At 38.3% G+C, this 72,089-nt stretch overlaps 1 protein-coding gene across 1 annotated transcript; it reads right to left on the bottom strand.

Moving 5' to 3' along the window:
* Window positions 1-31,791: 31,791 nt before the first annotated feature.
* LOC113490386 lies at window positions 31,792-51,353 on the bottom strand. The gene is made up of 7 exons (XM_026866812.1): window positions 51,313-51,353; window positions 47,997-48,161; window positions 46,001-46,123; window positions 43,920-43,967; window positions 41,491-41,579; window positions 39,881-39,973; window positions 31,792-32,707 (listed from the first exon to the last, which is right to left on the bottom strand). The coding sequence occupies exons 2-7, from the start codon at window positions 48,106-48,108 to the stop codon at window positions 32,519-32,521; spliced, it is 654 nt and encodes a 217-aa protein (XP_026722613.1). The 5' UTR covers window positions 48,109-48,161; window positions 51,313-51,353; the 3' UTR covers window positions 31,792-32,518.
* Window positions 51,354-72,089: the final 20,736 nt, after the last annotated feature.

Here is a 72,089-nt window from a genome sequence, read left to right as displayed (position 1 = left end):
TCACGACCCGAGGGATTTCTGCAGCAACACTCGGGCAGAGGCACACGAGCGGGGATGCAGGCACTGCAGAGCTCGGGCCTTGTTACTCAGGAAAAGGAGGAGCAAGAACAGATCTTGGGCCTGCTGCTTTTGGCTGTATATATCCGGGGTTTTCACAGGCGTACTTTTCCACTGCCACTGCACTTTGATCTTTCCCACATCCAGGAAGGAATCTCAAAGATGTTCAATAAGGTGCCTCTGAGTCTCTCACAGGCCTGTTTTATCTAAGCGCAAATATTCTACCCATCAAGCACACAGACCTAAACAATTAGTGTGATACATGTTTTTTTATCGGCACCCCAGCTGCAAGTCACTTGAGTGTCTTTGCAGTCCTTCTTGCCGATCTTCCATTGTATTCCCGCAGTCCCGCACAGCCGCTTGGTCACTCCCTCACAGCAGGATGGAGAAAGAGAAGCAGAAGGGCAAAGTGAGAAGTTGTGGGTCAAGATAAAGATAGTTTAACAGGTAAATCGAAAGCTGTGTGCTCAAGAAAAGGAAAATAAGGAATTGATTCAGTACTTTGCATCATCTAGCAGATAGCCATTTCCAGGAAACCAGAGCTTCATCACATATAAACGTTACTTCGGAAGACAAGGACCATAACTCCTAATGTCCCACCCTTCTTCTTCCCACAGCTTGTATTGCTGAGCATGACATTGTATGGTCTGGGATATCAGTAGGATCACCTGACCCAGCTGGGTCCCTTTCCAGCTTCTTGCGCACCCCCAACCCAGTTGCTGCAGTGTGAAAAACTGAAAAATTCCTGATCCTGTGTAAGCACTGTTCAGCAATAGCTAAAACATCCCTGTGTTCAACATCATATTGTTCACAAATCCAAAACACCGAACCAGTGACTTGGAAGAAAATTCACTCCATCCCATCCAAAAACAGTACACATGGATAATGGTAAAACACTATAAAAATGTATCTGATACAAGGCTCACTAGAAAACCAGGAGATGCAGTAATGGATGCCTTTGGGAGGGATTCTGAGCAGCTCTGTTGTCTAACCTTTGCTGTCTTTGGCAGTGTTTTGCTGATTAAGGATACCAATTAAACTCAGACACCAGAGTGAAAAGAGCAGGCGTATTTTATTCGTGATAACCAAGTAATGTAACAGTGTAATACAGAAAACATGCAGTAAGAAAAAGCAGAATAGTGCACTTAAAGCAACAAACAGGAGAATACAGGGTAATGCATCATATCATTACTACACGAGAGAGAGAATGGAGATTAAGAAAAATACATCACCACTTGCATATATTACCATCACCCAGCCCCGCAGTGGCTGGGCAGCCCCGGTTACAGCGAGGGTTTGCAGAGCCTGTCCCGGCAAGGGGGAAATCCTACGCGGTGCGTCCACGCATAGGTGAGGCTGCCAAAGTCACTGCAAACGGGCCCAGCCCTATAGACCAGAGATGGACAGGCCAGAATAGCCGGCACCTTTGTTTTGAGTGGAAAATTTCTGGTTTCATTCTCCTGTTGGATTCCACCCAAAGCCTGGCCAGGGCTTGGGGGGGGGAAACCAAGGGAGTTTCTGACAAGGCCAGATACTTGGGTTCTCAGCCTTGAACAAGGCTAAACAAGGGAAGGTGGAGACATTCTCTCCTCACTACTGATTATATTTTGTCTAAGCTGCATCTTTCACTAGCGAGTTTACATACTTTGTTAAAGATTAGAGACTAAGTTAGCAGCTTCAACTTGGAGCCTGTTGTTCGGGCTTCAGTATTTCAATGCTTTAGCACTTTTTACATCAGCATAAGTGTGTTGTTATAACTTAGTACAATACCTACTAGCACAGTGGTTTTCAGTTATAAAATATACAGGATTCATCTACAGGTCAACTGGCTTGGGTTGGTTGTCCAAGCCTTAGCACTTCAGGTAACTGGATTAAAATACATGTTTACAAGATCCAGGTAACACCTATGTATTTTTGTGGCTTTTTTGTACTGGGTGTTGTAAATATCACTGACAGGGGATAAACTGATCACAGGGATCAGGGGAAAAAACAGATCACAACTATGGTCATTAGAACACTGCTTATTAATTGGGCTGTTATTCATTGCAGATATCTGTTTGCACTGTATATGCCGTTACTGCCTCACGCAGTGCACACATGTGTGGTCGCCCGGCTGGAGCAGCAGCAGAAGGGCCTATCCCAGCAGTTCACTTGGGAACAGGGGCTCATACCCACACTCCAGGGGCTTCTAGGCAGCTGTACACGGTCACATATGGGGTCTTTCATTTCAGCAGGTGTGCTTTACATATACTGCCCTGTAGCCTTTGCGCACCTATAGCAGCCACTGCCTGCTTGGATGTGTTGTGGGTTACATCATCTGCCATGGCTGCCAGAGGGTGCTGGAGGCCTTGGGCAGGTTCAGCAGCTCCTCAGTCTCCTGAGCTTACCAGTTTTTGATCCAAAATCACTATGAATTGTTGGGAGGCTTTCAGATGTTGTTTCTGGCATGTATTTTTCCTTCATCCTGCTGTTGTCTGGTAACTGTTTCTTCATCCATACAGAGGCATCTGTAGAGGCCACTTGTACAGCTTTTATGACACAGCATGTTAGCAAAGATTCCTGTATTTTACTTTCAGGTCTGAGAACTCCCACTGTACTTTTGAGGAAGTTAAACTTAAGGCTTGATTTTGGCGTATTGAGCATGTGCAAAGGCAGCTGAACAATTAAAAGTTTGTGAATTATTTTGCAAATCTGTTCCTTTCCTTCTCCTCCTTGCTAATCTATCTCTGCTCTTGTGATGCCACACAACCTTCTTCACTGCTGCTGTCACAGCATGTCACCGAATTGCCACTTACACAAATTCAGAATTTTATTTTCAGTTTGTTGGTGGTAACGCAGGCTCAGACTACAGAAAGGATGTAGTGCACACCACCTCCCAGCCTTCTTGGGTTCACTGAAACATTCAATGACTATTTAACACAGAAGAATATAGTAAGAATGTGGTTTAATATCCTATCTGAAAAAAAGGATAAATCAAGCCATAATCTTCAGCTTTATCTTAGTTACACTCCAGCTCTATGCTAAAGAAATAGAATCTCATAATCCAAATACAGCCCTTCTGTTGAAGCAAGTAGTAAAACCTGTCTGTCTTTTGCAATGGGGAAAAAAGATCAGAAAGAATTCTGAAATGGATTATGTTTTACCACATTTGGGAGAATAGTATCAGTTTGTGCTAGGGAGACTTTATGGAAAGTGCAGGATGGAGTTCCTAGAACAGAAGATATTTTTTGATTTGGAGAAAGAAGATGAAAGAGGAGCAGTTTGTTACACTATGCCTGGAAATATGTTGTCTAGCTGGCATTGTAAAGAAAAGCAGATCAGGTTGCTGGCATGGGAGTTACCAATGAGAAAGAGCACTTTGCAATGGAGGGATTACACATGGCCAGTTTCATAATGCACAGTATGGACTAGAGACTAGAATATCAAGAAAATAAAAGTGTCTAAAAGTTTTCGACTAAGAGTCTGAAAGAGGATGTGAAGAGGGGCAGTTATTGAGGAGGTTAGAGGAAAAGAAAGCTAGTTATTTAGAAAGCACTAGCATCCTCTTTGGGATATTGTTATGCTGGTGGCTGGTGAGGAAATTAAAGGAGAAACTGACTGAGCAGCATAGTATACATGATGGACTGGGGTAACAGTAGCAGAAAAATTACTGGAATGGTCAGGACAGAGAAGAAAGCTGTCAAGAATATGAAAGTAAAACATAGGAGTAGTAAGGAAAGTGCAAAGATCTAATTGGAGACAAAACCTGAAATTAGTGGAAAAAAACATAAATGTGCATAGAAAAAGAAAAATTGAAATGAGATTTTAGGAGATCAGACAATGCTAGTTGTCTTAGAGGAAAACTAGAACAAGAATGAGAAATTAAAATTTGAAGTGAAAATCGAGAATGACATAATGGTAAGCATGAGTTTGTTTTAAATTTAAGAGATTTTTTTTATGGTGAGACATTCAAAAGCAAACTGATGCAAACAGGGTGTTTTGCGAGATAAAATAGTCAAAGATTTAAAATTATGGGGTGAAATATGGGAGCTATTACAACAGGGCCTTTGCACGTTTTCATAATTTTCCAAGGGTAGGATGCTTTAGCATATAAATAAATTACTTGCTTGAGAGTATGTTTGTTCAGGTATTTGAAATTCTGTCTGGATTCTTAAAACTTCTGGAGTTTGTCTTATTTTATGTTTGTCAATAAGAGACCTCTTGATTGAGTGGCCTTAATGTGGATGAAGTCATGGGAATAGACAGAAGGAGCCAGAGATGAGCTTGACAAAGAGCCAAATGTGTAGGACACATGAGGAGGAGGTAGAAGAATGGAAGCATAATACACAGCAAAGGAAGCAGAAAGAAGCCAGCAGAAGAGGGAAACGTGTGCCACTGGGTTTTGAAGAGTAGCTGTGCAAGTGGAGCAACAAGCCAGGAAGGAAAAGACAGGAAATCATTCTACAGGCTTATTTTTCTAGTGAGCCTTTTAATGACTTGTAGGCAATGTAATAACCTCTGTGGATGTTTCATTACTGTTTTGCTCAAATGTGCTGATGTGCCTTCCATAGACAAGGAAGAGAAGAAGCAAATTGAAATTGTCCATCAACTGAATTTAGAAATGTGTCGCTTGACTCCCATGAAGTCAGTGTAACTATTTCAGTGTAAACATATTGAGAGAGAAAACCAGGCTGGCTGTCTTAATTAACCTTACTTAAACTTGATGAAGAGAGCAAAAGCAAATGCACATCATGCAGCAAGCATGCATAAGAATGGTATCTTATATGTAGAGCTGACTGTACTTTCCATCATGTAAAGAGAGCTATGAAAGACAGAAAAGTTGTGACAGTAAAAGTTCATAACATATATACATTTATTTTATTATGATAGAAACAGAACTGCTAAAAACTCTGCCTTGTTAAAGATTATATATGTAGTAACGATTCTTCAGCCAGCAAGGTTGAAGTGTTAGAAAGTGTGAGTTCTATGGCAGCTGGAATGAGACTTATCTAAGCAGGGTAAGTGTTCAGGGACACAGAGCACTGAGTGTTTTGCCCTGACTAAGAAATGTTTTGAAACACTTTATGAAACGGGTCACCTATAATCAGTGCGTAGTCTATTTTTATTTGCAGTGAGAAAAGTCCCTGTCCTGAGGACCATACAGTCTGGAGCAGATGCTGCCTGTTTCTTTAATACATTGTACCTGTTCATGGAGTACTTAGGGCTCAGTGAAGTATCCTTAAATTATACTTTATATAATGTGTATTTATATAAATTTATACAGTATCTAGTGTGGAAAAGGTAAAAATAAGTAAGGATATTGCATCATTCTAATAATCCCCAACCAGAGCTAAGTCAAAGGTCCACAGTTTCCTCTTGTAATTCTGCTGATTCTAGAAAAGTTGCTTTAAGAATTAATTTATCTCAGTATATGCTTTTGTCTTTTAAAAGCTAGCTAATTCATGTTAATAACGTTGTCATCCTTAATTATTTCAGATGTCAGTAATTTTTACAGTGAAAAGTAACACTTGAGATAACAGCCTTTTCTCCATATATGATTTGAGATTTTCTTCTTAGTTTGAATTTTTCATTTCAATTTAGATATCAGTATGATATACTACAACATGTAAGAGCAGTTGATTTTTTGATGGAAATGCAATGATTTTATCCACAATTGTAGTATTAAAATTGGGTTTCAAATCTTACATTACAGAAATGAGTAATGAGACATGTTTTCTTTCAAGTTTTCAATTATAAATTCTGTGGTATTTTGTCCAGATCAAACTGTATTGCACTCCCTAAATACAGTATTTATAGTTCTATAGTTTATAGTTATAGTATAGAGAAATATTCTCTGTGTATGATAAAACCAGTCCTCTATAGCAGGGCAGATAAATGTTAAATTATTTAATAACTGCTTGAGAAATTTAAATGTCAAGTAATGTTACTAATTGTGAGATACGAGAAACCAGGCCTGTGAGAAACCAAGACAAACAGCCTGGGAAAGCAAAAGTTGAGGCTGATTGAAGAAATGCCTCAAACACTTGCAAGACAAAACTCTGAGTCGCAGGGTGCTTTCTGTGGAGGTCAAAGCTGGTAATGCTGCCCCATGTAGCTTGGGGAGAGAGCCCTGTGGAGACAGGACGGCTCTCCTCTGGGGCACCAGGGCAGATTTCAAGGGCCATGTGTCTGGTGAATGACCTCTGCTTCATTATCCACAAAATGCATATTAAATTTAACACCCCTCAATATGCTAACGAGGTCTGTCATGATCATGCTAATTACATCATCCCATGAAACACCTTACCCCTCCCCGTACATGGGATACGTAGCTATGTGGGTCGACCTAGGGGACGGACCCAAGGACAGTGGGTTAAATCAAAGCGGGGAAGAAAGGGTTTCCAAATAATATCGCTCAGGTGTTGGTGAGAATTAAAGCTATTTGAATTTGTAGCTGGTGATCTTATGAGCTAGCTCATGCTAGCAACACAACTAAGTATGATAGCAATTAATAGAGTCCTGATGTGAATAAAACTTGAACTTTACAGTAAGCTACTGTTAAACTGCAGAATTTATAAAACCCAGTAATTTTCCTTATAATCCCATCTTTCTATTTCCATCTGAACCTGTATGATTCACATAATTGATTTTTATTGCTCTACTACATTTTTTGCTTCAGGTGAGCATCCTGTGTTACCAGCTGGGTGCATGTCACTGTTGTTGACATTGCACAAGTAGAAGAGACACTGTTCTGATACCGTAACTGAATCTGGAGGATTAGCAACTGAAAGCAGCTCATACAAAATTCATAAAAGTATAATGAAACAAGTCTTCCATTTGTTTTACTTGAACTTTTCCAGGGAATCATAAATTAGGCAGTTGTGATAGAAATCTCCTGTTAATTGCAAAGTAAAATCTATATTGCATCTGAACCAAGCTTTCTAGAAAATCTCATTTAAAATCAGTAGAATATTTTTAAAGCTGTCTTGACTTAGATTTTGACAAAATTCCTCCTTGAAAACCAATAGAGCGTTTGTATTGAATTTCAGAAGAGGCAAATCTATAGTTCATCTCCTTTCATTTCACTAAGATTGGATTAATGAAGTAGCAGAACTTTACTGCTAGATTTATTACGTATGGGACATGAAGAATGGCAGAGGTTTCAGCTTCAGTTTCCCAACTGTTTTAAAGATCACTCCAGATCTTTAGACTCAAGAACTGCATCCTGCAAAATAGAATGGAACTGATCACTCTAAAATCAATTATGATCTCTTTCATGTTTCTGAAATCTCTAGGTATGCCATTTGACTCATGTATAATCAATTAAAAGAACTCATCTCACTTTCAACACTGTGACGAACTGTATTTTTGTTAGTGAGGTGGCTGAAGTGTGGAAAAATATTTCTGATTTGAGACTATGTGAAAAATAATGACAACGAGAATTTTTATTGCAAAATAATAAACCTACAAAAATGGGTTAATAGCAGAAACATCAGGGTAAATATAATTATATTGGTGTTGTGATATCCAATGGTAATGTTATTTTTCAATAAAGTTTAACAATTTATTTGGTGTAAGCTATTGTAAATTTATTGCACAATTGCTATTTTATCAATGTATCAGGGGACTGCTGCATTATTCTTCACTCCTGGTAATGCAGAGAAAAGTGTACTTCAACAGTTTTTCACAAACAAATCAGAAAATAATCTTTAAGTGGTTATATTAACAAAAAAAAATATGTATGGAAGCCTTGTCTCTCACACCCCTCAAGAAAAGTTTCCAAAGTTTGGGAAGGAATATTTTTACTCCATAAATCTACAGCTGTTTTTCCATACTTGCAAAAGGACTCAAATAGAGACCCCATTTGTACAAATCTCATATGAAATCTTATCTAAAATACTGTTTAACATCATCAGGACAGTGTAGTTTAACTAGGAATAGGTACAGAAAACTGCTTCTGGGATGGTCTACAGAATAGAGAACCTGTCTGGGAAGACTAGAAGGGTTGACTTGTTCAAGGCTGAAGAAAACAGATGAAAAAAAAGAGAAAATAACAACTGTATGAGTTCAGGTACAGTGTTCCACAAGCACAAATTAAAGCTTCAGAAAAATTTGAATCACTTTTAGGCTAGCAAATTATAGTTGGTTTTGAATGAGCAGAAGTTGAGGGGTAAAGGGAGTTTTTTATTTTTAGATTATCATACAACAGTATATTCTGTATGTCTTTTTAATGGCTGTACCTTTCCAAGACATGTAACATAATTTTTTATGGAAGGTAGTTGCATGACTGATGGCTTTGCTACATCAAACTGGATTTGCTAACTCTAGATCAATCCGGAAAATTAAGATGGACCCCGAATCCCATAATTTCACAGAATCCCAGAATTGTCTAGGTTGGAAAAGACCTTGAAGATCATCCACTCCAACCATAAACCCAACATTAACAGTTCGCAACTACACCATATCCCTCAGCGCTATGTCAGCCCAACTCTGAAACACCTCCAGGGATGGGGACTCTACCACTGCCCTGGGCAGCCCATTCCAAGGCCCAACAACCCCTTCTGGAAATAAATGCTTCTAAATATCCAATCTAAACCTTCCCTGGTGCAACTTGAGGCCATTCCCTCTTGTCCTATCGCTTGTAACTTGGTTCAAGAGGCTCATCCCCAGCTCTCTGCACCCTCCTTTCAGGGAGCTGTAGAGGGCGATGAGGTCTCCCCTCAGCCTCCTCTTCTCCAGACTAAACACCCCCAGTTCCCTCAGCCGCTCCTCGTACGACCTGTGCTCCAGACCCTGCACCAGCTTCATTGCCCTTCTCTGGACACGCTCGAGTCATTCAATGTCCTTTTTGGAGTGAGGGGCCCAAAACTGAACCCAGTCATCAAGGTGCAGCCTCACCAGTGCTGAGTCCAGGGGTAAGATCCCTTCCCTGTCCCTGCTGGCCACGCCATTGCTGACACAAGCCAGGATGCCATTGGCCGCCTTGGCCCCTGGGCACACTGCTGGCTCCTGTTCATCGGGCTGTCAATCAGCCTTCCCAGGTCCCTCTCTGACTGGCAGCTCTCCAGCCACTCCTCCCCAAGCCTGTAGCGCTGCTGGGGTTGTTGTGGCCCAAGGGCAGCCCCCGGCATTTGGCCTTATGGACACTCCCCCAGTTGGGCTCAGCCCATGGCTCCAGCCTGTCCAGGTCTCTCTGCAGAGCCTCCCTGCCCTCGAGCAGATCAACACTCCCACCCAACTTGGGGTCACCCGCAAACTGACTGAGGGTGCACTCGATCCCCTCGTCTAGATCATCAATAAAGATGTTAAACAGGAGTGGCCCCAACACCGAGCCCTGGGGGACACCACTTGTGACCAGCTGCCAACCGGATTTAAGTCCGTTCACCACAACTCTTTGGGCCCGGCCATCCAGACAGGTTTTTATCCAGCAAAGCGTGTGCCCATCCAAGCCTCGAGCAGCCAGTTTCACCAGGAGAATGCTGTGGGAAATGGTGACAAAGGCCTTACTGAAGTCAAGGTAGACAACATCCACAGCCTTTCCCTCACCCAATAAGCAGGTCTCCCTGTCGTAGAAGGAGATCAGGTTTGTCAAGCAGGACCTGCCTTTCACAAACCCATGCTGACTGGGCCTGAGCATCTGGTTGTCCCTCATGTGTTGCGTGATGGTACTCAGGATGAGCTGCTCCATCAGCTTCCCGGGCACTGAAGTCAAGCTGACAGGCCTGTAATTTCCCGGATCATCCTTCTGACCCTTCTTATATATGAGAGTCACATTGGCCAATTCCCAATCTGTTGGGACCTCCCCGGTCATCCAGGACTGCTGGTAAATGATGGAAAGCAGCTTGGCGAGCACCCCAGCCAGCTCCTTCAGCACCCTCGGGTGTATCCCGTCTGGGCCCATAGACTGGTGTGTGTCTGTGTGATACAGCAGGTCACTGACTGTCTCCTCCTGGAATGAGGGGTTTGTTCTCCCAGTCTCTGTCTTCTGGCTGAGGAGGCTGGATTCCCTCAGTACCACTAGTCTTGTTATTAAAGACTGAGGCAAAGAAGGCATTAAGCACCTCAGCCTTTTCCTCATCACTTGGTAACCATGTTTCCTCCTGTGTCTAGCAGGTGATGGAGTCTCTCCCTGGTCTTTCTTTTGCTGCTCACATAGTTTATAGAAACATTTCTTGTTCTTGATTGCTGAAGCAGATTAATTTTCTAGCTGGGCTTTAGACCTCCTGATTTCCACCCTGCACAGCCTCACAGCATCTTTATAATTACTGTGATTGGCTAGCCCCTTCTTCCAATTTCTGTGCGGCGTAACATTTCTCACTAGAAAATCATTATTTCCACTGATTTCTGTTTCATTTACAGTTTGAATTTGAAGTGCCAACTTCAGGTAGGTTGGAGCCTTACTACCTAAGATACCACCATTTCCCTAAGTAATCACTGCAGGATGGAAGCTGTCCCAGGATCTCGCCATATTCCTATCTTGTCAATTTACAGAGTTTCAAATTCCAGTTCTTCTCCAAACTTCACGTGGTGGCACCATATTTAAAACCCAAATCAAAATCCCTGTGAATCCAGGTATGACTGTAGGTCAAATGGGTCTGGTCAACCAAAACAACAATATTAATCCTAACTCATACAACAGGTCTCAGTAAGGCAGCACTAACCCTAGCTCATCTGTCCAAAACCTTCTTCCTAGATTAATAGAACTATAATCCTAGTACATCAAGCACTGTACGTGGAAACACTAGCAATAGCACATGTCAGGAAACCACTTCCAGATCTAAACCTAGGCCTATCAACACATGACAAAAATTTATAAATCTGTAAGAAGACAATATTAGTATGGATCACATCGGTCTAATTCTAGGTCTTTCACTAGCTGAACAAAGCACGCTAATCCTCTCTGAAACCCTAGACCAGCAGAGTCAGCTTCCAGCCTGATCTAGCCTTTCACCCATAGCAGAACCAGCCTTTACTGTTGAACATCACCCTTTGCTACTCTCTTTGCAATCTGAAATGCTAACCTCATTTTACTGCCTTTAATTGCTTTTTATGTATCTGTTAACATAACCCTGAAGGTTCAGCTTTTGTAATTATGTTAGTGCATATCCTCACCTCTGAAAATCAGTGCTGTTCTGGAAAAAAAAGCTGGACCTGCTTGGCCCCATCCAAAAACAAAGACAATGTTGGTAGCTCTCAAGCAATGTTTTCAACGTTTTTCCAGTTTACTTGGAAATGAGCATACAAATACTTGAAAATTCAAGCACTGATTATTTAATCCTGTTTGTCTAGAAGCTTAAAAAAGTGAAAAGTGCAAAAAGGAAAAGCATTTCAGGTAACTATATCTTAATTATAAAGATATATATTTATGAAAAATGAAGCAATTTATCCTCATTAGGGAGCACATGCTTGCCAAATTCCTTTTTTTTAAGTACAGCTGGCTTTTAGTTGCATAATAAAATATACTGAGTTCGATCGGCTGAAAGTGTATTCATTTATAAGTGTGCATTTGGTGTGTATTTGTCCTTATATAGTGCTCAGATTATTAATTTAAAGAGAGACACATAGTTCAAAGCTGAAACTGCATGTACGAAGGCCAGATTTTTTTTTTCTCAGTATCATAAGCTTCAGAAAATATGTTTGCAGAGGAACTAGAATGTCTTTCTTAATCAGTTTGTCTCTACTGTATATTGCTTCAGTATAAGGAAATTAACAGAAATGAAAATGAAGAGGATGTGTACTAAAAAAGATTAAGTGCTGCAAACATGTAAGTAATATAAGGTTAGTTGAATTACACTATGCCTATTCTTGTATGTTTTTGCAGAATCTGGAAGCGACCTTAAAGATAATCTAGTTCCAACCTCCCTGACATGAGCAGGGACATGTTCAACCAGATCAGGTTGCTCAGAGCCCCGTCCAACCTGGCCTCGAACACTGCCAGGGAGGGGGCATATCCTACCTCTCAGGGCAAACTGTTCCAGTGTTTCACCACCCTCATTGTAAAAAATTTCTTCCTTATACGCAGGTTGAATCTACTCTCTTTTAATTTAAAGCCATTACCCCTTGTCTTATCACTACAGGCCCTGCTAAAAGGTCTGTCCCCATCGTTCTTACAAGCCCTCCTTAAGTACTGGAAGGCTGCTATAAGGTCTCCCCAGAGCCTTCTCTTCTCCAGGCTGAACAACCCCAACTCTCTCAGTCTGTCCTCACAGGGGAGGTGCTTCAGCAGCCCCCTGATCATCTCTGTGGCCTCCTCTGAACTGCTCAAGCAGGTCCATGTCCTTCTTATGTTGGCGGCCCCAGAGCTGAACACAACACTGCAGGTGGGGTCTTACAGGAGCAGAGCAGAGAGCAGAATCCCCTCTGTCAACCTGCTGGCCACACTTCTCTTGATGCAGCCCAGGATACAGTTGGCTTTCTGGGCTCTAAGTGCACGTTGCTGGCTCATGTTCAGCTTTTCATCCACCAATAGCCTCAAATCCCTCTCCACAGGGTTGCTCTCAATCCACGCATCGCCCAGCCTCTATTGATACTGAGGATTGCCCCAACCCTGATGCAGGACATTGCGCTTGGCCTTGTTGAATTTCATGAGGTTCACATGGATGAACTTGCTGAGCTTGTCTAGGTCCCTCTGAATGGCATCCTGTCCTTCAGGCATGTCAACCGCATCACTCAGCTTGGTGTCATCTTCAGACTTGCTGAGGGTGCCCTTGATCCCACTGTCTGTGTTGTTAATGAAGTTATTAAACAGTACTGGTTCCAATACATACCCCTGAAGGATGCCACTTATCACTGATCTCGATCCAGACATTGAGCCATTGACCACTACCCTCTGGATGTGACCATCCAGCCAATTCCTTATCCACCAAGTGATCCATCCATCAAATCCTTACCTCTCCAATATAGAGAGAAGGGTGTTGTGGGGAACTGAATCAAAGGCCTTATAAAAGTCCAGATAGATGACATCAGCAGCTCTTCACCTGTCCACTGATGTAGTCACTTTATCATAGAAGGCTACTGTGTTGTTCAGGCAAGACTTGCCCTTGATGAAGCCATGCTGGCTGTCTTGAATCACCTTCCTGTCCTCCATTTGACTTAGCATAGCTTCTAGGAGGATCTGTTTCATCATCTTCCCAGGCACAGAGGTGAGGCTGACAGGTCGGTAGTTCCCAGAGTCCTTCTTTCTACTCTTTTAAAAAATGGGTGCAATGGTTCCCCTTTTCCAGTCTCCAGGGACTTTACCTGACTGCCATGACTCTTCAAGTATCATGGAGAGTGGCTTGGCAACTACACCAGACAATTCCTTCAAGACTTTGGGATGCATCTTATGAGGTCCTATAGACTTCTGTATGTTCAGGTTCCTCAGGTACCCAATATTCTCTTACAGTGGGAGAGACTACTCCCCCAATCCCTGCCTTATGGTCCATCCACTTGAGAGGTGTGGGAAGAGAGATTGCCAGGGAAGACTGAGGCACAACTGTTGTCAAATACCTCAGCCTTCTTATTGTCCATCATTACCAGTTTGCCATTCGTCTTCATCAACAGGGTTACACTTTCTTTGATGTTCCTTTTCTGGCTGACATACCTTTAGAAGCCCTTCTTGTTATCCTTTCTGTCCCTTGCAAGTTCAGGACTGGGTCTTCTGTGACTTTAGGTACAAATACGGGTTATCTAAGAAATAACATTATGAACTTGTAAAGAAGATTACTATCTATTTTACCTCTTGAAAAACTTTGTAATTTTATCTAGCAGTTTTTAGTCGCAATAGAGTTTATGTTTTGAGAAATATTTCTATTCTTGGCTATCCATCAGATAAGTGATTCATGAACTATGTACAACCCAAATCAGAAAAGTGCAAAGCATTTCTAAATGATTCATATTTAGTCCTCATTACACAGAAAATGCAGATCATCATTGTCCTTTGTGGCTATTCCAGGGGCCTGTGAGAAAGTTGGAGGGCTTTGTTGTGCCAGTAGTTTACTGGAACCACTGAACAGCTCAAAACTTTCTGGTTAAAGAGCTAAACCTTTGTAAAGATGAGTAGAAGTGGAAGTAACCTCACATCAGTGCAATACCTAGCACTTCTGGAGTTGAATGCAGAGCTCTGAGTGAAGCATTTAAGCTAACTGCAGCATAGTGTGCTAAAATTAGATGCCCAAGAAGGACATCCAAAACAGGCAGCATGATGAGTAGGGAGCTATTTAAATTCAGCATGGACAGTTTGTTTCTGCCTAGATCTAGAAGGACAAAAACAATAAGGGAAACTTTAAATTCTATTTTGCAGATAATACAAACAGATCAAACACCTAATTCTGCCACTTAGTTACTGGAACCAATTTCTAAAAACAAAGGCTTATTTAACTGTTTTCAAGGACATGGACACAGTCCAATTTTTTAACAAAAAAGTCAAGAATATATTAGTATAGCACGGTATACCGTTGTTATCAGTTCCATTCTTCTAAGCTGTCTTTTTCAAGATGAAGTTTCCTGGGACATATAATGTGGTTTTATGCCTATACATATGTGTGGGTATTTTATTACCGATTTGTTGTACTCAAGTTACAGACTAATTTGAATATCCATAATTTAGTTGCAGAAATTCTGCAGTTGTGAGCTAAAGAACATAACTGACTTGCAAAGCCAAGAATCTACTGTTAGTCTAAGTAAAATGTTAATGGTGCAAGTAAATTCTTAATCAAGAATTAGTATTAGTCTATTTAAATATATATCACCACTTATAATTCAGACTATGTACAGTTAAAACAGATATAAGCAAACTTTCTAGTGTCTACCTCTTTCTTTGATTGGATGCTAAACTTTCCACTGACCCTCTGAGTATGAAGCATTAATGGCTTCAGTTTGGGGACCACATCTTGAGCCTGTCACTGAGAGGAGCATGATACTGATTGTGGGGATTCTTCCTCCTCCTGATAGCAGGAGTAAAATATTGTTGATGATGATTTCTTTCTTCTCACTCCAGGATCTGTTCAGAATCACTTTTATATGCTTGTTAACGTATGTCACACATAGCTCTTTCTTCATCAGCCCACAAGTCCTGGGTACATCAAAATTTACTGTATTATGTGGTTTATGTATGTTGGATACTTGATCTTTGTTCTGTTACCACCAAGACTGGTTTTATGCAGCTCCCAAGACTGCACTCCTCTAATGACCAGTAATAGACTGATGAGTTGCTTATAGCCCAAGTACCCCACTAGCATTCTGTAGCTAGGCCTCTACCATAACTTGATTTCTCTAGTCCTCAATGCTATGTTTTATTATAAGGTCATAGATATTTCATTCTACAGAAAATCATTTCCTCCCAGTGCCATCTCTTAGTTCCCAAAGGCATCAATTTGTTACAGTAGGCTGCAACTTGAGTGTGACTGTAGGCATTACAATACACAGCAGTGCAATCCTAAGCAAAAGGTAAAGTATAATGCAATAATAGGTATTAGTCACCTATTACTTAATACTAGATAATTATCAAAAGTATTAGGTAAGTGCTCATAGAATAAAACAAACAAAAGCAGAACTCCAGGTAGGCCAAAGTGAATCCAGACAAGTCCTAAGGCTTGCATTGTTAGTTTAACACAAAATCTGTGTCCTATTACAAGCATCTGCATGCTCCATTTACTGGGCTTTAAGGCTACAACTTTAATATAACTACAAGCTGAGAAAAGCACAGGCAACACTATATATGAATTAGAGTACATTTCCAGTTTCTCAAACTAGTATCAGTATTAGTTGAGCTTGCGGATCTCGTGTTTATGTGATACACATTTTCAGCTGATCAGGAGGAGGGAGGTTCCTCTACCAGGGCTGTGGTATATTAACACTCCAGTGGCTGTGCAAATCAAATTGGGGATTGTTTTTGTCTGAAGTAGAAACATAATTGTACTATATGTCTTAAATATTTAACTGCCTTGGCACTTCCAGTAACAGGACATGTGGGAATGACTCAAGGCTGCATCAGATGAAGTTCAAACTAGGTATTGGGAAACAATTCTTTACTGAGAGAGTGGTCAAACCCTGGAACAGGCTTCTTGGAGAGGTGGTTGATGCCCCAAGCTTGTCAGTGTTTAAGAGGTATTTGGACAAGATCCTTAATAACATGCTTCGATTTTTGGTCAGCTCAGATGTGGTCATGCAGTTGTACTAGATGACTGGTTTACGTCCCTTCCAACTGAAATATTCTAGTCTAGTCTAGTCCAGTCTAATTATTTACAACACATTACTATGCCCACCATGACAGACCAATTAAAAAAAAAAAAAAAAACCAAAAAAAAAACCTGTGAGAGAGAGAAAATTAAGCACCCTGTTTTGTTAACTAATGGCTATTGTGATGACAGCTTGCACACAATGTCTCTGTACTTTGTTCCACTATCTGATTATAAGCTTAAATATGTGAAACTTTCATAGCTGTATGTAACGTTATTTATATAACATTATATTTATAACTAGGGCCACAACAGACCCAGGCCTACAAAAACATAGAATAGGTGTTCAGCTGACCTTATGCTCCTTAAAAATGTCCTAGCTGCAAGTATTGTATCAGCCTCTTGCAGTAAAATGGGTATTTAAGCCTTTTAGCAGAACAAGCACATTATTCCAGAGAGGACAGTATTCACAATCACATATCTTGCATCCCACTCTTGGACCTTCTCTGCTTTTGTTCTGTCTGTGAACCTCTGGCACATAGTCCTGATTTATTCTAAAGACTCCCTATTTCACATTGGAAAGTAAAGGATTTTATCAAGTCTCAACACTGTTGCTCCAGTTATTCTGTCTATGTGTAGATAAAGACATTGCCTGAGTTTGTATTCAATACACATTGACACAGCTGTAGGCAAGTAGACATGATTTTGTGTTTTGTGTTTGTGTTATATTAACACTGATACCCTGTTTCCATCTTCAGTTATCTTATTTCATTCTCTAAGTAATCTGCTCTCTTAAACAAGGAGTTATAAACTAGGTGCAGCCTAACTCTGTACCTGAGCTGACTATTCAGGGAGCTCTTCTCAGTTTTTGTGGAATCTGGCAGCTGGCTAAAAATAGGTTGAAGTTTGCTTTAACTAAAATCCCTAAAATTGTCTCAGTAGAGTAAGGTATCACTTTCTAAAGACAGTGTAAGACAGTACTTTCAGCTGGTTAATTCCAGCTGCTATAAGTGATTCTGATTTTAGTTTGCAGTGATGTAATTCTGACCATTTATATGTCCAGTGTGGTATAAAACTATCAGCCTTCTGTATACCATAGCTGCCATCCTTCATTTCTGGGGAAAAAGAAAAAAAAAAAGGTACATATCCTTATGGTGCAAGCAGAGTGACACATTCAACATATCAGACAGTAACTGTAATGTATTGAAACAATGAAGACTGAAAAAAAACCAGTCTAAATGTTGAATGCTATAGTGACATTACAACATTCTGTAGAATAATTCTAAGACATCAATAGTTTCATATGAGTAAGGGATGTAAGATGGTTTCCCAAGAGAAAGAATCTGTGACTGGTGACAGAATCAGCTGATTATCTCCATTATTTTTATGATGCCTTTATTTGTAAATGTTGTTTAGTTGTCTGGTATTTAACAGAATTAGCTGACACAAAAAGGAATAATTAAGTTATTTCATACTGCTTTATGGGATATAGACCAGAAATCTGAGACATTTTAGGAAATTTTTCAGAGCCATCCAGGAATTTTATAACACATGTAGGTGATTTTATCAGGTGGTAGGGCTTTGCAATAAAATCTCTTTAGGAATACTGCTAAAAATACAACCAAATAGAGAAATAAAAAAGGCGTTAGCTTTTCAAGACAGGATGTGTATTTGTGTTGCACTGCAAACCCTGTCTTGTGTTAAATTGTAGAGAACATACAATCACAGATTTTACCATCTGATCTAAAACCAATACATCAGACAAATTCAATGTAATCAGCTCTTTGATCTGACATATCCTGCAGTAACACCATCGCTAGAGGTAATTAAAGAAAGGAGTGAGCAGGGCTGCCTGTTTTAGGATCAACTTGCTGTTAAAAGTACCATGAGTCCACAACTGCAAACTTGAACTGCTGCAAGGACCAATGTGCATACTGACCAACACCTCTCCTTTTTATCATTCTTGACTTCCAAACGCTGAGTATTTTCAACATGTCTCTGTTCCTGATTTTTCTTCTCAGTGTTGCCTTTACAAGGTTTCCAAGGAGGATGGATCACTTAGTGTTAGGACTGTGTCTGTCACTTGCTGTAGTGCATTATAAGAGGATGGAAGTGCCAGAATCTAACCTTTTTTTTTTTTTTTTTTTTTTTTTTTTTTTTTCCAGTATACTCCATGAAGTTTCAGGGGTTTTTTGTTGTGGGTGTTACATATAGCTGTTGTACCGTCTTTTATACTTGCACATTATCAGCCACTCTCTTGTACAGGAAACTGAAGTTCATTGTTTTGGGAGGACACATTGCACTCGCAAACCTGTGGAACACAAATGCAGATCTTTTCATCTGTTCTCAGCAAGGTTTCCTGAGGCAGTGGAACTTGCCTCACGCAGCTACAACATGGTAAAACGGTGCTCAAGGAAATGAAAACCAGAGAGTGCTAAGGGGTCCATCCAGTGGACGCTTGTGAAACACACAACCAAAGCAAATTAAATAATCTGAGGGTTTTTTCTGCTTTTTGGTAGCAAATTGTTGAGTGTTGTGCTTCTGTCCAAAACCTGGTTGTACTATTAAATGCCAAATGCCTTTACTTTTTGAGTTCATTGTAAAGAACTAATTTTCCCCAAAATGTGAAAGTTTTTGTTTTTTTTTTTTTTTTTTTTTTTTCTTTTTTTTTCTTTTTTTTCCCCAGTTTATGTAATGGCAAGGGAAATGTACCATATAAAAATAAATGAGGCTGGAAGATATTGCTTCATCCCTTTGATTTCTATTCTGAAAACCAGTTTAATCCTAATGCTTTTAGTTTTAAGTGCGTGATATTTTAACTTAATTTAAAGGTTTCAATTTGTCATTAGAGATTTATTTAGATTCTTTTAAAAGATTCTTACAGATGATTTATGGATGATTTATATATGATTTGTTCACTTACCAGAGTAAACTGAAAAGCAATGGAAAATATGACTTGTAATGCTCATAGCAGCACAAGATCTGCAATCCATAATATTTTAGATTATGGCTGAAGGAGCAAGGAGAAATTGCCAGTATTTCATAAGCTTGGAGGAAATGTTAATTGAAAAAAAAAGATATAGTTTTATCATTAATCCCAATAACATAAGACGTAGTAAATTTTTCCTATCATTCTTTCTGATCAAAACTTGATCAGGGATTGATCATCTGTAAATCATCAAAACATGCAATGGAACAAATGTTAATCGAAAAGGTAGGAAGAATTCAGCACAATACTAGAGATGGCTTTCAAATTTTTATTCTTTCCCGTACAGTGTACATGCCTTCCTGAGGCATGTTTCTCTTCTGTTCACCATTAAAAACTATCAGTAAAAACCAGAATCTTTTGCTGAAGGTCACTTGACATAACAGTAAGTATAGTTTATGAAAGAAGCCTGTCCTTTTTTCTCTCAGACAACTTCAAGTACTTTGTGTTTTTTTAGTCACTTTTTACTGAAAGGTAAGCAAAGCAAATTTTGGATAATCTTCAAGTATTCTATGTAAATATGTGAAGAAACTTTAAATTTAGACAGGATACAATATCAAATAATTGATGTAGTTCCACAGTGAATAAAAATTTATGGAGATCATGTTAATAACATTTTATTATCATAATTGATGTAGTTCCACAGTGAATAAAAATATATGGAGATCATGTTCATAACATTTTATTATCTTTTATTATGAATACAATAAGAAATGTAGGTGATATTATTTGTTACTTCACTACTTTTTGATATCAAATTTCAGAGCTTTAAGGATTTTAATCACTTTTTATTTTACTACAGAATCTGGAAGTCTCTTATGGGTCTAAAACAAATGCAAATACAAAATTGAGAGCTGCATATGCAGTAGTTCAGGGTATAATTTCTTAGTGCTGTAGTATATGAACTATAGCTCTGGCTGACATAGCATTGCAAAGTCTTATGTCAGTTTGGTCAGAAATTTCCTCCTGTGAATTTTGTCCTACATGCCTATGCAAATTTGCTTGTTAGACAACTAAAAGCCTGGCTACAATTTATTTACTTCCGTGTTGGCTGAAAGCTGTGCTTAGAATTGAGTTGAATTGTTACAGTTGTGGTTTTCTGCTGTTCCAGTTGATTCTTGGACTATTTTGGAAGCACTCCTTTAGTCTATGAAAATGTGCTTGCTGCTGTTACATTCAAAACAGAGTTATTTTGTATTTCATAGAGTAAGAAAGACTGGATTGGATAGTTATTTTTATATTTGCACTAATATTAATAATTTGTTTTCATTGAGAAATTAAAGCATTTGAAAAATCATATATTCCAGGAGAAACACTCCTTTTTCAGCTTTTTACTGCCCTGTAGTTTGGGGATAGTTGGCCGATAACAGAGAACTAAGCAGGTGCTATACTTAAATGCAGTTTGGTCCCTGTTCTTTACATATCCACCAAATGAATGCCATGTGCAGCTCAGGTGGTTTACTGGTATTCCACAAGTCCAAACTGGAAATTGCCTTTCTGTAAGAAAACCACAGTATGTAGACTCATCCATTTGATCAGGAAGAGCAATACCTTCATAATAGTTGTTGCAATGGGTAAGGATTGCATTTGGACAGAGGTGTGTGTGTGTTGATTCAAAAGTTCACAATGCAATCTTGTGCTGAATTCTTTCATTTAAACAAAGTGAGGTAGAAAAGTCATGTGTCAGGATCCTCTGCTCCAGGGACAGCCTCCCATAGTTATCTAGCTATACAGTAAGTCCAGAACAACTTGAAATATAGTGCAAAGTGACCATATTTCACATAATTAACTCACAGGAAATTCTGTATTTTAAATAAAACAGTGCCATTTTATTTTGTCCTTTCTTTCTGTGAGTCCAATAAACCCACTTTAGGCTGTTTAAAGTGTATTTGTATAAATGTAAATAACTATTTTAAAAAGCAAACATTAAGGAATTGTAAGTAACAAATACTTAGTTAAAAGCAACAATTTGATAATTTAATTAATGCTGGCAAAAGATTTCATGCTGCTCTGAGGTACAAGGTTCTCAGACCTGATACAGTATACACTGCATGCCACATTTCCTGCTAACTCAAACCAGATAGAAAATGGTGCTTTCTCTTTTCTTTTTTTTTTTTTTTTTTTTTTTTTTTTTTTTTTTTTTTTTTTTTTCTGTTTCGATTCACTTTTTTTGGTAGTATTGGCTAGAATAATACAGTTTCTTGCCAACACTGGGCTTTTTTGTATGTTGGGGGAGGAAAGATCAACAAATAGACCTTCTGTATTGATTTCCAGCAGAACTGAGAGTAAGTAATCCAACACTTATCCTTCTTGCATCTGTTTGTAAAGGTCTGGGGGTGGTAAAGAAGTCTGCCTTTAGAATATAATAATGTTTTTTTTTAAAAGAAATGGTAATTTAAGAACATGTAATCATTCTCCATGGTGGAGCTGATAAATAAAATACTTAAACTAAAGTGGCCGTTCTGTTACAGAATTTATTTCATAGGCTTATTTTTACTGTTAGAAATATTTCAGTATGTTATAGGATTCATAGCTACTATAAGAGCAACTCCTTTACAGAAACTAAACTGCTAGATGAGAATGTAAACCGGTCCATTTTATAATTTCTTTCAGCATCTAAAGCAAAAATGGACATATCTTTCCATCTAGGGATTCAGGGGTTTTTTTTATTCCCGTACAGTTGTTAACAATGAGGCAGAATACCCGATCTTTTCCTAGACTTTGATATGCAGCAGCACCAAGCTATGTTTGATTCATCTATTTGCTGAATTTACTAGTTACTGGAGAATACAAAGCATTTTCACAGTGCACCCTGATAAAGGGTCACTTTATTTCTGAGATTAAATTTTGAGCCCATGAAATCATATTCCAGCTAGGAACCCATTTTCAAAGTAAATTGTTTTCAAAACATGAGTTAAAATTATTTTCAAGTTTTACATCATCCTCTGACCTTCTTCTGCCAAATATGAGGCTTTAGAACTGTATTTTCATGTTTTCAGCTAATTTATTCTCTTGTTGTTATGTTAAAGACCCAAAAAGAAGATGATTGAAATATGGTACAGGCTTGATTGTGCAGCTGATCCGGCAAGTGTTCAAGAAACAGAACAGTTACTAGGAGATCTGAGAAACCATAATTCACAGTAGCCCTAAAGCCTTTCTAGAGTCTGCCTCTGCCAACACTAGCAGGTTCCAAACAAAAAACCTCAGAGACACTGTTTTCTTAATGTCAGCTCCTGAGCTCTGCCACCCCACCCGGGTTAATCTAGCCCAGAAATTTATATGTTTCTTTTTTTAATTATCTCAGGCACTTGTGCATTACCAGTGTGCATCTGTTGGAGAACCACTTGCAGAACAAGGCCATAGCTCCCTGCAGGAGCTGGTCGCAGCCACCTGAGGTAAACAGAGGAAAAAACCCAGGGTACAGTGATGCTAACAAGGAAGGAGATTCAGGGCTCCGTGATGATAACAAGGACTGTTATGTTGACAAAGAGATAAGTTGGGGCACATTATGACCTTGGGAGAAAAACAGGTTCAAAGCAAGAAAAGTGTTTATGCATACCAGAAATACCACAAGGGGTTGGGATATTATAATGTGAGCTTTTAGAGGTACCCAATGGCTGAGATCTTATAATGTAGCTTTTTTAATGGGTTGTTGGTTTGGTTTTGTTTTGTTTTAATATTTTAAATAGATTTGCGAGTAGTGTATTGTAGAGTGCTTATATAAGGTGTGATTTCTTTCAATAAAATCTAAGCTTGCTCTATCATTCACATTGAATCGGCTGCTTGCTTCCTCTGCCCGCCGCATGCACCACATTTTAAAAAGTGTGATTGGTGTTTTGGCCTATTTTAGTTCAAAGCAAGAGCAGCAATGAAAAACAATGGTGTTTTAACACAAGCTGAAGCATAACATTCAGACCCAAGGAAACTGATGGTGGCAGTACCACTGCATTCAGCAGTACAATTGTACTTAGCATCTTTAAATATAGTTGAACTTTGCAGTTCAGCAATGCAATGTAGAGGACTCAGGGGCAGCTCTCCTATTAGGAACAATGTTGTTTATTACCACCACGAATCACCTTGGTAAAAATCTTCATTTTCTTTGTGCTGAATACAGACAGAAACATTCAAATGCCAACAAAGTGGGCATCATAACCACAGAAAAGGGTAGTGCTGTAGACCGCAGGGAGGTGGGAACTGGCTAAGAAGCATCACAGGTGCCACTGTTACATCTCACATTGCAATGTCTCTGTCTTTGCTCTAAAAAATGCCTTCATCAGAATGCCTTCTGTTGACAGTTAAGTAAGGCACAGAATAGATTAATGTATCAAAACTATTTTAACTGTTAATAAATTAAAATCTTAGTGTACAGCAAATAATCTCTTTGCCAAATGCATATCCCACTGTGATAAGGTGTATAAATGGAATTACACTAATATGTCTCTGGATTCTCTTATCAGGAATTTATTAGATAAACAATAGCTGTTCTGTTCACTAGCACTAATACTGCAGAATTGTCCACAAAGTAGCTCCATGCTGGCAGTGGGAGAATCGCTTATCAACAGCCTACTTCATCCTTACTGTTAAAAACCCATTATTATTAGAGTTGTTAAAAGAGTAAATGGGTTCATTGCATTTATTTAGTCATTAAGGGTCTGTAGTCAGAACTGGGACCTCGCTGACATGTTTTTCAAACGTAGTTTGTTTAGATTTCTGTTTAAAGACATGATAAGAGAGTATAACAAATGATAGAATAGGATTAAAGGCAAGAAAGGATAAAGGTTACAGGATACTTCTGTGTCTGACCTGCTCTCTCCTGTAGAACGTTATACTTTTGTGGATTTTAATGCATTTTCTGATTTAAGGGGAAGCATAGTGAGTAAAAGGCCTTCTGGGTTAAATGATTAGAAGATAAATGTCTATTATGCCTCTAATTTCACAATTGGATGTTGTGACTCATCTGATCCCTTCCGTTTCCGTGGTTGTTCTGTATTTACACAGGTGGTTCACAACTCAGCAATCCATAGTAAATTTCTGGCTTTATGAAATTCAACTTTGTCATATTACTAGGTTTAGGGTATTACTAAATGAAAGCTGAAATATAATGACAAATATGTTGAGATTAATCTTAGGTTGTAAATAAAAAGATTAGTTCATAGTCATGAATTAAAGTAGTGATTTCAGAAATTGACAGAATGACTAAAGGACAAAGGAGAACATTGTCATATCATCTGTTCGCCCATAAAATACTGGACCCTGTCCTACCATAAAGACTACAGGACTGAAAACCAACCTGCGTTTGGAAGGAGAGATCAGGTTTACTTCAATGGAGTTTGCTAAAATAGATTATAATTAGAACACTTATTTGATAGCAAATTTCAGTGGTTTCTAAAAAGCATTTATGAGTCTTGTGTTAAATTTGCCAATTCTCTGCTCTTTCAATTTCTCTATATATTAATTTCTGCATTATAATAAAGGCAGATAATGTTTCTAATTTTAAGCAGTTTTGGACAATTAGAATTATGTATGAAACTTTGTAAGCCAGTGCTGGCATGTTTGTATTCATAGTTAAAGCTAGATCAACACCGGAGGAATGTGTGTAGGACTGGGAACCGTGAGTTAGAATTCTGGCTTTGCCATTTCCTATTGCCTGGTCTTGGCTAAGTCATTTTTCTGTCTCTAGTTTCCTCTATTTAAAATGTACACAATAAAATGTGTATTCACCTTTATTGTATGTTAATATTTTACAAAATTGAAAGTACTACAAGATTGCACAGTGTTATTGCAGGCTATACAAATGCACATTATGTCACTGTTTACAATACCACGACTTCAACCATTTTGCTTATTTACAGTTCTAAGAGGTGGAATAAGTGGAAAAAACACACTGGTGTTACTGGGTGGGAACACCACCCAGTCAATACATATGGAGCATGATACATATCCAGTAATACCTTGGGAAGGTATATGAATACAGTGAGAGTTAGGGAGATAAATTTATAGTTTTAGTACTGATGGTACAGCTACCGTTGTCAGAATTAATTTTCCAGGTACCTCCAAAAAAAATAGTTAATGCCATACTGAAAACACTGGGCACAGAATTAGAGAAGACATTGTAGAACTCTTACAGTAATATAATCTACCAACAAAGAGATTACTTAGGGTTCTTAGCTGAGAATTTAGGTCAGTGCCCTTCTGAACAGAAAACTGCATACAAACGTATGTTTTATTCTCACCCAAAGTATCCCATTTCAATGTTCCTGGTGCTCCTCCCAGAAGCAATTTTTCCTGGCATAAATTATTCTTACAGAATGGAATCGCCAGCAGTTGTCATAGAGTAACTGAAGTGGGAAGAGATCTCCAGAAATCATGTAGTTAGCTCTGCTTCTCAAAGCACAGTGAACTTGAACACATTATCACTTGTGATGCACATCATTTTTTGTCTAATTCATGGCTAATCTTGAGGTCCATCTGATCATCAGGAACAAATCTTAAAGTTCTTGTTTTTATCTACTGAAAGAATTGGGTTTTGTGCTGCATTCAGATTATACATCGTAAACTCCAGTTTCAAAAACATCCCTGTAGACTCATTTAAATGATAGATAATTGAGAAAATGAGTACTGTTCCAATATTGAAATGCCTCTACATACTTTGTCAGATGGTCTTTAAAAGCATAGCTTGTTCTCACCATCTCAATAATATGGTTTTGGAAAAAAACGTTATAGGAAAGGCACTTCAGTGTGACATGGTGAAACATTAATTTCTCAACTCGAGTCAAACAAATAAAATAGTTTATCTTAAGAGGGAAGCTTAATTTTCAGCAAAGTTTGCTTAACTTTGTAAATACAGAACATATTTGTTTATAATGTTAGCAGTCAACATATGGTAGTGGTTAATACTAGTTTTAATACTAATGTATTAGTATAATAGTCTAGTACTTAGAATGACCTTATTCAAGATAATTACGTAATTAGAAAGAAAATATTAAATTAATTTCAGACAGAAAATATGGAACTGCCCGTAAAGGAAGCGGCAAAGGTTGGAATGTATGGTCTTCCAAAGATGTACTTTGAATCATATAATCCCTATTTCTAAATAACAGATTTTTATATAGAAACTCATACTGAAAATAAATCAAACTCATAACTAATTACTAAATAATGACTTTCTGTCTTTCTAAGCTATCAAAAAATGAAGTTGAAATCAGAGACATCCTGCAAATTCTTTAGTAAAGCTGCAGTCAATAATGAAGAATATATGACTTTACAAATAGTCAAAATGTAAGTACCACACAGGCATGGATAGCTATATTTGATTTTTTTTTTCTTGCATTTCATCTCATACAGAAAAAAAAAAAATCAATATACCATTTAGTTAACATGATATCCACTGAGGAGCTAAAGCTTCAAACAACAGGCAATATATTTAATTTCTGTTGCGTATGAGCACACACCTGTTATCTTACAAATAAACCCCAGGACACCATTTCAGTTAGCCTATCTGATTTGCAGCTCCCTGTACAACTGTAGAATAACCTGGGGCCAGAAGTAAGCACAGGGGTAAAAGAATTTGTTTAAACATACTTTTATGACTTCTTTGAACTGTGATTTGCACTCATTTGGGGAAATTATTGGTGCTATGATAAAAGGACTTTGGGACTGATACAGATTTCAAGACATTGTCCTCTGCTCAGCTATGTGAGGGCTACACATTCTTACCTGAGGTTAGTGTAGTTAACTCTCCTATTTAGTTTTCTAGGAGGAAGGAATGCACATAGAATCATGCTATTCTTTCTGTGCTTCATTTTCAAACTTCTTCTCAATCCCTCTCCTTTTTATACCTTTTAGCTATTTTCTTCTTGTGTATCTTTCTGCTCTCCATGCTGTCTTTCTCTTCTCATCTGTTCTCTTTCTCTGTATTTTTCTCTCCAATCTTAATCCCTTTTCTAGACTTTATCACCCCTTTATTCAGGTACCTCTCACATTCAGTCTCTGTAAAACACCTTAGAATCCCTTTACCAACAAAGTGGCAGCAAAGATATATGAAACATTTTAGTTTTCCTTGTCTGTGTCTGCTAATCACTTCAGTTATTTGCACTGACAACAGTTAGACTTGAAGCCTGCTATACCAAAAACTTGACTAGAATACTGTAAATCGCTTTCTCTTTGTAAATATTTTTATGAGAAAGCAGTGCAAATGTCAGTTTTGCTGGTGTAGTGCCTAGCAGGGCAGTCTTAATGTTATGGAAAATATGTCTGTCAGCCACAACTTCCATGTCTATGAGAGAAAAATCTATTTATTAGGGGAATTAATTATTCTGCTAGTAATTTGCGTAACTTGTGGAATTTGGGTAATACTTGTAGCTGAGTGTATTAGATCTTTTAGTTTGTAGCATTAGTAGAATACCTAATGTACATTCTAATTTCTTTAATAAAATTGTAGTGTATTCTTAAATGTTAGTAGCTATGGTGGGGGGTGGAGGGGATCCTCACAGAGCTTACCAGATTTTAACACAACGAGATGTGCTTACTGAATTCCTTGAGATCATTCAAATATTGGGAAGACTATAACTGCAGGAAAAACAACATCAGAAACAATGAGGTAAAATGACAGTAGCTTTAAATTCACCTGCTAATCATACTGCAATTACTTTTTATTTTCCAAAAGAAATAGTACTTTTTAATTTCCTTGTTCTCCTTATACAGTTTTCTGCTTTGAAATAGCCCATGTGTTTCAGTTTGAGTTTTCTGGAGATCAAGAGGGAATCTCAATTGTTATGACATTTTTTTCTGACACTGAATGTATTTTCCCTTGGGCCTAAGCCTGCCTGTAGTCATGAAAACATTGTGCTTTGGATGAAATCAATAGAGTATATTTTGTTTGCTTTTATGTTCTTCTGTATGTTTGTGTAGGTTGTACTGAATACTTTTGTTCTTTGGATTATATATTCTGTAAATTCTAAGCCACTGAAGCTGCCTTTGAATCATAGAATCACAATATAATTTGTGTTAGAAGGAACACCTGGAGGTAATTTTCTCAAACCACCCGCTCAAAGCAGGCTTACCTTCAGCATTAGATGAGGTTGTGTAGTGCATTAGCCAGTTGAATTGGAAAAACTCCAGAGATGGACACTTTATAATAATAAAACCTGTTCCAATTCCTACATATCTTCTTTTTGTTTGTTTGTTTGTTTGTTTGTTTTTTCCCCTTTTTAAAGTCAGTCAAATTTTCCCTTGCTACAACTGTGACTAACTGCCTATTGTCTTTCTTCTGGGCACCACTAAGGAGAGTCTGGTTCCATCTTCTCTACAATCCCCCTTCAGCTAGAAGTCACCCTTCTTATCTCCAGGCTAAACAAACCCTGTTGCCCTAGCCTCCCGTCCTCAAATGCTCCATCCTCCTAATCATCCTCATGCCTCTGCTCAGCCTTGCTCCAGTATGTGCTGGAAAGCCCAAAACTGAACACAGTACTGTAGATATGGCCTTTCAAATACCAAACAGAGGGGAAAGTTTTCTTTCCTTGACCTGCTTTGCTGCCCCCTTCAGTCATTACAGACACAGGAGATCTAGGCCCTGTATCAGTTGGAAATAAATTCCAGGATTTGGAAAAAGAAATATTTTTTTTGTTTTCAGCTGCTGAGAACCTTTTTGTAGCTTGCTGATGTAGTAAAATTGGATACAAGGATACTACTGTTCACCTGAAGTCTATGAGATGTTGGTAGATAAGTATGACTTCAATGAACTGTGTGCTGACATAGGAGCTGTACATTAACAGCTGCTGTCTTCCATCCTTAGTCCTAGTTAGCCCATTTAATTTTCCAGAAACAATGAAGAGAGGAGATGGTAGAGCATCTGCTCCTTTTCAGATATTAATATATACAGGCAATATGAGGAGTCACATTTAAAACACACAAACGTTGGAGGAATTTAGCCTGCCTATGATTTCTTTGGTTAGACAAGTTATGGGCAAATAGAAACAAAACCAAGATTACATTAAAAAAATCTCTATTTATACACATCTTCTACATCAAAATTCATTCTACATATATCTAAATGCAGCAGCACTCAAGACAGACAGAATACTATTCTGCCTAAATCAGTGGGGAAATATTATACAAGATAGATATATATTATTACATCTATTGTAACGGCAACATCATCACATCATCCCATCTAAGAAAAGAGGGCCCTTGACTTCAGACAGTGAGTGACTCAAAGGGTGAGAACTTCACACCAGGGAAGAGGCATTTGTCTATTGACATGTTGGTGTTACTAAAGATCCTTAATATAAACTGCATGATTTGGATTACTTACAAGTTCTAGTACTGTTGCAACTGCACAAATGCTAGATTGTTGGTTTTTTGTTTAGACTGTAAAAGCATTCATTACACTGGCAATTTCTAATTCTAATTTCTAGTTCTTTTGGCTACCCATAATGAAGGTGGTATGTAATGCAGCGTATACTAGTCACGTATTTCAGGGCTAGCAAGGCTGGCGGCCAGTCTCTTGCTTTAACATATGACAACTGTTTCTAAACTCACACTTTAATGCAGTCATTCTTTTACCAATCTTCAGTGTTTTTTACTGTAGATTATTTTTTTTAACCATAAATTACCATTCTCTTCTCCATTATTAAAATACTCTGCTTTCCTGAAAAATTAGTACATAGATACTAAAAAGATATGGTCCCCTCTTTTACATATATTATTTGGTTAGCTTTTTGCCAGATTAGCTAGCATAAGGATCACATTCTTTATAGTTATTGATGTTCTCACAAGTTTTCTTCTAGCAAGTTGCAAATATGGTCAAAGCACTAGAAGTTATATATGAAGAATACTTGCATTAAATTGTTCTGCAACAAACAGAACGCAGTATTTTCTTTCTAACACAGCTTTTGAAGAGGAAAAGAATAGAGCAAAATATTTCTATTAGTATTTTAATACTTTTATCTGCTATGTAGAAGTTAAAGAATACCAGTACTGTTTTCAAAACAAAGTGAAAAATAGTTATATTTCATATTGAACTGTTAGACATACTGGATAAATGTTTTTTATGTTGTAAAATGTTAGAGGCTATATTTTTCTAAAAGACTCACTGGATTTCACTTTCTATTTTTAAATACAATTTCTACATGCTTTCCACCTCACAGAATAAAAACTTCTCTGCCACTCATGAGACACTGAGATTAGAGGGAATTTGAAAATGTGGGTTTGAGGAGTTTATATGAGCCCCAAAAGAATCCAGGAAAAAACAGGATCCAGAAATTGTTAGCTTTGTTTTTCTATGTACATTTATAGTTACAAAGATGGCTGAATTTATTAGTTTTCTGAGAGAAATTGTCAAATGACATTACTATCTTATATCTCAAATATGAAACTCTACAAAATTGCCACTGCTGCTTTCCATATGGGCTTTTGTCCCTTAAATTGTTTTAAAAAATCTTATTTTTAAGGTAGATGCTAAAAGTACAAAATTCTGCATATAACCATTATTTAAGTTTTAACTGTAAAATAGATTAAAATTTCACTGAGGTCAAGGTTACTTTTTTGGTGGCATTAGCAATGCTGATTTCATTAGCATGCTTTGTACGAGCTTTATGATGCGTTGTCATCTTCTCATCAATTTACCATCTAGAGAGCATGTTCTGTAATTTAGTAAGGTGATCAGTTTACCAATAATAAATGTATGACTATGAAGTGTTAGTGTATCAGTTAGTGAAATTATTGTACCTGATATATAACTGAATTTATTTCTTGTGCAACATAACAGATAGTGCTAAAAGAAATTAATTCTAGTATAATGTATGCTAATGTCAGTATCCAGCATTTGGGGTTTTTTCCTTCCCACTGACTTCACTGAACACTTAACAGATCCAGAAGTATTATTAAGCAAGTATTATTTAGGGAGTACTCAAAGGCACTCTTCAGTCAGCATAGGAAGCCACAGAATGATTTTCACTCTTTGAAGAATACAAGCAGCCCAGCAGAGAAACTCCACATTACTGGGGGTGGGAATATCTTTCAAGGTCTTACAGACCTTTGGAGTTTGGTCTACTATAGATAATTATTTTATTGTAGTGTGCATTTGTGTGATTGACTGACATTAGGATTCCTATTTCAGGTATATGCATTATTATATTTACACAGAACAATTCCTGCAAGTGCTGTGTAGCTTGTAGGTTGTTCCACTGCAATTAAGTGACAACTTCTTGGCATAGGTGCATGGTTCTTATCATTTCTATGCATACATTCGCAAATTACTTGCATCAAAGAAAATTGCCTCTGAATCACAGAGGGACTCCATGCACAGCAGTGATCCTGTGTACACTTCTGGTTCATCTCTTCTATTTCAAATGGGTTGTGTCTTGCAGGGTATGGTCTATGGATGCTTAAGTGCCAGCATCTTCCATTTTACACTGAGAGACCTTGCTGCTAAAAGGCAGGTACTCTTACTGCTCCTCCACTGTACCCCACATAAGCCCTTAGTGTTTATTTTATTTAGTCATTTTGAACATTTAATTATTTTATAGATGTTCTGCACTCTGCTTTGCAGCTGAACACATGATTGCATTTCCCCCTGTGATTCAGAGAAGGAAGCCAATATGTCAGCAATTTTCTGCTGGTGTTCACAGGCACATGTGTTATGTGCCATCAGTTCAATGTGCTTCCTTCCCATTGCCTGTACATTGTGAGTCTGATGCTCTGTGTACATCCTCTTAGAGAGCTGCCATGCTGGATAGATGCTAAAATTGCATAATGGAGTATGTGAGCTAATCTGGAGCTACAGATGCAGAGAGATCTTCTGCCTAACCTTCAGACTCTTCCTTTATTCTCAGTTAGACCTGAGACACCTTTTCCACTCATTTGCTAAAGTCAGTCAGCCAGGACATGCACATATGCACTTAGTAACATCTAAATGTCTTCTTCTCAAGTTCAGGTGAGCTCATAAGAGCCACTTCTTTAAAAGTAAAATGTTTACCACGTGGAGAACTAACTGTGCTTTGTATTTCACATCAACTATGCTTCCTTCTTCTTTCCCTGTGTTTGAAATATCCCCTGTGTATTTTTCCCCTTCCAGAAGAATTCAGCTCCTTAAAACCATAATTATGCAGGTAAGACACGAAGAGACTGATCAGTTAGTATGTTTTCCAGACAGTCTTTGTCTTTTCCTGTTGAAAGCACAGACATAAAGGATGTTACTCATGCAAAATGGTGACTCAAGAAATTATAAAAAAGTAAAAATTAAGTCAAAATGGAAATTAGTTGATCTCAACCTTCCTTTTCTTGTGTCAGCTTATTATAGCAGTTGTATGGACACTTAGGCTGCTGAAAGGTAGACAAGTTACTTTTCCTGTAAATATGACACCCTGAAGTAAAAATTTTTGTCCTCGTTGAATCCTTTGTTTTCCGGCTTGCGAATGTCAAGTGAGTCATCATTCACATACAGGTAGTAACTTCTATCTTCATAGCACTGGAACTGCACTGAATCTCCTTGGTAATGCATGATGAAAAAGTGATTATCTTCACTCAGCTATGAAAACACATAAAGTAAAGAACATATGTTATAATTTCAAAGCCTCTCTATAGGTTTTCATGTGACAAAAATTCATGTATGTTTCTGGCTTGATATATTTTGAGTGCTTTTCTCTGGTGACACACATTTACCACTTTTTAGATAAATCTTTGAAAACACCTGATAATTTTGAGAGAAATTCTGTTTAACTATGAATAAAATAATACCTGTCTCCCTCAAAGGTCTGAGTATTTCCAGACCCAAAGCGGCATTTCTTTGCTTCATGAAAAGACCAGCACAGCTTTCCTCTGCAGTATACCTGTTATTGGGATAATATAGGATTTTCGTCTGGTTATTTTCTTACCACAGACCTATCCTCTCAACTGCCACTAGCAACAAAATATAAATCCACAGTTTTTCTTGTCTCTCTTGGAGCAGAATTAGAATGTTACAGTACAAATTACTCTTAAACCCTGTTAAATCTGCAAAAACTGATAAACTTAGGGTACCGAGAAGCTGCTGAACCTGCCCAAGGCCTCCAGCACCCTCTGGCAGCCATGGCAGTTGATGTAACCCACAACACATCCAAGCAGGCAGTGGCTGCTATAGGTGTGCAAAGGCTACAGGGCAGTATATGTAAGCACACCTGCTGAAATGAAAGACCCCATATGTGACCGTGTACAGCCGCCTAGAAGCCCCCGGAGTGTGGGTATGAGCTCCTGCTCCTGACTGTGTACACTGAGTGAGGGAGTAACTGAGAAGACTGTGAATAGTTATCTGCTGCTAATAGCAAGAGCTTAATTAATAAAAGGTTGAGATTTGTGTTTCCCCCAACTCAACCTCTTGCCGGGGAGCAGGGAATTTATAATATCTTTTGTCGAAGAAAGATGGCAAATGAATGCATCATAATCAAATTACTTCATCTTCCCTTTTGAGTGATCTGTTTAAACACTCATCCTACCCACAAGACAGTTCTATAAATCTGACCAATCTGGTGTGTGTTAGCATTGCGCACCGTGCTTAAAGGAACCTCTAAAAGGAAACAGAATGCTTGGGAAAAAGCAGGAGGATATTAAAGGGTCCCAGCTATGCTAGAGATTAAGGCATTATCAATAACCACCTTTCCCTGGAAGGAAGAATGTGTCCCTTCAACCTGTATGACAACAGGGAAAGGAAAGAAAATGTCCTGCAGTTATTGCGGAGTACATGAAAAAAGCTTGAGGGCACCCCTCCTGTATTAGCAAAGTTATAATGGAAAGCAGCTAAAATATTCTGCCCTGATCAAACCAGTGTAACAGCAGAGTATTTCAGCTTCAATCCAAAAATTCTGCTTTGAAAAATACTATTAAAAAAGTTGAAGACAATTGGTCTTTAAGGAAGAAATACCTTCTAGAGACTCAAAAAAATGAAAAAAAAAAAAAGAAATAGAAATGGAATAAGAGAATCTGGTGACTTCAGGGAAAAGAAAAAAAAAAAAAAACCAACAAAAACCAACCTACAGAAGCAAGGAGAAGGATTAATGTGTACAATACAGAGATTCACCCTAGAGCAAGGGAGACTCCAATAGAATCTGGTAAATGTGAAGCCAAAAACTAGGTGCTTGCAAAAGCAGATTGAGATGTAAAAATTAAAAATACCTGCTGTATCTGCATGAAATGATGGAAAAATAGATGGAGAGCCATCACAGGAAGATGATCTGGGGAATGGAAGGAGGATCAGGGAGTAGAAGTATATCCAAACACTGTTAGGGCTGGGAGTTGCAGCAGATCATTGAAGAACAAGGTGTTTTGCAAGAATTCATGACACAGATGATTTTCTCCTGTGGCCTGTTAAGAAGGCTCATGAGAAAACCTGGAGAATATGGTGGACTACTGGCAGATTAAGTTTATCCTGAGAACAACAGCTCCTATGGCAGTAGGCATGTCTGAGAGATCATTTCCAATTCCAAAAAAAAACCCAACTGTTTTTCAGTTATAGATCTGACTGTTTCTTTGCCATTGCATTAAAGGAAAAACAAATTTTCAGGTTAGGTTTCAAAAAAATACACTTTTACTCATGTCCTACAGGTGATCCACAATCTACCTGTGATAGCATATGTCTGCTTATGTTAGAAAAATGCTACAAATGTTTTAAAATAAATAGACTAAAAATGATTTAATGTCAGTTTGAATAAGTCACAATGGGCATAACACCAGGCTAAGCTCAACTGCTGCACTCTAAACCGGGAAGTAGCTAAAAGATAAAAAGGAATGAAGGCCAGCTGAAACAGAACTAATCATCTGACATTGTCAGTACACAAAGGAGTATAGGGCACACAACAATCTATATATTGCCTCAGATGAACAAAGGAAATGAGCACACAATCAAAAACTACATGAGTCATGCAATGAGAATAAGCAAGCTAGTAAAACTGAGCTGCCACCTCGATTGCATCAAAGAAGCCATGGATCTTGAAAAGTATTACCAATTAATTATATGGTGCTTTGGATTTGTGACTGAAACAGGGCTGACGGCACACCAGTGTTTTGGCTATTGCTGCGCAGTGCATACATAGCATCAAGATCTCTTTTTCCCACTCTGCCCCAGTGAGCAGGCTGTCCTGGACTGGCCAAAGGGATACTCTGTGCTATACAATGTCATGGTCAGCCATAAAGGCTGATGTAGAGGAAGAAGAGGGTGGGGTTTTTTTGCTTCTAAGGTGGTTGTCACTCAGAGACTGGCTAGGCATTGATCTGCTCATAGGAGGAGGGAGGTACTTTTGCATTGCTTGGGGTTTTTTCTGACCTTCACATATTATACTGTCTTTATCTTGACTCAAGTCTCACTTTTACTCTTGCTATTCTCTCTCCTGTCCCACTGGTGGGGAGTGGGATTCAGTGAGTGGCTCTGTGGGGGGCTTGGCTGCTGGTTGGGGCCAACATACCTCAGTGCTTATTTTCTCACAGCTGGTCCTGTCCTGACAAATGGTAGGCTGTGCTTCCAGCCCTGAGGCAGTTGGTTCTAGGTGTCTTGGACATCCCTCCAGATGAAAGCAAACTGTGGCCTGCACTCTGCCACAATATGCCTTGGCAATATCGGTTGTAGAATACACTCTACCACATTTGACTTCTATTCATATTGGAGCTCTAGGACATCTGATACAGCAGCACTCAATGGTGGCATGACTTTGTTCAGGCCAGAGTAGTCCCCTGTCAATTTACATCCTCCATCAGACTTTCACACTGGCCATATGAGACTACTGAAGGGTGAATGAATCTTGCTGACTACTCCTTGGCTCTCCAATAGATGAATCAAGTTATGGAGCAAAAAAACCCTCAAGCTCCAGCTGGGTGCCAGCAAGGACTGTGATGGGTTGACCTCAGCTAGCAACCAAGCACAGTAAACATGGCATTGTCATTACTGACAAGGTCAAAAGTTCTGAACCAAGGTAATTCTGTGGACTTGCCAGATTTTGCCTGTTTGGAGCTTCATTTTCTTTAGTCTGGTCTATTTAACTGGAGTAAAGACTAAGTCCTACAATAAGATCTTTCATGACTGCATAGCTAACTTCTGACTTTATCTGTCTGTCTTCACACAGAATCACACAGAATCATTCAGGTTGGAAAAAAACCCTTGGGGTCATCGAGTCCAACCATGAAACTTGTTTAGCTTCATCTAACTACACAGCAAAGTAGAGAGGACCCTAGATTAAAAACCATTATAGCTCTTAATGGAGCTTTAAGAGTTGCAGCTCTTCAGATCTCAGTCCACCCTGGCTGCGGAATTCCAGTCAAACTTTTTGGAAAATGCTGTTCAGCTATAATAACCTAATAATCCTGCATCATCTGCCAAAAGACAACAATTTGAAGAGGAGCAGCCAGATCTAGTGATAGAATTGTTGACTTCAGTAATCTTTTAAGAAAATGTGTTAAGTCAGGAAGGACATTAGGAGGGGTATCAGCTGAAAAAGAGAAAGGAAGGTTTGAAACTGAGGGAAAACTGAGTGCTACTAGTACTTAATATGAGCTGAGAGGGTTAAGTATACATATGCAAAGATCTGTGGGTGGTAATGTATCATGAATAGTAAAATATTATGGTTGAACCAGAACAGAAATAACACTGAAGGGAGATAATACTGATATGTACTGAAGGAGATATGTACTTCTCTGATAACCCATATATAATCACTAAACCCTGCACTTCTGGAAGTGTAGAAAAGAAATAGCATAAACTTATATATAATTAATGAAAATGCTAAAATGAGAAGATTAAAATCTATGTATATATGTAAGAACACAGACTGTGAACAACTATCCTTGGTAACTCCTGCCTTTACTATTTGTTCCCCCTGTACTCACTCCTCTTATGATCTGTTAGGCTGCCTGTGTTCCAAGGATACAGGCCCAGATTTCATACTATATGGTGGCATAATTTTGGTCCAGATTTCTAAGGAAAGTGCTAATTTATGAGACAGCCTGCAAGAAGATAAGAAGGGCATGAAACAGCAGCAGTCTAGTTGAGAACTCTGGGTCAAATCAAGCCATTAATGTCAACAGTGAATGCTAAATAAAGCTCATTTCAACATCATAACCATATTCTGTTTTTTTTTTCAGAAATTACTGGGATTAGCACTTTGATGTGCGTGGGCTACATCAAGTGACAAAGTTTGTAAATGTAATCCTACTTACTCTAAAAGAGTCTGTATTGACTAGTGGGAGAATTATATATAAGGGGTGAGAAACATCCCATCATTGTCAACATGTTGTGGGGAGATAGTTGGAAAAACCTTTTCTGTGGCAGAGGTTCTGTGTTCTGTATCTCTTAATTCATCCTCTTGTGTGGTTAACTGCATTTGCTTGTATGATATTATTAATTATAATAAACATGCTCTATTACAGAGTTAAAATCATTACAGTTGTAAGTAAATGTAAGCCTGCTCCTGGGTGAACTGTTGGGGTTGGCCTCTCCGCTGCTGCTCCAGCTGAGTGACCGTGTGTGTGTGCACTGCGTGAGGAAGTAACTGCATGTACGATGCAGTTTTCCACTCTTACCAGCACAGTGTTGCAATACGTATTAGTTGTGATCTGCATTACCTTCCACACTTAATCCCCTGCCAGAAAATTATGTTATTATACTCTATTAAATGCTGTTGCAAGTGTTATTATTTTATTGTGATAATAACAGCCTAATTAATAAAATATTTTAATAAACATTGATTGTGAACAGTGTGTCCATAAGCCTTGGTTACAGAAATGGAAATTTACAACACTGTGCAACTCTTCCTGCTGGTGTAACAGCAGGCTCCACAGATTCTCATGTTTCTGGTAATTCTACTGGCAGTCTTCCAATAAAAAAAAGGAAAATGCCTGTCTTTAAGACTTACTGTTAGAAGCTAGCAGACTAAATATCACATTGCAGCACCACATAGCTTTGTCATTGACCATGAGAAGTACTTCTGCATCTCGGTCACTTTTTCATCCTAAGGACAGTGGAGGCTTTATTTATCACACCAAAAATTATTTCCTGATCATTGCACTCATTCTAGAAGGTTTATTAAGAATTTCATGATCCAGACTTGACTATGATTTTGACTTTTGGCCTGAGTGGATGTGGTTCAAGTGCAGGCTGCTGCTTTCTCACACAAAGAAGTAACTTTTTTTTCTTATAATTGAAAGTATCAGCAAAAAAATACAATGAGGAGATCACTGTCTATTAGGTAATGAATGGGTTCTCAGAATGAATTTTTCATTTTAATTGTCTGTTTAGAAACCCACAGTCCTTAATAGGTCTCTCCAGGCAACTGTTACAGCCCTTCTTGCAGCCATCAAGACACTAATTCTTTCCCTATGCACAGCTCCACAGAAGACATCAAGACATTTTCTTTCCCTAAGCACAGCTCCACAGAAGAAGGCATATCTTTTTCTATAAAAAAGTGTATGAAATAGATTTTAGAAAAATGCAATATGACTGTGATAGTTTACATCATACAAGGAGGGAATAAGAAGTTGCCATATAAATTTCCTGAATTTCATAGCTTTCTCCTTCTATGTAGAGCCAAGGAATAGTTGCAGCAAGTAAGTACCTCAGCAGGAATTTAAACTGAAGAAACCACTTAGATTTTCCAGGCCTGGTATGCAGGTTTGTTCATTAATTATTTAAAAAAAAAAAAAAAAAAAAAAAAAGTAGTACTGTAGCTCATACCTTTCAGAGACCATTTCAGAATGACTTCAAACAAGAAACTCTTTGTGATTTCAAATTACCAGAATTCGTTTCTGATTTAGGAGAAATGTTAGCAAAATTAGAAACATTAGGCTGGGAAGTTTATGTTTTCATTGTTTCACATTGGTTGTTATGAAGTTCTGAATGCTATCTGATCACAGCTCACTGAAATTGGATTTTCTTTTCAGTCCCTCTGAACAGTAAATACTCTTGACTACAACCCTAACAAAAATTATGATGAGTTACATTTCCTTAGTTTTTCTCCAGGTTAGAAGGTCTGTCTAAGATACCTTATAGAACAACTAAAGTAGTTTTCTTCCTGGGTTCACAGAGTTTTATCATTTCTGTCTAGAGAAGAGCCAACAAATTCAAAGTGTGGTCACAAAAACATCTTAAGAAAGCAACTGGCTACCTTTATTTCTATACACAAAGCATTACTCCTGATTTATAAACATCTGCTGATACAGAATACAGTCTGAAAGTACTTCAGGGACTGCTTACTTCTAATTTGTTATTTAGATTAAATTATATATAATTTATTGTTTTATTACTTCCCAGAGGTTTTTGACTGATGGATTCACTATTTCTTAAAAACTTAAATCACTCCTGTAGTCTGACTCTTCTAGATCTGCTAATACACTCACCCAGATTTACAGGATTGTGCCTAAGAATTTGTACAAGTGAAAACTACTTTGTATCTTCCTGCATTTTATATACCATAGTATTATGGGAAACATCTCTGTCTTTTAATTGAAAGTCAGGTATTTTGCCTGCAGATTGAAGGATACATACAAGTCAAGTCAACAGTATGGAAAAGTTCTTATTTTCCCTTTTCTGAGGAAAATACTAAAAATCAGCTGAAGTAGGAAAGTAAACAATTAATCACTTAATGGATAAGAGCAGGACGCATTTAGCTGCACTTATTTTACACCTATGTTTGCATATACACTCTCTCACACACATGTTCTTATTTGTTTGATCATAATTATATACCTGTTTGAAGTCGGGATCTTCATGGTTGCAGGTTTTCAAGTTGCATCTTTCCACTGAAGGATAATCTGGCTCTGAACAGGATGCTTTTAAGACCTGTGTTTACAACGGCCCAGATTGGTAATTTTGTCTTCATATTTTGCTCTTTTAATCCACTAAATGTAGTATTACTTCTAAAGAAAACTCTCTTTTAAAATAAAGTGCATTAATGATTACATTCAAATTATCCAGGATTAATAAAATGATAAATTCTCAAAACACTTCCATGAATAGATTCCTTTTTTCCCGTTTGCAATGCAAAATGAATTGGGTTGAAAACAAATACTGAAGACAGTCCTTCAAACTGTTTAATGCTCGGATTCTATTTTGCAGTGCAGCCAAGATTGAACCATGTTGTAACAGAATACCAAAACTTTATCACAGATAAGAAGCCTTGTCATCTTGTGTATCAGAATTCCTGTTGAGACTAAGAAAATTATTTGTATTCTGCTGGAAAAAGGTCCATGATCTTTCCAAGGTTTTTATGTATTTGGGAGACATTAAATATGTCTCATCTCATTTTCAGATAAGAACTGCTTTTAATCATGTCAAGAGACATAATCTGGTATAATTTGGTGCTTTAAAACAGGGAATTGGAAGTCAAATCAATAAGGGCTGACCACTCAGTTGTTTCTCTGATTTGGTGGAACACTTTTCAAACAATTAATTTATGAAAAAGTAATCTCTGAGCCAGAAAAATCCTTTTAAAATAGTTGCTCTTTAAACGACAGAAAGGAAAATCCCAATGGGATAATAAGCTATAAAAATAATTAATGTATCTTGCAACACACATGTCTCCAGATAATTTCAGGAAATAGATTTTATGGAAAGTCATCTGTGAATTAAAAAAAAATGAAAAACATCAAAGACTTCATCTGATAACGCATTTGGCACTTTACACCATCATGCATGGCCAGTGTTGGATGAAGGGTCATTCTTTATATCAACATAACCTATGTAAACAGAGCTTCTTAGACCTTTGCCCTGTTTTAGAGGGTAAATTCCAACATAACATTCTTCCTCAGACAGATTTTTGGATAGGTTATAACCCTCCAATAGGGAAAACTATACTTGCCTGCTCTTCCTACCATAAACAAACCTTCACAAGACTGGAGAAAATGAGAATGCTCTGACAACAGATGGTAAATGTTTAAAACAGGATACTGTTTTCAGCTGTATTTTCTTTTCAGCACATTCCTTGCCTCGTCATTCAGGTTGATTAGGAGAAAATAATTCCCCTCTTAAACTCATCTCTTCCCCAAGTCAACATCCTGCTTCTTCCTCCCCTTTTATTTCCTGCATGTTTTCTGGTTAAGAAGACCCCTCTCCCTCCACAGAGACTGGAACCCAACATTTCAGCTGTCTTCTAGTGATAGTAGTCAACTACCTAACCCAGTGATTTTTGCAATAACCTACTTCAAATATTTCCCCAGATAGAATAGAGGGAGGTAGTCAGAAGTCATGAAATGTGGAAGGTGGTAAGTAAAGGAAAGTCAATTTGAAAAGGTCTGTTGGGGAAATTGTCCTGTAGTAAGAAAGAGCACCCACAATTTACAGAGGAAATAACTTCTTACCTTCAGACAGAGCTGTTTCTTACCCTTGCACAATAGGACAAATTCATTAAGCTTTGATCTCTGTGTGAGGATCACCAAATTTTTAGAATCTGTTTTACACAGAGGAGAATATTGTACTGAAACGTGTATGACTTTTTAAAATGAAGCATAGATGAAAATATTTTGTAAAGAGACAACATTCATGTTCACTTTACATCGCTAGGCATAGGAATAGGAGAAAATAATAAGCACTCGATACCATTCTCTTCTGTAAAGTATTATAAAGTCTACAGCTTTATGATGCTTTGCCAGTTACATATTTTTTTTCTATATATTTATAATTAATGTATGGAATATCAGTTATACATTAATATATATAATATGAACCACAAAGGCATATATATTAGTACTTAATGCATACATGCAATAGACATGTTTATGTAATATACCTGTGTATACATCACTACAGAAAATGTACGATTTTTTCCCCTTTTATTTTCTGCATGCTTTCTAGGTCAAAATCTTTTCACTATCATAATTTTGGGTGCATTGAATTTACTCCTTTTTGAGATAATACTGTTATTTCAGTTGCAGGAAATAACAATATATCAATAATACAGGATACTTGTCAGACTGATAAACTGGCAATTTTCATTATCTTTTGGTACTTCAAGGCCTCAGCAAAAAGTAAGTAAGTTAAGGTACCCCTTGTCAACTCATACAGCATACAAGAGCATTACTTACAAAACCTGTGACATTAATAACTATTCAGTGATGCTATAACTATCTGACTGCCTTGCAGATTTACTTCAAATAATACCACTTGTGCTTAAAAGTCACTCAGGTGTACTGTTTAAGACAAAAAACATAAACGAATGTAGCAGTCGATCTGTATGTTCATCACTACAGCAACTGAATACAAATCTTACAGAGGTTAGGTAATTACGCATTAACAGTTGCAGTTAGGAGGGTTTTTTTCATATTAGTAAAGGTATTTTTTAGCCTTTGAAAGATACTCAGAATCAGCAGATCATATTCATCCCACCTGACTGATTTTAGGTGCTCTAAGCCTGGCCCTGATTTTAGTTGCACTAACTTACCATAACTGTAATGCTTTTGTGGAAGCCACCTGAAGGAATTTTGTCTGAGCCAGCTATAGCATGAAAATAGCATAAAAATCCTTGATAAAAATTGAGACACACTTCAGCCTAGTGTATTTTACTCAGTTTACTTATGTATTCAGATAAACAGAATGTAGAAGGTCTAAAACTCTGCTGTTTTTTATTATTTTTGTGACATCACCTTAGACTGCCTCAGTCCCAATTGTCCAACTTCAGCTGCAGCATGTAAGAGGCACATCAGCAGCCAGGAGAGATTTTATACCCAAGTCAAGAGTGTCTTGACTTACAGATAAGAGTGGCAACAAAAGAGGGATGCAGGAGTCCAGCCAGTTGACTAGGGACATATGTCAATATGAGTTACAACCTAATTATCCTTGGCTTTCTCTGTCTGTAGAGTTTATTGTGACTTGCTTATACACTGTTTAGCCTGAGTAAATCCAAAGGAGTCTAACTTTCCCTATCACCTATGAAAAACACAAGTGGTCTATCAGGCAGATAGCAAATGGCAAGGAAAGTAAGGAAACTTTCCATGATTTCCTATGTGATACTTCCACTCTCTGATGGCCTCTCTGGTTACTAAAACCTTACCAGAGTCTAAGGAGCAATTTTAAAGTTCATGCAAAGGAAATACTTTGAAATTAACTGAATACAAGAAACCAATTCTTGCTTGAGGTGTCCCTGAAATGCAAAGTGTTGGGATTTACGAGGGTATTGATATTTTATATTGTTACCTAGAAATCCTCATTGTTCAAGGTGGAGTCCTGGTTTGCTCTAATCTATTACAGCAGCCCCTTATGGTTGAAATTGGAATACAGTTTGCTTTTACTGGAATACCTGGAACTAATATACTTTTGATTTCCCCAATCATTTCTTATGCTTACAATACGAAAGTTCAAAAAATGTGTCTCTTCTTTCTTCATATTCATTTATTTTTTTGTTTTCCTCTCCTGTTACAACAGGTCTTTGCTAGCTAAGGCCCATATGCCAGCATCAGAGCACACACATTTTCCTCTAAAAATATCAGATTTTCTAGCTTGTATACATTATATTTCTTCCTATACATTTGTCTTCAGTCCAAGCTACTACTCATAACTTGCTAAGGCAAATTTTCCAAATTCAAAAATTTTGTCTTATGGAACACAGAAAGGCTCTTTCATTTTTAGAATTGTCCAGCAATCTGACATAAATGAAAATCTGGTATATTACGTTACTTCTAATGTCAAGTCTATGTATAAAACATTACTACCTTCTTTTCCTACTCTCAAACATCTCTTCAAAACCAGAGCCTACCAAAGAGAATGGTATATTTTATTCCCACAGGAGTCTTACCAGTAACTGCTGGTTCATTCCTTGTGAACACGCTTAACCATGCAATATCTAAAATGGAAGATATTAAACAAACATGTGGAATTAGATAGTTACACTCTTCAAATTTAAAAACATCATAATTTAAAGAATTGTTTTAAAATGTAGTCTGAGAAAGAGTGTGTAACAGCAATAGGCATCAGACTTCATCTCCTGCAGGTCTCTGAATTAATATAACCTCAGAAGTCTACAGTTAGTCTCCTGAACAGGTACCCTGAAGTCTGAACTCTGAGTATAATAAATGTATTGATCAATTAATTATCTTTTGCAAAAGAGAATGCACCTGAGAAAATAAAGGTCAGTAATGAGATGTAAGGACTAAAATACTATCAAAGAGAAGCCTGACAGTCTTTGGCAGCACATGTGAGGACCCTAATATGAAATGTACAATACTGGAAAGTAACAGGTAACAATAACAGCACATTTCTGGCTTTTCTAACATCAGCCTGAATCATATAGCCAGACATCTGGGGAAGGCATCACCCACTTCAGGTCAAAGTCACAAACATCCAGGTTACAGTATGTTTCTAGTATGATGTTGTCTTAACTGTATCACCATGAATAAATGTTTGTGGTGCTTGTGTTTATATTTTTTTTTTTTTTTTTTTTTTTTCCTTCTAGGAACTTCAGTATCTTATACAACAACATTGTCATACTATGAATCTATGACAAAATGCTTCCATTGTATACATATACAGATATTGGGTTTGTTCATAAATTATGAATACTATCTGTATGAGTTACTTCAAAATTCTATGAAATTGTCAAGTAAAAGATTCTTCAGAAGATACAAAGCACACTTAAATATCTTACCAGTGCAGCTGTCATTATTCACAGTTTAACATAATAAAAAGAACATGAATTTAGTTTATAAATATATCAGACAAGCCTTTATATGTCTTTATCTGAGGCATATATAATGGACTTCTCATTCCTGTAAAAGCTGGGGTTTTGTAAGAAATAAAGTTTCAGTAGGTTGAAAGCTATCTTACAGATTTTACCTTTTTCCTATATTTCAGTTAGAAATACGTTTTATTATTTTTTCCCCCTACTTTCACATCTCTGGAAAATGTATAATCCTAGAATAATTGCATTTGTTGTTATTTGCTTCTTCTCTACCAAAAGAATATCTTCTAACAACTACTTTTGTGATGTTAGCTGTGAGATCTTTTTTGGTATCAATTAGAGAAGTGCCATTTGAGATACAAGAAGAGTTCCATGAAAAATAAAATAATCCTGAAAATTCTGAAAACTTCTTTATTTTTCTCCATTTTGACCTTGCCTCTGAGGATTATCTTTGCTTTTGCTCTCTTAATAGTTAAGCATCTGGACTTCCCATTAACTCAAATGGGGATCAACAAAATAATCTTGTCATTTAAGTATGTCATATACTTACTGTAAACTGGAATAAAAATTTTCTTATATCACTATCAATATTCATAAAGATGCAATATAATACATCTACAGAAAACACAGAACCAAAGAATCATTTAGGTTGGAAAATACACTTAAGATCACTGAGTCCTACCATTAACTGAGCACTGCCAAGTCCACACTAAACCATGTCCCTAAGCACCACATCTGCAGGGCTTTTCCATACCGCCAGGGCTGGTGACTCAACCACTTTCCTGGGCAGCCTGTTCCCATGCTTGACAACCCGTTCAGTGAAGAAAATTTTCCTAATATACAACCTAAGCTTCTACTGGTGCAACACGAGGGAGGTAATTTCCTCTGGTCCTTTTTACTTGAAAGAAGAGACCAACACCCACCTCGCTACAGGTAGTTGTAGAGAGTGATGAGGTCTCCCCTCAGCCTCCTTTTCTTCAAACTAAACACCCCCAGTTCCCTCAGCCACTCCTCAAAGGACTTGTGCTCTAGACACTTCACCAGCTTTGTTGCTCTTCTCTGGACAAGCTCCAGCACCTCTATGTCTGCCTTGCAGGGAGGGGCCCAAAGCTGAACACAATACACATAATAGTACATTAAAGGAATTCCAGTAGTACTCCATATATGGTTGGTGAGTTTCGGTAGAAAACGCACACTACCTTCATGGGATTGGGAATCCTTGGTTGATATTTCATGATGACCATCTTCATCTATGTCAAAATGCACCGTTTTTGAATCTTCAGTCAGTATATAGCATTTCAGTGTTTCTCGCAGACTGAAAACTAATAAAAAATAAGTTGTAATTAATTTTGCTAGCAACAGAAAAATGGTAAAATTCCATAATAAAAAGACAAGTTTATTTTATAGCAATTTTTTGCTTGACAATCTATGAATGTTTGACCTATTAACAGTATAGCGAATATGTAATAGAAATTATACAGTGGGTTTCAGCAGATGTTTTCAGGGCTTGATGGTGGGGTGAAGAAGGAAAGCAAAGACTTCTTTGATTGGCAGATTATCTCAGTGAGAAGAAGAGATGTATGATGAACTTTTTGGAGAGTTAACATGTGCCGAAACTTGAGCTTGAAAAAATATCTTCCAACCAGCCTGAGGGATAGTGTAAGAAGGATGATTGTGGACAACCTGAAGATAGTTGTGTTGAAAGAGGCTAATGGGGACGGAAGTAATTTGAACATGAGCAAGTGGGCCTAAATTAGCAGTTGGCTGGTGAATGAGTAGTCTTACAGTGGGAGAGAGAGCCCTGTGGGGAGCCAGAGCCAGAGCAAGAGCAAGGTTGTGCACAGGAGCCCATTTGTGGAGATGTGGAAAACACAGAGATGTTATAAATTTTCATTCTGAAGAAGAGATGAAGTAGGGAAAGTATCTCTGCAGGATATTGTTTCTACACTAGTTTATTTTATTTCATAGGTAAGTACTTCCCTGTTTTCTAATTTTGTGCTTTGAAAATTGTGCAGACAAGAGTTTTAGGTTAGAGTGCATACAAATACTTAAAATAGCAGCATTTATTTTGGGGACCTGACATGTCTTAGTGAAAAAAACCCCAGGTCTTTGTAGCTAAAAGCTGTCAGGAGAGAAATTGTTCCCTATCACTACTGAACACAACTGTGCTGTTCTGGATGTCAGAAGGATGTAGGTTCAGGGACTTGGGTGTCAGACACCTACGAAATGATTGATTATGTTAGGCTGAACATTGTTTTACTGGAATAGGCTTGCTTCTTCCAAATTCAGTTAAGACATTTCTGAGACCACACAGACCTCCAGTTATGATGTAAGATACAGTCCTTTCTTTGCCAGAACAATTAGACATGTAAAACAACAGGATATTCAAAACGCACCAGCAGTGATACAATGTTCTGGGAATGCTTGACCTCACAAAAACTTTGTTATTCATTTGATATTGATGTAACTCCTCTGAAACATCTGTAAGTACACATTTTGAAAAATAGAGTTGTTTCTGAGAAGCTTCCTTTCCACCCTGTTTAGACTGAGAAGAAATTTTGCACGTACAGACAACAAAAGAGAGGGATGATGCACACCCTGACAGCCTGTGTCACACCCTCCAGAAGTGGCAGGTCTGACACGTCCCGTGTCAGACGTTTGGCACATGCATAGCTGATATATGTGTGGGCAAAGGCCTTCTCTTTGAAGGCCTGGCAACTAAGGTTATCGGGTTTCCAGAAAAAAAGTAGCATTGTTCTAAAATGCAAGAAGACAACTACAAAAATCAATAAAGAAAAGCCCTTTGAAAAATGTTATATTATAATAGCTATAGTGTAAGAATTCTACTTTTAACTAGAATTACAGGAACTAGTGCAGTGCCCAAAATAAAATGGTTGGCAGGCCTGCTATGTCATTCACTCTTTTCTGTGGAGGTATAGATGTACTTTAGTAATTATTGGCCTGAATTTGGTAATGTGAAAAATCTAATACCACTGTTTTGAGGAATATTTCTGTATTGGTTGTTTTAAAGCTTTTTGTTGTTGTTGTTGTTGTTGTTGTTGTTGTTCCAGTATTTTTACTTTTGACCTAATTACAGAAAAGCTGTTCCAGATACTTAATTTGGTTGAATTTTGCCTTGGATTGGAATCATCTTTCCAAGACTACAAACATACCTGTCACTCAGGAAAGAGTTACCTGACTTCTCAGAAGTTGTTTCCACAGCTCTCAGCAAAGATTTCCTCTTAACAGCCTGCCTTCCATGGAGAGACACTTGATACGGCTTTTTGCGGCCTGAGCGGAGCAGCATTGCAGAAGAACTCAAGAAATCCTGATAACCTGAGTTGCCTCTCTTTTCCAGCCCTAAAGTAGGAGTTAGAATTTGTCACAATACTTCATGTTTCATTTGAGAAGTAAGTTTGTAAAAAGAGTAATTTTGACAAATGACAGTTAGAGGAAGCAGGACAAACTCAGTAAATGTTTCCAGTGACAGTAAATCAGTTATCTAGACTTCCACTAAGATGCAGGTTATCATGAATACAGTTGTGTTGAAGGAATATGTTTTAAAAGACTTCCCCTTAGATAGAACGTAAGCAGTTTATGTGACACTTTGCTATCTGGATTGAAAAATCATATTCTTTTTGTCCTTCAGAATACAGTCTAAGATAATTTTCAAAGTATTCCTAAGTGATTGAAAATGATGCTAACTTCAACACAACATAATCTGACTTTCAGTAAATATTACCTCAGGAATGAGAACTGGAGTTTAGAAACTTGAGAAGTATATTAGAATTATTAATGACTATCACAAGTGACTAGGAAAAAAAAAATCAATCTCCTACCATTAGCAACCGTTCGTATTCTCAAATAATTGTTTCCTTTACAATTCATTAATTTTACTTCAATGTGCTCTGCATTTTTAAAAATATGTTGTATCTGTGACTATGTTTACAAAAAATAGTGCTCTTCAGTTTTTGAAGGCTAGATGAATAAAAGGATTGAAGCATTACCTAGGCTAGATATCCTAAGGAGAGGCTGGTGTCTAAAAATTGGAACAGTATCGACTGAGGAACCACCCAGGCAGCTAACAAGATATCCTGAGGACTCAGCTTTAAATCACTGCATTTCAGAAAAGCTAAGTACCTTACTTTGGTTTGAAGAAAGAGAAATTGGAATTTTTAAGTCTACACAGCCTCCTGAAGTCAACTGTTTATGGCAAGTGCAGACCAAAATTAACAATGAACTTCAATTTTGTCTGGTACCCTGGCGAATGAACAAAGTGAAGATGCGTGTAATTTTAGCCTCATGCAGATTTGCACAGAATAACTAAATATCAGTTAGGCCAGAGAGATCATGGCTCTGACAGTAGTGGAGTGACTTGTGAATTCACCTGGAGGAGGGGATTTCTGTCTTCTGATTTGGTTCAGTTGACTGACGCAGAATTTCATGTTAAGTATTTATGTGAAATGGTAGAAATGAAGGACTTCTGTCTCTGGCAATTCTCTTGTTACTAGAATATGAAGGCTAACTAAGGCTTTTTCACTCTCTGTGGCTCTTTAGTCATAACTAAACACTGTTAGGTCACTGAAAAGTGAAACATTTGTTAGAAAGAACTTATTCTTCCTAATAAATATGTCTAATTTCTCAAATGTCTGATAACTTGGAGCCAGAGATAGAAAGTAAGTTTGGATTTTCTTCATGTTGCTGAAATTGCTTTAGCACTGAGCATGCAAAACAAAAGAGGTTTCCTAACTGGGACCTGACCTCTGCAAACGAGAGACCTTAGAGTGCTAGGTGTTCAGCATGAGCAAAGCATCAAGACTGTTAGATCTAGGATGCTCAAAACCAGACGTTTCATACCTTATAGAACATTCCTAGTGAAAACATAATTGCTGTTCTAGTTTGGCTGCACTTGCTCTGAAGATCCTAATTCCTGATTTTTATACCCAGTGAAGCAGTCAGGGACTTGTTTTCTGATGTATTTGCCGTTCACATACTGCAGTTACTAATGACAATTTCTGTCGAGTTAGTCCTAAATGCTTAATGAAATTATTTTCTTTCTGAGAACCAGTGTGAAAATGTGCAAACCACCTGGATTCAGAGTCTTGCATCTGCAATACTTACACCCACCACTGTAAGAAAAGAAGGATGATTACAAGTCAAGACCCTGAAGAATTTCTTAAAAGGGCAGGCCAGTTCAAAAAATGTTCAGAAGCATATTTAGGAAGTGGATAAACTCTTAGAATATTTTCTACAGAGTAAGATAGACAGGTAATCATGACATTCTGAAGGACTCTACTTAAGTTTAATAATTTTGGCTTGTTTGAACAAGTAGAAAACTGAAGTCTGTGGTAGAACTTCACCTCTGTTAGCTCTCCAGAACAAATAAATCTCTCTACAATAAATAACAAAAGCTTCTGTAATTTGAATTCCTTACATGTCCCTTAAGACTGAGTGACATAGAAATACTCCCATTTCAATAAGCCTTTCCTCTCATGACATGTTCTTACACAGATGTCATGTACTCCCACATTTTTCATTCTTGCTCACTGTTTTTAATGTTGTGTGTCTCTTCCTATGTCTATTTCTTTGTTTTAATGTCTTTCATACCCATTTCTTTAGTTCTTTTCTCTCTTCTCTAAAGTATACGCTGCTTGAAGAGGGCTAGGATGAGCTTGGATTCTGTTCTTGGCTGCAGACCCAGTCAAACCACTGTTTGTTTTGGAAACTTGGGTCTGTTCTGCTTTGGTCTGCCTCTAAGTTGCATCTAAGTGAAGCAGAAAATTTTGAGCTCTTTAAACTGCTGAAATCAGTTTATTGAGCACATTTGTGGCAAACAGCAACAAGATCACCCTAAAAGCACAGGGAGTTTGAAAAATTTTCCTGCTATGTAGACCATATCGATTCATTTATATGAAGGCATCAAAGAAAATCTGTTATAGAGCTTCTCTTGCCCCCTTAGTGATCTCGCTTGTTCTTAGCCATCATTCTCTCTTCCACTTAACCCCCAGATACATCTGATCATAAAATTAAATCAAATTCAGCACACGGAAACAGAATTTAAAATTTTGGAGTTCATTCACACAGTAGTACAATCCAAGTATTATCTCATACTTTCACAAAAAGGTATCTCTAAGACTGTTAAAGGATCAGAACTGGTTTTGTTGAGTGCATTGGATTGCAGCTGACAGTCCTGCTTCCCAAGAATGTAAGTAACTCCTCCAAGTTTATTAGAATTTAACAGTGGATTAAACGGAACTTTTAGAATCCCGTAGATGATAAATAGTGAGGTGATGATCTCTTTCACATCAGACAGACTTCACAAAATCTATAAAATAGATATAAGAATATATAAAAATAGACATAAACTAGACTAAGGAAGAGTTCAGAAGAAAAAATGAAAGTCGGCTGAAAAAAAATCACTATTTGTTAGAATCTAAACAAGCAGTCTGACAAAATAATCTTAAATTGAAGCCTATTGAAAAATCTGCTGTAATCTTCCACTCTTGCTTACCTTATTTTGCCTGCTATTGTCTCTAGTGGGATACTTCTACTTAGCAGAATGCTAGAAGAAGCTCTGTTACAGCCAATTTATTTCCTGGACCCATGGCAGGAAGCCAAACCTCTGAACAAAAGAAAACTCTGACGTGGACCTAATCCTTTAGATCTTTATGTTCACTCATTTACACCAATATTCTCACAGCTCTAACTGCTGCTGGAATTTCAGGAGTGCTGGAAATAGTAAGCACAAAATTTTAAGCATTTGTTTCTCTGTGATGCCACAAAAGCTGTCTTACCTAGAACTGCATGCAAATTTTTAGCCAGTTGTTCTGTGTAATGCCTGAATATACTCATAAATATTATTCTGATATTTTGCGTCACTGATATTGTTCTTGCTATCTATCATTCCTTCCAAGGCTGATTCAAGGGCAAATGCTGCGTTTATGGTAATATAGACATATTAAATCTAGGAGTGTAGCCTCAGCTGCAGGGAGTTTGAAACAAGTTAACTGCTTAAACATTTACCCAGCTATTAAATGAGCTTTACAGGCATTGCAATAGTTGTGACTGCCTGTGAAACGAGTGAACTTCTTTAATGCGCATGTGCTGCATTTCTTTGCCCAGCAAGCCCAGATAAAGGTTTTATCAAACAAGAACTAACATCACATTTAGCATGTTCAGCTGGCTTTATCTATCCACCTACGTACATTCCTAACCCTTTACTCATCTATTGGTCCTCTTCATTCATACACACATTTGTTTTAATAAGCAAGCCTTGTATTTTTAAAGGAGTGAATCACACTTATATACCTCACTGAAACAATGAAACTCCTCTAAAAACAATTACTTCTTTTTCTTGCCAGTTTTCTTAAAAGCAGTAGCTCCTTGATTTTATCTAAAATTTGTATACTGTGTCAAGAAAGTTCTATATTTTACCTGTGTTTTCTTTAAAGTCTTTTTTAGTTCATTAAACCCTCACTGGACACTGGTAGTATATCAGGCTGGTAGAAAGACTTTTCTAAAAGATATATTTAAGGACAAAGCAATGTGAATCTGAAATCTCAAGTCTTTGGCTATTACTCAAGCAGACTGAAAAATGCGGGAGGGATTCTAAATGTTATGACATAAGAGTGTCATTTCAATACAGGACAAATGCAATGAAAAATGTATGCGCGGCAAAAGCATATTTTTTTTAATATCGTTGTCAGAGGCCACACTGGGTGGATGCTGCAGCAGTTTCATTTTTTGGTATGGGGCAGATGGATTCAGGTTGCTAGATATAGACTGTATGTCACATGAACCACCCTTACAGGCTGTATCTCTTCCTGGGCCATGAGATGATATTCCAGGTTTAAATGAAGTGTCTGTGATCCTACAACCACAGTACAGAACAATTTTTTCTTTTAAATGACAGACTGTATGAACATTATAATGCACTAAACCAAAACTATTGTAGAATAGGCAAGTAATAACATATTCTATCAGCAGCTACAAAAAGAAACAATCTAAAACTAATTGTAGTTGATACAATCTGGGTACATTAAGCCATGTAAATAGTGAGGATGCATTCACATTGCAGCTGACCTTCCATCTGAGTCTTTACAGTTTATTTTAAACTTTAATGGTGTTTAGACTGTAGTTGACTATGTCACTGAGCATTTCTGGATCTGAAGTTTTTCTAAATCCACATCAGTAGTGGTCTTCCCCAATAAATAGTTTTTAGCTTATTGTATCCCAGAGCATAGGGTTGTCAGAAAGCTCAGGAACGAAGCAGCTGTGCAGCCCTTTCCCTGACCAGCTGTGCTCCCATAAGCAATAACAGCATCAAAAGCAGGAATAACCAACGGGGAATTTGTAAAGGTCCTGATGAAAAATGTCAAGTTATCATGGGAACAGCACTATTAGGAGGGACCATCTGCTCCACTGGAGAAGGAACCAGGGGAGGACATTCATCTGGGGAGCCCCACACACTTCCATTCTCTCTCTCTCTCTTTCTCCCTCCTCCCACCTCCCCCCATCTCTCTCTCCTTCTTGGCACCTATGTCTCTCTTCCCCTTTTTGTCACTCTGTCTCTCACACTTCTTACTTGCTTTTTTTTTTTCCCCATTTTCCTAGCTTCACCATTACAGTTGTATTTCATTAGCAACAGACCCTGCTAACAACTGTATCCCTACAGTTACAGTGTTAGGTCCAGACCATCACTGGACATTAAATTCAACATTTTCTTCTAATTCAAATTAGTATCTCATATTAAATTACCTTGAAAGGCAATAGCCTTTAGAAAACAGTCATATTGAGAAAAATGTCAGCAAAATTAGTATAAAATTAGTTTTACTATAATTATTGGCATGGAAAGTAACAAGGAAAACAACTGCCTAAAGCTGGTTTGGGGATTTTTTTGGGTTTTGGGTTTTTTTTTTGTTTTGTTTAGGTGAAAGGATATTCATCTGCAAAAAGTCAATATTTACAACAATGAGAAGGGAAAAGTTTCCTGGTACCACATGCTATTGCATGAATAATATTGAGCATACAGTAAATACCAGCAACTACATTTTATCAGCCAGTTCATTTGCAAACAATTTGCAGGAGACATAACTCAAAGCCTCTCAAGCTGGAACAAAACTGAAACACAGCCAATGGACTGTACCAGAAAAAGGATCAGATATAAAAACTTGTTTCTAGTTCTGACTACACTGTATTGTGACATTTACACTGGGGAAAAGTTTGATCACAAATAGTAATATTTTGAAGAAAGCCTATGCAAAATATTTTCAGTGCAAGTAATTGAAAACATTAAAACAGACGTGAAAGATAGGATTTTCAGATTTTGGAGCTGTCAGGTCAAAAATACGTGCTCTGGTTTTGAACACCAAGTTTCTAGTCTAAAATTCAGTGACTTACTATTAAGGAATACAGCTAGTATTTTCATTATACCCAAACTTATATTAGTATTTGTATGAGAAGTTCCTCTTTTTCTTCACATTGAGGTCTTTTTCCCCCAAATGCATGAAGATAACAAACTGAATATATTTAGCAGCTTACTGAGACAAACTGACATGGCAACCTATCAATACATTTTTTTTCTTGGAAACTGTAGGGTTTTTTAATATTCTAAGAACATTTTAACATGAGCATGTAACAGTCAACTTTATCTTACTTCACATCCTGTTTACATGGCATGCCGAAGACATATATAGGACTAAACTGAGTCTACTTCAGCCTATCTATTACTCCCAGTACTTCCAAACTGTCATTAAACAATGTTGTTCTACTTACAGTGAAGCTTTCTACTACTCAGAACAGTAGGCACTTATTTAAACCTCCATGTGTTTCTGTATACAATAGAAGACTAACAAGGCCACTGCTGTAAAGTCTACCATTTTTTAAGAAACCTCTGTCCTTAAAAACATACACACAAAAGTGCAGCTCCAATGCCATTTTACTAATTTTTAAGATTTCTCATAATCTAGAGTTCCTACCCTGGATGTCACCGCAGTTGTTTTTTACTTATTATGGGTTACATCATTTTTGGTGCTTCCAGGAATAAGAGAGGATGACGTCTCTTGAAGTTGAGATCAGAAAAGATGTGCTCTCTTCACTCACTAGAGAACACATAGGTCCAGAAGAGGGGTTCAGGAAAAGTGGTCCACTGCACAGTAATGTGTTGCAATACCCATCAGCATTGTAAGCCATATGTTTTCACTGCATAGAGAAGAAAACCTGGAGGCTGTCAGGACATCAAACCAGACTACAGTAGCTTCTCCTTCTTACATGCAAAAATGAGTCACATTAACAAAGGGAAATGCAAAGTGCTGCACCTGGGGAGGAATGACACCCTACACCAGCAGAATCTTGGTGCTGACTGACTGAAAAGCAGTTTGGCAGAACTGGAACAGGTTGCCTAGAAAGGTTGTGGAGCCTCCATCCTTGAAGATAATCAAAACCCAACTGAACAAGGCTTGAGCAATCTGTTCTAGTTGTCCCTGCTCTGAGCATGGGGAAATGGAGGTAACAGACCTCCAGAGGCCTGTTTCAACCTCAAATATCCTGTGAATCTGTGAAATTAATATTAAGAAAACTTTATTATTTATATTGATTCATTCATTGATTTATGCCCAGATGTCCAAATCTCCTATTTGGAAATAATTATGTTTTTTCTTTGAATGTAGAGACAAAACAGATGTACAGAAGAGATGTAGTTGGATGAGACTGAAGACTTACATTTTAATCAAATTTTACTGATGGATTCCTATAACTTTAGTGAAAATGCTCCAGAACAAGCATCGGTATTTGTAGTTATCCAAGTTATCCATAAATACAGATCATACTTTTAATTTATATTTTCCAAGTATTGCTCAGTCTTTCCACTATTCTTCATTGATAGACCGGTACAGAAGAAGTGTTATCTTGTATGTGTATTCAGTGTGTAATGAAAGTAAGCACTCGCAAGGCTTCTTTTGTTTGACACTAGCCACCAGGCACAGTGACATACAATGCATACTGCAGAACTGTTGATAATGAGAACACATTTGGAGTTCTCTTTTGCCCTGTCAGAAACAGACATTCATACCTGGGTGACTGCAGTTTTAGTCCTGGCTCATGATACGTCTTCTTGGATACTGTAGAACATGGTCTTTACAGTTAATGTTTATAAAGGAACTGAATGGGCAGTGAACAGAGCAAATCTTTTAGTCACATAAACATTGCCTTTCTACGTACTTTTAATGTCAGTATCTATCCTCTCTCAAAATCTCTCTTTACTATTAAAATTGTATCCTTGTATTTTTTCTCCACTCTTCCACAATGGGAAGGGGAGATAACTGCCATTTCTAGAATACCAGGAAAATGAAAACCAAGTTTCAGCTCTGCAATACACTAGACATAGTGTATTATAACTGCAAAACCTTCCACATAAATAAATGTTAAGTCTGTATGAAGAAATTTTGTGGTTGCCTTTCTTGTGTTGCACAATTACAGAGAGAAGAGTAAAAATGTACAGAGTTGGAGATTACTAAATTCCTGTTACCCTGGTTTTCCAAGGAACTAATGCTTATGCAGGAGGGCTATCTGCCTGTCTCTCTGTCCTCTCCAATCACCTCTGAACCTGCTGAATAATTTTGACAAAGTTTGGTGAGGGCACGGAGGGAGGAATCTTAACCGAAAAAAATGGGACATTCTGTCAAGTTTTGTGAACACCAGCAGCTGAATAGCAGTAAGACTGATATACATTCCTGAGTGAAAAACTGCAGACTAATCTCAATATTTATCCTTTCTCTTTGGCTAAGGACCTAGTTATCAGCCTGTATGTACTGGCTCCCCAGCTGTCCAGGTGCAACAGAGTAAATGACAACCCACGGCAGATCTGAACACTGTAGTTTATTTCAGAACTGGATTGGAGTTTTTACCCTACTTGATTATCCACCACATTCACTCACTCACATCATGTTCCCAGGTCTCAAATTGCCTCCTCTGCTGGTCTGGGATGGTAGGGCAGAAAATCATGTCGATTCTTGCTGTGCTGCCTCCTGCAGCCTTCAGTCTCGGGCATTACTTGCCAAGGTCCCTGGGCATTCCACACATTCATGTCCACACAGCTCACTGATCTCCAGGATCTTCCCCACTACCAGGATCTTTCCTCCAACCAGGATTGCACCTTCCTCTTTCTAGGTCCCTTTCCACTTTCTGAGACCACTTCCATTCAGGGATACTTCTTTTTGGAGCCAGCACTTCTTTCCAGGGCCCAAAGCCCTCAGTTTTCTAAATCCATATAGTCTATGTCCAAAACCACAATGCATGATCTGCCTCCTGACTGGCAGTTTTGTCTATTTATTAATTGGAAGGTTCAGGACATGTTTTATTTTCTACAGATATTACCAAAATTTACAGCCAGATTATAACAACTGCAGCTAGCTGGTAGCAGGTTTGTGCTTTAGAGTTTCTAAGACCAGTTTCATCACCATCTCAACATGCAGCCATTATTCTACCACCTTTTAATATAGAATAAATTCACAATTTATTTCTTCAGCTGTAACACCAGCAAGCACATGTGTAGCTGAACCAGTCACAGCACTGTGTTAATGGAAGGTAGGGGAGGGAGTGAGGGAAGGTTTAAGGATGTGAAGATACTGCAGCAGAGTAACTTTGTATCAGTACACATCAGTTCACAGGGAACCAGCTGTGACTAGTTTTACTGTTCAGAAGACAATATTAGAGCTACATCTCTGTTCTGCCTGCCACATATTTATGTGACTAAATGTAATTTCAGTACAGTGTTACTGAAAGGTAATTTCAGTACAGTGTTATGCAGAAAAAGTATCTGGCACTAGGTAGGTTAGTTACAAAACATAGAAATGGGAAAGAATATAAAATTTTACACTTTTTAAAACAGAATAAAGATGACAAGTTCCACCACACTGCTCTTCAGTAGGGGCCCAGTTTAGCAGTCTAATCAGAAGTAACTAGATCATGAAGTGGACCGCATAGGCAATCTGGAATCAAGAAAAAAAATCTGAATTTGTTAAATTGCTATATTCTTTCTCTAGTTCTAAAAAGGCATCATAACAGAATTTTGAATGCTAACATATATTAATAAAAGTCAAATATTTATTTGTAGTCTTTGTAAGAGAATGAATTTTTGATGCTTTACTTTTAAGTTGCTGAGGATGACTTGTTTCAGGGAGAACTGTAGTTTTCCAGCACTATTTTCTGCAGAACTTTGGATGCAAAACAGCTTACAGCTTTGAGAACTCAAAAAGGGAGAATGTCTCTGAAGTGCAAAATTCAAGGATGCTTTCTCTTCTATATCTAATTGACAATAACAGCATTAGCAGTAAAAAGTAGTACTGTATCCCTAAATGGGAGTAAGATGTAAGAATTGGTGGTGGGACATATGAGAGGATCAGTGGAATAACTCATCTGGAACATTTCAAAGATTTTCCTCACGTGCCAGAAAAATTGATCCCCAAGAATTTTTGTGCAGCTGATTAAAAACAACCAACTTTAGGTGGCAGATCCTCAAAAGAAAATACCTTTGGTAGTATTTTCTGGAGTTTGGTGTTGGCTTTATCTACTATTAGTTTATGTTAGCAAAAGGAGCATGAGTTATTCGAGCACACAGTTCAACTGTTTCTGCTGGCAGTGTTAATTCAATCACATGACAGAAAAGCTCCCAGAACCCTTAATGTGGGCTGTCTCGTATGTCACAGTGGGGGTCATCAGTAGCAGCAAACTGAATTTTGGATCTCTGTGTTTAATGTATGAACTGGAAGAACAAAAGCAATAGTAAGCTAATCAGCCACTATCTATGACACCACGAGGAGAAGAAAATGATACACTGAATGGATGTGTGTTATATATAAATAACCGATTTTTTTTCTGATTATGTGGCACATAACCTGAAGTTGAAGGTGGATGGTACTATTTGATCCCTCTTTACTGCTCCAGAAGCAAACAGATAACATTATTTCAAGGTTCAGAAAGTCCAGAGCTTCAGAGAAAGAGAAAATTTTACTCTTCTTCCTAAACACTGTTTCTGTACTGCTGCTGCAGAGCTCATCCTTCTTTCTTCATCCCACACCCAGAAACAGCAGCATCTGACCTGTTAGGACAGAAACTTCCAGTGTCCTAATACACATATTACTATTATGTTAGCCTAAACTATTCTTTGAGGGTGGTGGAATGGTGTTATATTCCTTTACAAAAATGCTATGGTTGTCTAGGAAACATTAGAATAGACAGCAACTGGAGCTAAAGGGCCTTTGGATTTAAGAGGTTTAGAGTGTTTTTTGTAAAATATTTTACACTTTTTCTGAGAATTATGTATAAAACTCTGTGAATGCACATATAATCTGATGTTAAATGTAGACAATGGCCACAAGTAATTCAGGGAGTTAAAACTTGGGGTTTGTCTAGTAGATCTTATCTTACTTTAGATAACATTTGTGGCCACTAGCTGTTCCTTTATGGTCTAATAACACTGATTTCAGTTCTAGATCAAATGTAAGGGCAAAGTATTAGGTTAGGGAACACAACAAAACCATTATAATAATAGCCAAATCAAGTTTCAGGAAGAGACTAAATATTTACACTGCCAATGGTTGTCTGTAGAAATCATGGACTCTTTCATGGTCAGCCTAAAATACTCTTAACTTTAGATCTCCGAATTTGACTTCCATGACCTGCCAAGGTTTCCTCACCCAACAATTGTAGAGGATACTGGTCATATCGGGTAGTTGTCTCTATTCCTTTACAATATCAGCCTGTCCTTTGTGAACTGCATATGGAAGATTATCCTTTCCCAAGCATATTTCTCCCTCATGGTACCCACCTGACATTTTCAGTTTTCACTAACCACCTCAGACACTGTGGATAACACTGTAATTGCAAAATTTCTTGCCATCTTTATGATAACATGAATGCAGAGGGGCTCATTTAGTGTAACATTCTGTCATGGCGAAAATCATGCAGATCCACATTTGCAGTTATATTTTATGGTCAAAACCGATGTATATCTGTATCATTACTTTTTACAGAAATTGTATTATCAAATCCAGATGTATGCAGAGAAATTAGAATAACCCTCACTGAAGTGTTAAATTTATCAGCTCTATTTATTCTGAACAATATTTTTTCGGATATCTGGGTCACAGCTCCTGTTATTAATACTGTATGTGGCAAAACACAACTCCATTTTATCACTGTTACATATTTTCTGTAGTTTATCTGCTTTTGCTCCAGCAGTTGTTTCCTGGTTACATGGACGTGGAGTAGTACCTCTAACTTAAAGCAGGAATGGGGTATGGTTTTTATTCAACAGCGCGCTCGTGTGGCAAGACTTAGAAAGTACATGGATAATGTATTACAGGATTAGTTAAGTGCAATGTATTATTTAATTACAGAAGACAAAGTAACACATAAAAGTTGTCGTATGTTGGGAGATAACAGACAAGTGAGCAATCCTGCATGTGTGCACGCCTCAGCAAGGACGTGACAAGGACACAGAACAAAGAACTCAGCAAACAAACAACTCCAGGAGATGGGTTGGGTGGAGAAAGACATTGAGTGTGGTGCTTATTATCCAATTGCAAGAAGGCTTGAAGCGCGTGGCCAAAGCTAACTGTCCAGTCATAAGGATTGCACCACGTACCGTTCGCGTGCACAGGAGAAACCTATAAAAGGGCTTGCTTACCTTCAATAAATTGGCATTGCTTGATCATATTGGTCATGTGCGTGTCCATATCTCCCGCAGTCATAGATAGATACAATGATCTGTTCACCGCTATAATTCATTTTGGCTATTTTTTTTTTTTTTTTTTTTTTTTTTTTATTCTTGTATCCTACTTTGACTGCATACTTAGAAAAAATTTCAAATGTTTTGGTGATCCAAGTCACACCTCCCAATAAAGGATATTATCCTGTTTTGCCATATGTGGCCCCATTCTTAACTGTAAATTTAATATCAGAGTGCAATATTGATATCTGTTTCTTTCATCACCATGGACCAAAAGATCCATTTTCTACAGCAGACCTGGGTACAGATGAAATATTATCACACCAAAATCTACAGACATCACATTTTTTGGCTTCTCAGGTTCTAGTCTATGAATTCTGACTTCAAGTTCTCATAGCCTCAAGTCAAGGCCAGATGTATAGCAAGACGTAACAACTTTTATTAAACTACCTGGTACTGCTGAAGAAAGTATAAATGAGCTTGCAGGCAAACAAGCCAAAAAAAAAAAAAAAAAAAAAGTGGAGTTGAAAGCTAAATATACATTGAAAACAGTTTCTCTTATTTATTCATACATGCAGCATATGATATAACCATCCACATTATCTCAGCTCCAACTCACAGGGGAGACCTACAAAATACTGTCAAAGGAGGATCATTAAACTAATATTCTAACTTCCAGGATACAAAAAAGGTGGAAAACATATACTGGCTTTGTAGTTCACTATGGTCTCTCTTGCCATCACCAAGTTGTATATTCCAGAGGCTACAAACTCTTTTGCTTTCATTAAGAAGACAGCCACCTCAAAGAAATCATAATGGGCACCTATACACTGACAGCTTTCAGGCAGCTGGAGAGATGGTAACTGGTTAGCCAACACAAGTCAAATCAACTTTACTGATGCCATTTCTAGTCTTTGTGAAGTTGTATTTCAGGAAGAAAGAAGCCCTTTAGAGCACACCTCCCACATTTTGGGCAATCAAGTAGATCCGTTTAATGTAACTGTCAGGCAGCAGAAGGTTATCCAGGAGCAGAGAGACACAGCAAGGCACGAAGGGCAGAGAGCTCACTAACAAAAGCTGTAGTACCACAGTACCCCAAAAGAGAACAAGACTTAAAATTCCCTCTCTTCTCCAACGGTACCTGTTAGGTCCAGCTGAAATAGTTGGACTTTCTATAGCCTTGCTAAGCCCTCCTTCAGTCTGCAATTTCCCATGGCTAACAGATTTCTTGCAAAGTGTCTGGCTGCCGGCAGGTCCCACAGGAGGGAAGTTGCAAGCAAGTGGGGCTGGAATACAGGAGGATATTCATGGTCCTGAAGAAAGAAAAGCCTTATGCTGAAGATTACTGGAGAGCTGATCCTCATTAATCCAGGGCAGGCCTTATCTCAAGATTTGTGAAGACTCGTGGCCTTACATGTTGTTAGGCCAAGAATAGAAGGGAGGAGTGAAGCTTCTGCTTGGGTGTCTGGTGGGAAAAACTAGAAATTCCCACTGTAACTTGCCTGGCTGCTTTCCATCATCTTCAATCATGACTTTTCTACAGTTGATTTAATCTCCACATATATGTTGCAGGAAGCCCTCCTCCACTTCTAGCCCTGATGATGGCCCTCCACCTTCAACTTGGAGTGGGAATTAGACAAGCTGAACACTCCTCCTGAGATAAGTTACCAAAGAAAACACAAGACAGCATTCCCACTGTTTTGCATCAGGATATGCTGGTTCCTTATGGTTCCCATAAGAAAGGCATTCAGACTCTGCAAAATACTATTTCAAATGCAATTTATTAGAGCTAACACCATAAAGAAATAGACAACTGTTACCTTACAGCATTTCAGATGCTGTGAACCATGAGTAGTGCGGCATCAAATGGGCCTCTGATCTGGGCAACTGTGAAGACCCTGTCTGTGACAGGGCTACTACACTGTAGTCACTCAAACTATTAGAGGATTTTCTTACAAGAAAACAACTCTATTCAACATTTCTGCTGTCAAACAGAAATTATATTGACATGATAACTTCTTGCTGCACTTTTAGATAGAAGCAAAGTCATGAAGGTTGATGTAATCACCAATAAAACATGGGAGCTGCCGTCCTCTGACAGTGAGCCAGCTGAGTTTATCCTGTGGCCATGGGAAATGCACGGCACAACACAAGCCTAAGGGTCATGTTGTACATGGCTACCATCAGGTTAGCTGTTGCACGGATCACATGTGCAACAGTCCTCCAGGGCAGGATTATCTCCCTCCAACGTGGAGGCACTCTGGGGCTTCTGCTCAAATACCAACCACACCCTGCAAATTGAGATGTCTGACCTCATGTTTCTTTGGAGTCTGAAATTCAAGAGGAGGTTTTGGAGGATAAAACCAGGTAGCTGTAATATCAGTAAGTGATCAGGAGAGATGGCAGGTCCTTGGGCATCAACCTTGATGCATTACACTGTACTGAGGCTTTGTAGACTGAGGTTGGAAAACAGGGCTAGAAGGGAACTTTGCTAACCTTGTGAGTCCCAAACTTCCATCCTGTAGGCACAGCCTGCATGGGAAGCATAGCACTGTGAGCAGGCTACCATGCCCGAGGCCTCTGCTCAGGCAATTTTTGCAAAAACAGCTTGACAGAAGCATTACTGAAAGCTGGCTGTAACCAAATAGGGATGAAGCGGATGGAAGTTTCCTAGTGTCCTTAGAATAAGGAAGTGCAATAACAACAAGGGAGTGGTTCTACATTGATTTATGTTATTCCCATCAAGATGGTGTCATGAGCAAGGTCTTTGGAGTAATCGCAGCATAAAGTTACCTTGCAGTACAGACAAGAATGCCCCTATAAAAGCTGAGGTTTGGTTAGAGAAAACAGATTCCCCCCCCTTATGTTTATTTTATCTCTCTTAGCAAGGTACCCTGAGCTCTTGAGTTATATATGTTGGAAGGAACAACCTCAGCAACTGTCTTCCAGGTGCTTCATACTACTACTGTGGAGTGCCCTGGAGCCTAAGCAACGTTCTTCAGTATGCTGTTATAGGGGTGAGCAAAACTGGAGGCTGCTTCAGGGCAAACTTGAAAGGATGGCAAGTGCACCATGGTTCAAAATGGTTGTCTACTAGCTTCCACTTACAAAACACAAACTCCTTGGCTAAGTTGTTCAACAGGTAGAACCGAATGCTTTCACAAACTCCCACACTTTAACTGCTGAGTGTCTTTAATGGAACACCTATAACATTCAAGGAATGTGTGACTGGGGTGTCCTTAGAGGAAATCTTACCCATAGCACAAGAGCAAAGGTCTCCTTATGCTTTGGTGATGCCGGTGTGTAATAAAACCTATATGATATTTGTTATTCAAATCTCAAGTTATGGTTAAATATATTATACAGTAAATTAAATACAAAAAGAAATTGTGTTAACATCAGATTGTATTGTAACTGAACTTTGTTGTGGTCAGACAGTGTTATGGTTCTAAATGTTTTTGTACTTTACATGTAACCTAAGGTTTAAAAAGAGATAAGGCATTATGTATATAGTTTTTTATGGTTAAAATCAGTTGTTAAAAGGAAGTTAAAATGGCCGCTGTCTTCAGGCCAAATGGTGTTGTGTCCAGACATGTCCAGACCATGGATACATGCCCACCTGTGCTGAGTCATCCCCCTCCTCCCCCACGGTGGAAAGTCGGCGAACCTTCCCTGGCAACAAAAAGCCCACGAAAGAAAAGCCCTCGAAAAGTTGTTGACGACTTGCAAAACCTCTCCGGGAGCACCCCCACCCTCATGAATATTCATGATGGCTGCACGTTAAAAGTTTCGGGATGTAAGGTGTGTGTCTTGGTGGAGCAAAGACTCCCCGGTACAGCCAGCGCTGTTTTGCTCACTTTCGCTTGCTAATAAATTTTACTGACCACTAAAACAAATTTGAAGGTGGTGATTTCATTTTAAATTATAATTAATCCATAACAAATTTGGTGATGTGACTCGGATCCAGATCTTTTGGTACGAAACATCAGGTAAGGAGAGGCACCCTATCTTCAGATCTCCCTTATCCTAGGAATTTTATTTACCATGGAGGAGCGAGATATGATTAGGAGGGCAGGTATGAGACTTTGGGACCAGCAACATCAACTGGGTCCCACAGCAGATCAGAAGTGGCCGTTATTAAGACCTAATTGGAATAATCAAGACCCAGGCCACTGAACCCATACAGCAGATTTAAGAACGCTTATAATTCAAGGAATTAGGGAGTCAGTTCCCCAAGGGCAGAATATTAATAAAGCTTTCAGTGAACAGCAGAAGGATGAAACACCCACTGAATGGCTTGAAAGATTGAGAAAAAGCTTACAGTTATACTCAGGAGTAGATCCTGCCACCCCTGTGGGGCAGGCATTGTTAAAAACTCAGTTTGTGGCTAAGTCCTGGGTAGACATTAGGAAGAAGCTAGAAAAGATCGAGGATTGGCAGGAGAGAGGAATGGATGGATTGCCGAGAGAAGCTCAGAAAGTTTGTTAGAAGAGAGGAGGAAAACCAGAGAAAACAAATACGAGAGCAAACAAGGGTCTTAGCAATGGCCGTAAGAGAGGGACAGAGAGGAGCTTTAGCAGCGATGGGAAGGCCTGTCGGAGAACAAAAGGATAGACGCTCCTGGAAAGGAGGCAGTCATCCCTCCGACTTGGAGCGTAAAAATATGAGGGAAGTGGAATGTTTTTATTGCAAAAAGAAGGGGTATGTGAAGAAGGTTTGCCAAAAGAGAATCCAAGATGAGAAAATGCTCTCTGAAGATTAGTGGGGTCAGGGGCTCTATGTGCTGGGGACCCCAAAGAACAAGGAGCCCTTGATAAAACTTAAAGTGGGTCCTCAGCGACAAGAGGTAGAGTTCCTTGTGGACTCAGGAGCCGAAAGATCTACCATCCAGGCTTTACCTCCAGGTTGTAAGGTATCATCAGAAAAAGTTAATGTAATAGGAGCTAAAGGTGAACTTTTTAAGTCCGGGTTCTTCATAATATAATTATTGAATCAATATGTAAATATGTGATTTGAACATTTTTATTAATACCAGAAGCAGATTATAATTTGCTTGGACGGGATCTGATTATAGAATTAGGAATTAATTTGGAAGTGGAAGAAAAAGAACTCAAAGTTAGATTATGCCCCCTTACAGTTGCAGATGAAGAAGAAATTAACCCAGAAGTATGGTATACCCCAGAGACAGTGGGTAGATTGGATATTACCCCCTTTGAAGTAACTATTAGGAACCCAGAGATCCCAACTAGAATCAAACAGTATCCTTTGCCGCAAGAAGGCAGGAAAGGCTTAAAGCCTGAAGTAGAAAGACTCCTTAGTAAGGGGCTATTGGAACCTTGTATGTCGCCTTTTAATACTCCAATATTGCCCGTTAAGAAAGCAGATGGGAGTTACAGATTAGTGCATGATTTAAGGGAAATCAACAAAAGAACTGTAACCAGATTTCCTGCGATAGCAAACCCCCATACTTTGCTTAGTCAATTGAATCCTGAAACTCAGTGGTATAGTGTAATAGATCTCAAAGCTGCTTTTTGGACATGTCCTTTAAAAGAGGTATGTAGGAATTATTTTGCTTTTGAATGGGAAGACCCAGATACCTTTAGAAAACAACAGCTGAAGTGGACAGTTTTGCCACAGGGTTTTACTGAGTCTCCTAACCTCTTTGGACAAGCCCTCGAACAAATTTTAAGGGATTATGATTTGGGGGAAGGTGTTACTTTAGTACAGTATGTAGATGACCTTCTGTTAGCAGGCAGCAACTCAGAAACAGTGAGAAGGGAAAGCATTAAGTTGTTAAATTTCTTAAGCCTTCAAGGATTAAAAGTATCTAAATCTAAATTACAATTTGTAGAAGAGGAAGTGAAGTATTTGGGCCACTGGATAAGTAAAGGGAGCAAGAGACTAGATCCAGAGAGGGTAAATGGAATTCTTTCCCTCCAAACTCCCAGAAACAAACGGCAGGTTAGGCAACTCCTTGGATTACTGGGATACTGTGGACAATGGATTGAAAATTATAGTGCAAAAGTTGAATTTTTATACCAGAAATTAACGAAAGACGGATTACTTAAATGGACCTCAGATGATGAGGAAAAATTGGAAAAATTAAAAACTGACTTAGTCAATGCTGCAATATTAAGTTTACCAGATATAAGAAGGCCCTTTTATTTATTTGTCAATATTGAAGACGGCACAGCATTTGGGGTATGAACCCAAGAATGTGCCGGAAAAAGAGAAGCCTGTGGGATACATATCTAAACTGCTAGACCCTGTAAGTAGGGGATGGCCAACATGCCTTCAAGCAATAGTGGCAGTGGCCTTGTTAGTAGAAGAGGCTAATAAAATCACATTTGGGGGAGATCTGAAAGTGTTAACCCCCCATAACATCAGAGGAGTGCTTCAACAGAAAGCAGATAAATGGATAACAGATGCAAGACTCCTCAAATATGAAGGAATATTAATACACTCACCAAAGTTAGAGATTGAAGTAACTAGCCTTCAAAATCCAGCACAATTCCTGTATGGGGAACCAAGTGAAAGTTTAAACCATAATTGCCTCCATACCATTGAGGAACAGACAAAAATCAGGCCAGACTTAGAAGAAACAGAATTAGAAGAAGGGGAAAAGCTTTTTGTAGATGGATCCTCTAAAGTGGTAGAAGGAAAGAGAAAATCAGGTTATGCAATTATTGGTGGAGTCACCCTAGAAGTAATAGAGTCAGGACCACCGAGTCCTAGTTGGTCAGCTCAAGCTTGTGAATTATATGTGGTACTAAGGGCATTACAGATTTTAAAAGGAAAAGAAGGGACAATTTATACGGAGTCTAAATATGCCTTTGGGGTAATTCACACTTTTGGGAAAATTTGGGAAGAAAGGGGACTCATTAATTCACAAGGAAAAGGGTTAATACATGAGTCTCTAATTATCCAGACTCTTCAAGCATTAAGAGGCCCTAAAAGAATAGCAGTAGTGCATATAAGGGGACACCAACAGGGCACCTCACTACAGATCAGAGGAAATATTCTGACTGATCAAGAGGCAAAACGGGCTGCACTGCTGGTGCTGACTGTAACAGAATCAAACACAAATGAACAAACAGAACCCGCTAAATTGGGGTTCACATTCACTAGTCAGGAGAAAGAAAAGTTAGAACAAATGGGAATCAATGAAAAACAAGGAAAATGGGAATTGCCTGATGGGAGGAAGGTTCTCCCAAAGGCAGTGGCTTGGAGAGTTATGAAGGACCTCCATACTAAAACTCACTGGGGAGTACAAGCATTAGTAGATCAGTTTGCTATTAAATACATGTGCATAGGAGTTTATAATGTTGCTAAGGGAATAGTAAAAGGTTGTTTAACATGCCAGAAGATTAATAAGCACCAATTAAGAGAAAGGGTTCAAGGTGGAAGGGATTTAGCTTACAGACCATTCACAAGAATTCAAGTTGATTTTATGGAACTACCAAAAGTAGGACGGTACAGATACCTCCTAGTATTGGTAGATCATCTCACATATTATGTAGAAGCCTTTCCCACTGCTCGAGCAACAGCAAACACAGTGGTAAAAATACTCTTAGAAAACATCATCCCTAGGTATGGAAATATGGAAGTAGTCGATTCCGACAGAGGCCCCCATTTTGTATCTAAAGTAGTTAAAGAGACATTAACTTCCCTAGGAACCAAGTGGGAATTTCACACTCCTTAGCATCCACAAAGCTCAGGGAAAGTAGAAAGAATGAATGGGGAAATCAAGAAACAACTTACCAAATTAATGTTCGAAACAAAATGTATTGGGTTAAGTACTTACCCCTAGCGCTTCTGAATATTCAAACGCAGCCGTGAATTGATACTGGCATATCCCCATTCGAAATGCTGTATGGTATGTCCTATGATATGGAACTTCCCACTGATCACCCGATACTGGAAAAAAACAATTTACAACCATATTTAATAAGCCTCATGAATAGAAGAACTACGCAAAAAGGGGATGGTAGTACAAAGATCACCTTTAGAGATTTTTATGCGCTCTGTAAGACCTGGAGACAAGGTGTTAATAAAAACTTGGAAAGAATCTTCTCTTACCCCTCGTTGGGAGGGACCGTTTCTTGTTTTGCTCACAACAGAGACTGCTGTCCGGACTGCTGAAAAAGGATGGACTCATGCTACCAGAGTAAGAGGACCCTTAACACCTGATTGCTGGGAAGTAGCTAAAACATCAGGAGATCTGAAGCTAGTGCTGCGAAGAAAGAAGGACTGAATGAGTAATGTAATATTTTGTAAAACCCCTAACTGTATTTGTTATTCTTTGTATGTTTTAAATGCACCATTTGTGAGGAGAATTGGTGGACGCACTGCGTTTACGGTTATTCCCCAAAAGGAATACTGTGACCAGTGCTATATAAGGGAAAATTAATTAGTTAAGCCTTACTAGTGGGGGTATTGATGGGAAGAATTATAAGTTCCTTGCAGGTCCCAGAATACTCCAAGTGCCTTGCACAATCCCACAAGTAAAAAGCCCGGAACTGGGAGGCATTTAGGTGTCAACAGTGAGACCCTCACCTCAAAGAATAGGACCACTGCCAAGATGAAAAGCCCCGCTGCTCTAAGGAGTGGAGTAGGCAGAGGAGGCAGAGCCGTATGGAGAGGGAAAAATAAGAAAAGCCTCAAAGCAACCAGTCCAGGTAATTGTGGTGGCAAGGGAAACTGGAAAATATGGAGAAGGAGAAGATCTGGGCATGTAAATCCTGTCGCAAGACAGAGAGGGGATACGTTTATGCAATTGGCTAGTAATTGGAAAATGAACCCACTGATTTTCCTCGCTATAATAATTATTTGGGCTGCTGGAGGAATCATAACCCCAACCCATACACAGACCTTAACCCACCAACCATTTAAATGGACCCTTATTAGATAGAATGATCAAAAAGTGCTTCAGTCTGTAATTACTGAAGGAGCCCCCAGTTTTGAACAGCATGTTTGTTCAATTTTACCATTTCCTGGCTGTTCTCTACCTAAAAGATCCCCAACGTGGGACATTAAACAATACTACTTCTGTCCCAGTTCCAATCCTGGAAAAAGTTATTGTAATCTGCCTGGCTATAACCATTGTGCATATTGGGGCTGTGAAACAATAGCATCAGACTGGACTCCAAAACCCTCAGATAAATTTCTGCAAGTCACTCGTGGTCTTAGGGGATGTAAGGCCCCAGTTAGAAATTGGGCTGGAGGAGTCATCAATTATGGAACTTGTAAGAGTATAATCTTAACTGTGCTTAGTCCTCAAGATTCAGGGTGGATGATAGGAAAAACCTGGGGAATAATGTTGTGGGAAGAAGGAAAAGACAGAGGAGGACTGATTTTTATTAAAAAAGAAATAGCACCTTCGGATGTGGAACCAATAGGTCCAAATCCAGTAATTGTGAACAAAGAACCGCTGTCGGAAAGGTCAGTGGATACTACCTAAATTAGTAGTAGCACAGGGGGAGTGCCAGAGCACTCTCAAGAAATCGAGGCAGCTACAATTCTCTTTGGAAATTATTAATGGCAAGTTATCGATTTCTAAATGCCACGAATTCAAACTTGACTGAGCACTGTTGGTTGTGTTTTGATGTTAAGCCTCGGGTAACATCCAAACCTAAGTACGTAAAGGGGTCTAATCCAACCCAGTGCAAATGGAACAGGAAATAGGGACAGCAGCAGGGAATATCTATATCACAAGTGTCAGGACAAGGGTTGTGTTTAGGAACCATACCACCGCAGAAAAAACATTTATGTAAAGAAATAATTAACCTTGAAAGTGAACATTTTGCAGATTGGTTATTACAAGATAAAAATGCCAAGTGGATTTGCTCAAAATTAACATCTTGTCTTTCATTAAAGGTATTTAATAAGAATGAAGAATATTGTATACAAGTAGTAGTGGTCCCTAAAATCATATATCATCCAGAAGATTATATGTATAATTATCAAACTGTGCAAGAACACCATTTACAAAAAAGAGAACCCATCACTGCACTAACAGTAGCAACTCTTATGGCTACTGGAGCCGCCGGAGCTGGAACTGGGATAGCATCCCTAGTACAGCAAAACCAAAAGTTCCAATTTTTTGAGGGCTGCAGTATATGAGGATCTCTTAAAAATTGAACAGTCTATCAGTGCCTTAGAAACCTCTTTAAGATCTTTGTCAGAAGTTGTTTTACAGAACAGGAGAAGACTGGACCTAATGTTTTTGCAACAGGGAAGGTTGTGTGCAGTTCTAAAAGAAGAATGCTGCGTATATGCAGACCACACTGGAGTGGTGTCGCGGATGAAAGTATTGACACAGTAATAATTTAGGAAAATAGATTTATTAATAACTAACAACTATTTGTCAATACAAAATAACTCAGAAAGAAAAGCGACTTATTCAGGTTCTAAAATGACAATATTCACTCTAAGTTACTTAATGGTACCTTAATTTATACACATCTGTACATGCGCATACACAAACCAGACATATACATACAGGAACAAAGGGGTTTGGATTTGGTAAAATGAACACAAAAGAGACAAGCACACAGGAACAAGGGTAAGGGTATGTACCCACCCCCCCACACACCCCCAATAAACAGGTGAAATAGAAACTAGCTCAAAGAAAATTTCCCTCTCGAGTTTAGAGCAAATACTCACAATGCCTTGGCGTTCCTCAACGGGCGATAAATGAGACTCGAGTGGGGGACTTCGCCCTGGCCTTCCGTCTGGAGCAGATGACGCCTGAGAGGCGTCCCAGCTCAGGGGAGATGCTGGTCACAGGCCTGCTGCAATCCAGGAGAGCTCAAAGGGTCTCTCTGGTGGTCACAGTTTATAGGATCCAAGATAATTGACTTTTGTCAAATACTATCTGGTGTCTTCCGGCAGTTGCACAAGAATTTCAGTAACATGCAACCCTGTTATTGTTCCCTCTGATCACATCCCAGGCACAGGTGTGTCAGGCCATCAGGAGATGATGGGCCATTATAAAAGTTTCTGAGCAGTTGAGAAGGGCAGGAGTCAGGCTCCTCAAGGTTATGAGTCCTTTTTGCTACAGATTGGTGTATGGCCTGGGGGAATGTGGATGGAATCACACCTGGCACCAAGCAGCCCAACAAGGAGGGCAGGGAGGGTTAAGAATTGCACCACCACAAGTGGTAAGAGATTGAGAGAAAGTCTGGAAAAATGTAAAAAAGGGAGCTGCAACAAAACTGGCTTGAAATATGGTTCAGTAAATCTCCCTAGTTTACCACCATATTATCTACTATAGCAGGACCCTTAGTGTTATTAATAACCTTTGGGCTATGTATATTTAATAAAATAGTCTCTATTATTAAAAGAAAATTAAAGGTGGCACACTTAATGATAATAAAAACACTGTTATGAACAAACTAAAGAGATAGAAGAAACCCCTGTTCCAAAGGAGGTTTGTGATGTGTTAAGATTTGAAGAACAAAATTAGTTAAAAGAAAAGGGGGGGAATTGTAATAAAACCTGTATGATATTTGTTATTCAAATCTCAAGTTAGGGTTAAATATATTATTCAGTAAATTGAA

The sequence above is a fragment of the Athene cunicularia genome (assembly GCF_003259725.1).
Source record: "Athene cunicularia isolate RWA chromosome Z unlocalized genomic scaffold, athCun1 chrZ_part4, whole genome shotgun sequence".
NCBI lineage: Eukaryota > Metazoa > Chordata > Aves > Strigiformes > Strigidae > Athene > Athene cunicularia.
Note: the sequence above shows the minus strand (reverse complement) of the source record. Positions and strands in the feature narration are given on the sequence as shown.

Coding starts and splice junctions, on each gene's coding strand:
- LOC113490386 (XM_026866812.1), bottom strand. CDS start 48,108: ATGCTGCTCCGCTCAGGCCGCAAAAAGCCGTATCAAGTGTCTCTCCAT. Junction 46,124..47,996: donor AACAACTTCTGAGAAGTCAG/GTAACTCTTTCC, acceptor ATTTTTTATTAG/TTTTCAGTCTGCGAGAAACA. Junction 32,708..39,880: donor AAGATCCCGACTTCAAACAG/GTATATAATTAT, acceptor GTGTTTTCATAG/CTGAGTGAAGATAATCACTT.